The sequence below is a fragment of the Impatiens glandulifera genome, chromosome 5 (genome assembly GCF_907164915.1).
Source record: "Impatiens glandulifera chromosome 5, dImpGla2.1, whole genome shotgun sequence".
NCBI classification, from domain to species: domain Eukaryota; kingdom Viridiplantae; phylum Streptophyta; class Magnoliopsida; order Ericales; family Balsaminaceae; genus Impatiens; species Impatiens glandulifera.
In genome coordinates, this window is record NC_061866.1 from 29,259,468 (window position 1) to 29,331,556 (window position 72,089).

General features: G+C 30.2%; 6 protein-coding genes and 1 pseudogene across 7 annotated transcripts; 6 read left to right on the plus strand and 1 right to left on the minus strand.

The window, feature by feature from the left end:
* The first annotated feature begins 3,197 nt into the window (after positions 1-3,197).
* On the plus strand, positions 3,198-4,327 carry LOC124939182 (chromatin remodeling protein EBS-like). Its single transcript, XM_047479685.1, has 5 exons — positions 3,198-3,287; positions 3,395-3,737; positions 3,820-3,888; positions 4,097-4,181; positions 4,265-4,327. The coding sequence occupies exons 1-5, from the start codon at positions 3,215-3,217 to the stop codon at positions 4,325-4,327; spliced, it is 633 nt and encodes a 210-aa protein (XP_047335641.1). The 5' UTR covers positions 3,198-3,214.
* A 10,420-nt stretch (positions 4,328-14,747) lies between these two features.
* On the minus strand, positions 14,748-19,212 carry LOC124939183 (annotated as a pseudogene).
* An 812-nt stretch (positions 19,213-20,024) lies between these two features.
* Positions 20,025-20,721, plus strand: LOC124937458 (chromatin remodeling protein EBS-like). The gene is made up of 3 exons (XM_047477726.1): positions 20,025-20,127; positions 20,226-20,568; positions 20,649-20,721. The coding sequence occupies exons 1-3, from the start codon at positions 20,055-20,057 to the stop codon at positions 20,719-20,721; spliced, it is 489 nt and encodes a 162-aa protein (XP_047333682.1). The 5' UTR covers positions 20,025-20,054.
* A 6,431-nt stretch (positions 20,722-27,152) lies between these two features.
* Positions 27,153-31,152, plus strand: LOC124937589. 2 transcript variants are annotated; one of them, XM_047477874.1, is made up of 5 exons: positions 27,153-27,268; positions 27,428-29,728; positions 29,808-30,119; positions 30,187-30,262; positions 30,343-31,152. In XM_047477874.1, exons 2-5 carry the CDS (start codon positions 27,477-27,479, stop codon positions 31,078-31,080), a joined length of 3,378 nt encoding a protein of 1,125 aa, XP_047333830.1. In that variant the 5' UTR covers positions 27,153-27,268; positions 27,428-27,476; the 3' UTR covers positions 31,081-31,152. The 2 variants fall into 2 exon arrangements, with proteins under 2 accessions (XP_047333830.1, XP_047333831.1); XM_047477875.1 differs by having other exon boundaries at positions 30,336-30,545.
* Positions 31,153-31,965: 813 nt separating this feature from the next.
* Positions 31,966-37,411, plus strand: LOC124940379. The gene is made up of 8 exons (XM_047480893.1): positions 31,966-32,378; positions 34,387-34,507; positions 34,597-35,045; positions 35,116-35,236; positions 35,320-35,604; positions 35,682-35,783; positions 35,872-36,247; positions 37,150-37,411. Exons 2-7 carry the CDS (start codon positions 34,454-34,456, stop codon positions 36,241-36,243), a joined length of 1,383 nt encoding a protein of 460 aa, XP_047336849.1. The 5' UTR covers positions 31,966-32,378; positions 34,387-34,453; the 3' UTR covers positions 36,244-36,247; positions 37,150-37,411.
* Positions 37,412-60,008: 22,597 nt separating this feature from the next.
* Positions 60,009-68,233, plus strand: LOC124939184 (chromatin remodeling protein EBS-like). The gene is made up of 6 exons (XM_047479686.1): positions 60,009-60,123; positions 60,231-60,573; positions 60,656-60,724; positions 60,932-61,016; positions 63,185-63,231; positions 67,693-68,233. The coding sequence occupies exons 1-6, from the start codon at positions 60,051-60,053 to the stop codon at positions 68,231-68,233; spliced, it is 1,158 nt and encodes a 385-aa protein (XP_047335642.1). The 5' UTR covers positions 60,009-60,050.
* Positions 68,234-68,947: 714 nt separating this feature from the next.
* Positions 68,948-69,642, plus strand: LOC124940597 (chromatin remodeling protein EBS-like). The gene is made up of 3 exons (XM_047481123.1): positions 68,948-69,020; positions 69,119-69,461; positions 69,570-69,642. Exons 1-3 carry the CDS (start codon positions 68,948-68,950, stop codon positions 69,640-69,642), a joined length of 489 nt encoding a protein of 162 aa, XP_047337079.1.
* Positions 69,643-72,089: the final 2,447 nt, after the last annotated feature.

Here is a 72,089-nt window from a genome sequence, read left to right on the forward strand (position 1 = left end):
AAATTCTCTTAAATATCTTAAAATATAAATACCTAGTGAAGTTTATTTCACTTCTATTAGCGCTGTAAATACATGGTTTCACCCGATAATGCTTGTTTCATTTTTTTTATTTTCTTGCAGACTTACATAAAAGTAAAAATGCTTTTTACATTAACGTATAGAGGTTTTTCATAAATGTTTTAGTGGTTTTACATGAACATTTATATATATTTAATATATAATTATATAAAATATAAAATAATTAAAATAAATTTATTTAAATATCTTATAAATAAATTTTAAAATATTCTGTTTTACAAATTTATTTAAATATATTACAAAATTTTTTGAAATAATCATATAAAATATATAAAATTAAAATAAATTCATTTAAATATCTTAAAATGTAAATACCTAGTGATGTTTTTTTCACTTCTATCGGCGCTATAAATACCTAATGAAGCTTGCTTTACCCGGTAGTTCTTGTTTAATTTTTTTTCTCTTGCAGAGTTACATTAAAGAAAAATGATTTTACATGAACGTATAAATGTTTTTACATAAATGTGTTAATGGTTTTACATTAACATTTATATATATTTAATATATAATTATATAGAATATAAAATAATTAAAATAAATTTATTTACATATCTTATAAATAAATTTTAAAATATTTTGTTTTACAAATTTATTTAAATATATTATTGAAATTTTTGAACATGTTTAATATTAAATAATCATATAAAATATAAAAAAAATTAAAGTAATTCATTTAAATATCTTAAAAATGTAAATACATAGTGAAGTTTGTTTCACTTTCTATCAGCACTGTAAATACCTAGTGAAACAAGCTTCACCCACTAGCACTTGTTTCATTTTTTTTATTCTCTTGTAGACTTAAATGAAAGCAAAAATGTTTTTACATATAAATATTTTTACATAAATGTGTAAGTGGTTTTACATGAACATTTATATATATTTAATATATAATTATATAAAATATAAAATAATTTAAATAATTTATTTTAAATATCTTACAAATAAATTTTAAAATATGTTGTTTTACAATTTTATTTAAATATTTAAAATATGTTGTTTTACAGTTATATATATATATATATATATATATATATATATATATATATATATATATATATATATATAACTGTAAAACGTACATATAACTGTTTTATATATATATACAAAATAATTGTTTTTTAATATATAATTATATAAAATAATTAAAATATTTTTTAAATATCTTACCCAATTTATTTTTAAATGTGTTTATATATATAATATATATATTTAATATATAATTATATAAATTATAAAATAATTCATACAAAGTAATTTAAATATATCACAAATAACTTTATAAATATATTGTGTGTATATATTTATATAATATATAATTATATAGACGGTAAAATGAGTAATATATTTTATTTGATATTATTTTGTAGGTTTTGGTTTTACATTAATGATTAAGTGGATTTACATTTAAATTAAAATATTATATATTTACATTGATTAGTGGAGTGAATTGAATTGAAGCGAGATTCACCGAATAGCTTTCTGATATTCCTGATATGAAATACTTTTTTTCTTTCTTTGTAATGTGCTTCTCAAACTTAATTTTACATGAATCAAGTGACCCATAATTATATCCGGATTCGAGTCTCTCTTTTCATTTTAAAAAAAAATTAATTTAATAATATAATAATAATATTGCATTATAATTGGTCCAAAACAGGGGAATAGAGACTTTAGTTGGAGAAGATGTGATCTGGATGATAACCGTCCCCCAAGACCGGTCCCAAAAAAAATAAAAAAATACTCAAAATTAACATAATTTTAGAGTTTATTTCTTCTCTCTCCTTCTCCTCATATTCATGTCTTTATATTTTTATAAATTAAAAAAAAAAATAACTGAAGTATACTTTCTTTAGATTCATAATTAGTTTAATTATATATCTATCGAGATTAGGATACACAAGTTCAGATAGAGAATGAACTAGCATATCCTATGAAACGAAATTAGATATCCTATGAAACGGAATTAGATAGCATTTTCTAGTTTTTGGTTGAGGAAAGGTTGTTAAGTACCCGTGATATGGCACCTTAGATTCCTTCTCAATAAATTACAACAAATCTTACCATAAACTAATTTATTTTTAATTTTGAAAATAAATTTGAAATTTTTTAAACTTATATATTGAAAAATGAATTTCTTTAAATAATATTTGAGTTAATAGTGCTTAACAATCTCACCATAAATAATTTTAGAGCATATTTTTCCTCTCTCCTTCACTTATGCATATTCCTCTTCACATTTCTCATTCTTATTCTCATTCTCATTCTCATTCTCATTCTCATTCTCATTCTCATTCTCATTCTCATTCTCATTCTCATTCTCATTCTCATTCTCATTCTCATTCTCATTCTCATTCTCATTCTCATTCTCATTCTCATTCTCATTCTCATTCTCCTCAAACTAACTTAAGTATATTATTTTAAGATTCATAAATAGTTTAATCAGATTTTGGGTATCTATCGAGTTTAGGTAACTCAAGTTCAGATAGAAAATGAACTACAATATTCTATGAAATAGAATTAAATAGTATTTTCTAGTTTTGGATTGAGGAAAGGGTTGTTATGTACCCGTTATATGGCACATTAGATTCTTTCTCCACAAATTACAAAATTTTCACCATAAACTAATTTTTTTATTTGAAAAATAAATTTGAAAATTATTATACTTGTTTATTGAAAAATTAACATTTTTAAATAATATTTGAGTTAGCAATGTTTAACCATCTTTTAGAACTGAATTTATAGCAAAATTTTGTTATTTATCCACGTGTTTGCACGATTTTCTCATAAACGTATAGAAAGAAAGTTACTCACTTTAAAAATAAATTAATAATATTTTTTCAAAAAATCCAAATAATCCTTAACGTTATTTATATTTTCATCATAGAAAAAAAAAAAAAAAATTATGTGGCATTTATATCCAAAACCTGGGCGCAATCCCATAAACAGCTGTACGCCAATTTCTAGGGTTTTATCCCATAGCCGCCGTACCTATAAATAGCTATAGACCAATATCTAGGGTTTATCCATGGCCGCCGTCAAATTTAGTATTACATAAGAAAACAATAACTCATTTATCTATTCTCTTACCCTACCCTACCCTATCTTACCCTACCCTCACCTCACTTTCTCTCACTAGATGGCCAAAATCAAACCAGTCAAACGCAACTTAGACTCCTACACCATCAGAGGCATCAACACAGTCGTCAAACGTAATTGAATCTGTCTCTGTTTTTATATGATCGTTTATGTCGATTTTCTCCTCTTTTTGTTTTTATGATATCTTAATTTCTACATCATGGTTAATTTGTTTCTGAAGCTGGAGATTATGTGCTGTTGCGATCACCGGAGAGCGATACTATTCCTTATGTGGCTCAGATGAAGAAGATCCAGATAGACAATGAAAATAACGTGACAGTTTGGCTAAGGTGGTATTACCGGCCGGAGGATTCCATCGGAGGTCGTAAACTATTCCATGGTGCGAAAGAACTGTTCTTGTCCGACCACTACGACTTTCAGAATGCTTTAACGATTCAAGGCAAGTGTATGGTTCATTCTTTGAAGAATTACACCAACTTAGAGAAAATTGAAGCTGAGGATTACTATTGTCGATATGAATACAAAGCTGCAACCGGTGTTTTTGTACCTAGTTGCGTTAGAGTGTAAGTATATATTGTGTTTAGTTCTGTCTAACTTGGTATATATTTTGTAGTTTTTGTGATTGATTGATCTTATATTTTGAAGGTATTGTAAATGCAAATTGCCCGAAAACCCTGACCTTTTGATGGTGCAGTGTGAGGAATGCAAAAACTGGTAATAATCTGTGTAGGGTTTCAAAACCTCTGTTGATATATATATATATATATACCAAATGGATTTTTTAGGGTTAGAATTTGGAACACCATTTTTGGGTAATTAGTAATGTGCTGGATAAGTGAGTTTATGATTTACTTCTAATTTTAGTATTAAGTTTTATTTGTTCAAATAAGAGATGTTATTATCTATCTTTGTCTTTCTTTAGGTACCATCCTTTTTGTCTTGAGATGACTATTGATCAAGCAAAACAATTAGATCCGTTTATGTGTTCTGATTGTAATGGAGAGGAGGTATTCACTTTATAATTTATTGATTTTGTTATTTATCTTATTATTTACAAGATTAACTGAATATATAATTCTTTTGTCATTAGGATAAAATTGAAAAAACGAATGAAGTGAGTGAAGGAGACATGCTCAATTATGAAGTGAAGTGAAATGAAGGAGGGATGCTCAATGTGAAGTGAATGATATTAATATATATTCTAATGAATCATGGTAGTGCTTTGTTTGACATTGTGGGTCGTTAGTGTGCGTGTATGGTTTATTGACATAAGTTATGTTGTAAGGTGTTGAAAACAATTTTTCAGTTAAATTTGTTGATTATAACTATCTATTTTTATTGATGTTTTTCTGGTGTATGACTTTTAACTTAAATTTGAGGTGAATCTAAATATTGAAAAAAAGTTAGGATTCATCTCCTTCCCATATATTAGCAAAAAAATGATAAGATTTTGATAATAATTTATGAAGAGGTTATATATATAATAGATAAAATGTCTTTCAATTATATATCATAATTATTTTTCATAATATAAGTAGATGATGAATAAGATATACCTAATCTAAAAACTTATATAAAACACAATTTATCAAAATGTTGTATTAAGTACTTGTGATACTTGCCCTATGTATCAACATCAACCAATCGTTAGTGTGCATGTATGGTTTATTGACATAAATTATGTTATAAGAACATTTTTATTAATAATAAATATATTATATTAAGAAAACTTATTAAAGTACAATAGACGGCCTCTACATAAACATAAAGAGCGACGATGTCAACAACACGGGACAACAACTTTAGAGGATGCATGCCTTTTAGGGATAATCCATTTTGGCTAAAGATCATGTTGAGAAAGACATCAATAATTTGTAAATTGAATTTCCAACTTGTTTTGATTCATCAAGCATAAACATATACATTGACTTCCGCTTCTCAACAACCCTTGTATGGTTTTTATCAACAAATTACCTATCAAAACAATGACCTTTGGTTTCTAGATCATCATTTTCTCAGATTCACCTATGTAGAAACATAGGACCCACTTCATATTTCCCTTTGTGTCATTCTCGAATTTGACATTAATCTTGTTTTCATCCTCAATGAGTAGACAACAATTTGGCCTATTTCAAACCATCACAAACCATAAGGAACAAGTGACACATGCATCTATCTTCTCCATCTCATCTTCATGGTTAGTCTCCATATAACACCTTGAAGTGGACTACCAATTAAAGTAAACCCCTTTCAGAGGACATGAAAATCCTATAATCTTTGTAGGTAACTTGGTTGACCAACTTGAAACAAGTCTCTACACAAGCCTTTCTTGATTATTTTCATTTCAAACAACCCTCTTGATTTCTCCAGCTTTCTAATGTCAATCTTATTTTTTTAAGCATATACATGAGTTCCCAAATAGTTTCCAGTCTTTGAAAACAAGTGGATAATCTTCATAGAGCAATAACAAGATTTTGTGTTTACCACTTCTAAGATTTTATGAAGGATTGATTGATACTCATCAATAAGACCAATTTATTCTAGTTAGTTAGTTCAAAAATGTTTTTTTAGTTTTTTTATTGGAGATTCTTTTGCAAATTTAAAATCATAGGTAACTTTCTTGTTTCCTTGACAATTTATAAATAAATCTCGAAAGTTTGAAGACAACTTCTAAAACATATATTATTAAAAAACTGCAAGAAAACTGTATGTTTAATCATTTAAATAAGATTAAAAGAAAATTCATCATCAAATCGTGTCTTATTTAGTTTATGTATAGGGCGTCTTAACATTATTTTTTACACACAATTTCAATTTGTCTCACTATCTTTAATTACTTCATCTTTACTAACCATTTCAAATTTAACTTGTTGACATAAAAATAATTGAAAAGTTAAAAGGAGGAGAAAACATAATAAAGAATATAATAGCAACATGCAGATTCATATTAACTTAAGATTTTTTTTTTTTGTGTACAAGCATATCTTCTCATTAACTTTCAATTTAAGTTGACTCAAAGTACTTAAAAAAACTTTCTCTTCAATAACTCATATTTTCACTGTAATATGAGATGAAACTCATATATAAACAATACATATATAAACAAATAAATTTTAAACAACATTGTAATAATAGAAGTGAGATGAAACTATACATAATTTATATTATTATAACCTAAAGTCTTAAATGTTAAACTTCTGAAGATATAATACGACAAAATAGACATTTATTAATCCGTACACTTACACTTTTTAACTCGTGATAAATCTTCAACTAGACTAGAGTTTCAGTAACAATCAATAATTCCATATTTTGGAATAATTTAACAATGATTTTTTTTTTATCTTCTACTCTTAACCCCCAAGTTATATGTTGTATATAGAAACTTCCCAAAATAAAACAACAATCTATACAGAAAATCAAACATTAATTCAGCCAGTGCATACATGTGTATGCATAATGATGTTTATAATTTGGGGTCAGTAATTACCTCTTTCTAAATCCCCATAAACAAGTCTTGTTCTGTAGAACTTAAGTTCTCCCTACAACAAATCAACATACTTCATACATGTTCATATTTATTACAAATGATCAATGTAGAGAAGTTAAGGTTATTAATTTTTTTAAATATAATTTCCTTAATTAATAATAGTTCATGTGTTTCTTTTATTTCTTTTTTTCATCAATTCTGAAACATAAAAAATAATTAATATATAGTCTCGCGCTGAAGATTTTATTACTGTAAGTAATTTTCCTTAGCAATGTAATATTCTTTTTTTTTTATCTTATTGTTGGTACAGATGAGTGAATAATTCTATTATCGAGATCCTAAACCACTAATTAGTGAAAGAGACATGCTGACATAGAATGCATGTATTAATGCGTATTCTAGAGAATCTTGTTTGTGCCTTATTTGGTATTCACTTTCACCTTCTCTAGTGTCATGTATAATTTCTAGACATAAGTTATATCGTAAAAATGAGAGTCAAAGAGTTTATAATATTTAGTTTGTCAAATCTGTTGATTATAATTATAAATATTATTAGTTTTTTCGGATTCAAACATAGTTATGTTGTAAATATAAATCTAGATAGAAAAAAGAAAAGAAAAAAAAGACAATAATTGTCTGACATATTAGCCAATCATGAAATAAAAATATTATGATAGTAATTTGTCATGATTTTCCTAAAATAATTCTGATAATGTTTCTTTACATTATATATCATAATAATAACAAGTGCAATATAGTCTCTAGGCATATAAGTAAAACACTATTCATCCCTAAAGTGTTGTATTAATTAGTGTACTTACTGTTTCTACCAACATCAACCCAACCATTGATTGTACCATTTCAAACACACCATAATGAAATTATGGTTCATGTTGTAGTTGGATATTAAAAAATATCTTAATTAATAATAAAAATATTCTTTTAAGATAACTTTGTTCAAGTAAAGTAAATATGTCACTTCTATGAAAGATTATGCAATTTAACGAAGGATCTATCATTTTGTTTACATAATAATGTTGAGGAAGTTACCAAAATATTAATTACAAACGACGGATGCAAACCAACCAACAATGTGAAAATAAGAATAATATGCAACACCATAATATATTCGGTATAAAAAAATAAGAGTAGTCAAACAACAAATGAAAAGAATAAAATTTATAATAGTTTGGTCCAAAGTGACCTACTTTCACACTAAAAAAACAGCCAATTCCACTATTATCAATCTAGTGGTGGAAAAGAACATCAATAAAAGAATGAAGAACACACTTAAGGGAACACTATCATCAGTCCGAAAAATGTTACTATAGAAACTATTTCTCATGCTCACAATTTCAATCGAGTTAGATTTTCTGGAGAATGTTCAACACGTACTAAAACTGGAATTAAGCTCCCTTCCATAACATCATCGACCAGGCATAGCTAGTTTTGTAAGTGGTGTACCAAATAACTAATTTATTAAGGATAATACTGGACAGTTGGTGGAAATAGACTTTGAATTTAGAAAATGATTTTTGTCCAGTCAAAACTCTTAAGCCAAGTGTCAAGTCTCCAAAACATTCAGAAACCTGACTAAAGTGTTTCACAATTTCTTTGCTCAATTTCTCAATTTAACGTGCCTATATGGTGCTTCAAATTTGTAGAATTTTCATCAGTTTAGTGTAAAATTCCAATTTCAACTTTAATTGATTCCAATGTAATATAGTATTTTCTCATGATTCTGTTAACCTCAAAAGTTGTGTAAGACATGACTCTAAGTTTCTAACATAAATTTGACATTAATCTAAATCTAGATAGAAAAAAAAACTGGAATTCATCTCCTTTTAACATGTTAGTCAATTAAAAATGACAAGATTTTGATACTTGTCGTGAGTTAATTAATATAATAGATCAATTTCTTTTAATTATATATCATAATACAACAAAACATGCACAATCGAAATCTTATTATTTTTCATAATATATGTATAATGATGGGTAAGATGTATTCTAAAGACTTATAATTAAAACATGACTTCATCAAAATGTTGTATTATTAGTGTTACAGTTACTTACCCTATTCATCTTCTTCTAGTTCATATTGCTTTGTTGAATATTAAAAGATCATTTTTTTATTAATAAGAAATATATCCTACTAAGACAACTTGTTAAGGTAAAATCTATATGAACATAAAGAGCGGTCAACAACAGAATACAACAACTTTGTAAAATACATGTCCTTTAGGGACAGAATACAACAACTTTGTAAAATACATGTCCTTTAGGGAAAGATCCATCATTTTGGCTAAGTAATCAAGTGGAAAAAGTAATCAAAAAATTAAATACAAACAACCTATTCAAAATAACTAATAATGAGAAATACAAGAGTAATAAACATTAATACAGGATCTTTGATATAAAAGAAAAGTTTATAAGCAACCAAATAACAAATAATAAGACTCCAAACAAGCAAAAATAATTAGTACTATGAATAATTAGGTGATTTATAAGAAAACAAAATACACAAAAAGAACAAACTAACGAAAAACCGTACAATGGTACTTAAAAACCATTTTCTCATCCGCATTAGAAACGCTTTAAATGAAAATGGAATGTCATGATTGTGAGTGTCATACTAATTCTCTTTAATTAAAAACATATGGAATGTCATAATTGTGAGTGTCATACTAATTCTCTTTAATTAAAAACATATATTAAGTAATTATTTTCTCAATCCTCGCGATTTTAAATTGAGACTAGGTTTCTAGATAATGCTATAATTTTCACCCCATATCAAAATTGAAGGGAATGCACAAATAACATACAAATTCTTGAATTGTAATAAACCACTAACATTGAAAAAAATTGATATTAAAAATAGATTTTGTTTAGACAAAACTCCTAGGGCCACATGTCAACGTCTTCAAATCATCCAAAAGCATGCCCAAATTGTTTTATAAAATTTATTCTAAATATTTCAATTTAACTAATTAACTAATTGATAAAATTTATTTTTCTACACTGGTGTTTCAGATTTTAAAAAAAAAATGGCTGCTTATTTTAATCCCCAAATTTCAACTTTAATTGCTTCAAAAATAATTTAATCAGGTTCCATGATTCCTCTAACTTCTAAGGTTGTCTAGAACATGATTCTAACTTTATAGATCATCAAACCTAACAAATATCCACCTTGATCATAAGTGAAAGAGCTTATCTATCATTTATCCTGTCCATACTTTCATATGCTGTATGCGCTTTAACTTATGGAATTCTTCACCAATTATAAGCTCACCAGATAATCTTTTCAACCATTCCCATCCTGTACAACTCTCCAAGAGAAAGACACACAACAAGAAAGAGTTTGAATAATTTGTAAATTAAATTTCCTAACTTGTTTTGATTCCTTAAGCATAAACACATACCTTGATCTCCTCTTGTCAACAACCTTGCATGATTTGTCAACAAACCCAACCAAACAAAGTCCTTCGGTTCCTGGATCCTCAATTTCTCCACTCCACCTGTGTAGAACCATAGGACCCACTTCATATATAGTCTCCCTTTGTGTCATTATCGGATTTGACATGAATCTTGTTTTCATCCTCAATGAGTATTGGCCTATTCGAAACCATCACAAACAATAAGGAACAAGTTACAGTTGCATCTATCTTCATCCTTTGGGTAGTCTCCATTTAACACCTTGAAGTGGACTGCCAATGAAATAGACACTAGCTAGCTTGCAATGGGACATGGAGAATCTATAAACATCTCTTAACTTGTAGATCATTTGGTTTCCCAACTTGAAAGAAGACTATACATATATCTTTCTTTATTTTCATTCCAAACAACACTTCTTGATTTCTCCAACTTCTTTATGTCAATCTTCTTTTAAGCATATACATGAGTTCCCAAATAGTTTTCATGTCCTTGCAAGCAACAGCAAGATTTTGTGTTCACCACTTCCAACTTTTAAAAGGGTCTCACCTTCAATCTATTTGGAAAACATTCAACAATCAATACATCACTTGAATGAATTTCCTACCATAAATCTATCATAACTTTTGTATACCGCCTAAATGATCATCTTTCTAATGCAAATACTATTCAAAATAAAAAACTGTGAAATGATGAAAACAAAAAGAATATTACATTCCAATCATATTGTATCTAATCATATTACAATCCAATCATATTTATTTTTCAAATTACTATCATATAAATTTTATGAAGGATTGATTGATACTCATCAATAAGAGCAATTTATTCGAGTAAGTGCATGCATATGACAAAACATACTTTACAAAGTTTTAAAATGTTCCTTTTTTTGTTTTTATTGGAGATTAATATCATTATTAACTTTCTTGTTTATTTGACACACCTCTTGACTCGTGATATATCTTCAACCAAAGGTTCTGTAACAATATCAACTTCATTTTCTGAAATAATTTCATAAGGAACATTTTTTCTCTTCCACTCTTCATCCCCAAGTTATATCATAATATAAACATCATTTTGTCTAAACATATAAGTTTTTTTGCATAACTTATATGATGTATATACAGAAACGTCCCAAAATAAAACATCAATCTATCCAGAAAATCAAACATTCAGCCAGTGTATGCAAAATGATGTTTATATATTATGGACCAGTCATTACCTCTTTTTGAATCCCCATGAACAAGTCTTGTTCTGTAGTGCTTAAATTCTCCCTACTACAAATCAACATACTGCATATATACCTAATATTCATTACAATATAATATTTATACTAGCTTAAACAAGGTGTGGATTAAAAAAATGAACAATGGAGAGAAGGTAAGGTTATTAATTAATTATTTCTTGTGGATGATAGAATAATTGAATATATTGTCCTTAATTAACTCATAGTTCAAGTGTTTTTTTTTTTTTTTTTTTTATCAATTTGGATACATCAAAAAAAATTAAAGATATAATCTTGTCAACTGAAGATTTTATTATTGTGACTAATTTTCCTTTACAATGTAATATTTTTATTATTTATCTTATTATTGGGACGAAATGACTGAATAGTTATATTCTAATACAAGTAAAACCTAACTAAGAATGTAGTGAAAGAGGCCATGCTGAAATTTGAAGGCAAATATTAATGTATATTCTTGAGAATCATGTTAGTGCCTTGTTTGACTTTGACATTCATTTATTATGGTTAGTGTCATGTATGGTTTCTAGATGTAAGTTATGTAGTAAAAAGGAGTCAAAGTTGAAAACAATTCTCATGTTAGTGTATTTTCCCTTTGTATCAACACCAACTGAATCATTAACTAAACCAGTTCAAACATCAGGAGGACGAAATTATGGTCACGTTGGATGGTTGGATATTAAAAGTATCTTAATTTATAATAAAGATATTAACATGTTCATTGATTTGTTTGTGTCTTGATCTCACCTCCTCCTTTTCACTTATCCTATTACATTTACTCTCACTATTATTTCCAGACTTTCCTAAATGCGTCGTTCCATATACATCCACTGGAGTGAATTGACTATCCTCAAAATCACCCGAACTTTCAGCATTTGTGTCCACTCCAACATTGAACTCGGTCGCACCGGTAGCTGTGATGTCGCCAAATAATTCTTCATAAATATTTTCAATTCCACCAAATTAAACTTAAACTTATTAAGTTTGACATAATCATGTTCAATAGAAAATAATATGCAAATTTAATACTAGTCCAACAAATATTAAACTATATTGTAAAATAGTCTAATTAGTTTATATATATATATATATATATATATATATATATATATATATATATATGGACTAATAATAATAATTATGATTGTATTATTATGAAAATGAACCAAGAATAGTATGTACAGTATTTGTTGATTATCCCAACTCATGCATTTAAGTTTAGAACTGTGTTTTAGAAATATCCAATCTTTCAATACCTTCTTTTCTCTCAATGCCACTTGTTTTTAAAGATTTTGTGCTAATAATAGACACTCAAATGAGTCCACAAACCCTCACTCCCATTATTGTAACTAAAAAGACTCTTATTACTGAAATTTCCTTTTAGCTTCTCCTGATCATCACATAGTTGTAGAAACATTTCAGTTCTTTCTTTATTGGATTGAGTGATGCGAACTCCGAAATTAGAATTGTTGTTCCTTGGCATTCTAATATAATTTAATAGATATTAACAGAAATAAAAAATTGAAGAAATAAAATTGATAAAAATGATGCTCAAGACAGAACAACACCAACCACCTAGACCAATGAACAACTTAAAAACCCCAAACATAAAATGTATAATATGTTTCAAATTTGTGGTACTGGATAAATTTGAATTCAAAGTGGAGATAAAGGAAAAAGATATATGATAAACTTACCTTAATTAACACTGCCTATGAAGATGTCGCTTAAGAATATATATATATATATGATGGATCCAAATGCAGAGTTCATTTAATCCTAACAAATAAAAGAAGAGAATCAAAACTTTTATAATCTCAAATAAAAACGTTCTATATAACTAAATTTTATCTCATCCTTCTTTACAGAAAAAAATGAAAGAGAGTCATCTCAAACTCAAATTCAAATCTGAAATCCCTGTTCATCTTTTATGAAGCTAGTGATTTTATGCAAAGTTTGTTATCTCATTTTGGATATATTGCTCTGTGTTCACGTAGAACTCATATTCTTTAACTTATCTTAACAAGTTGTCTTAGAACAATAATCAATGTGAAAAACAAGAATAATGGGCATCAATCAATATAATATGTCCGAGTATAAAAAAATAAAAGTTAATCAGTCAAACAACAAATGAGAGAGACAACAAGATTAATTAATACAATTTGGCTTCCTCTTGTAAATAGTTTCCTCTTTGTAATTTTGACAATATTTCAAATAGATTGCCACCAAATAAATATCTACCACAGTATTGCCTTCTAATTAATTATTAGTCTCCCCCACTCCTTTTTCAATTTGATCAAAGATATTTCACTACACAAAAAATGATAAATAATATCAATATTTTAATGTTAAAAAAATAGGTCATTTTGAAAAAAATATCCAAAAAGATATAATTGATATTCTAAAAAAGCAATCTATTCCAATTAGTGTATATATAATTATAATACATACTTCAAAGATTTAAAATTTTATATATTACTTTCTTGAATCACTAACACAACCCATCTCATGTGCACTTGAAAAGTTAGAAGACAGATAATAACACTATCAGAGCTAGAATTTTCTTATGTTGTATTGTTTCTCTTTTAAGGGAGTCTTTAAGATAAACAAAGTGTTTGAGGATGAAAGATTGATATATTTTTATATTTAATATAAATTTGTGATTGAATTATAAAATTTCATTTTTTACTTTTTCATCAACTTTTTATATTTTGTATGGGACAATTTTACTCTTTTTTTGAATTACTTTTCTGTTTTCCTTTGAAGATATTTGTTCATAATTTATTTTTTCCTTTGAAGATGCTTGTACATAATCAACTACTTAGGCTATGAAAATCCATATATGGAATGCTTGTTTTTGCAACATTTTGCAATTACACATGGGTTTTAAACTTTTAATACCAAAAAAATTAATACGACATAATACAGGTACCAAAATTATCGGTAAGAAATCGGTACGAGTTTTTCAAAATTTCGGTATACCACGATACACAGAAATAATATCTATAATATATATATATATATATATATATAATTATAATTATAAATAAATAAAACTAGTGAAATTAAAATTAACTAAACCATAATTTCTATTATCACAAAGTCTAAAAGATCTTCAACTCAATGTATTTGTTCTCTATATAATATTATACTAGGAGATTCATTTTTTATTCTCCAAATAAATTTGAGGCTCAATATTTATTATCTCTATGTTACTAGTATCGTATCGCAATAGTCTCTGTATAACCTATAACCTTTACGATGTATGTACGATATGCCATATATTAGGATTGATATGTACGATATGCCATACCAACCCACATCTATAATTGACTAGTTTAACATAAAATTAAACATACTCACATCACACAAAATCAAAATGAACTTCAATTTTTTAGGACAAACGAATTTAGTCAATGTCTTCTTACTAATTTATTGTGAATTGTAGATGGTATGTAATTATGTATACCTCCAATGGTCCTCATAAACAAAAGCCCTTCGATGAACAATTTTTAACAGGCATACTAACATATATCTGGAGAAGGGCAATTAAGGGTATCAAAAAAGTTCACCATAAAATTACACAAAGGTGAAATGAATATTCAATGAAACTCTATACGAGCCCCACAAAGAGACAAGACGCAAACCAACCCATTATTGACACAAACCTCCTCAAAGTCATATTAGTTAAGCTGATTTCTTGCAGTGTTCCTCAAGCCAGTCCATTGTAACACTCTTTGGTCTCTAGAGCCAACCCTAGAGCCCGGTCCCATATTAGCTAAAAGAACGACATTAAACGAATTAGTAATTATGGTCCAGTTCAAAAAACAAAGTGAAGAAGCAAATAACCAAAAATAGAAATATGTACCTGTGAACAGATACCAATGGACCTCGAAACACCGAAAAGAACAGTGTAATATGTGCAAAAGATATTTGATCAGGTTATTCCACTTTAATGCTTTTACAAATATATGTGGATGCTAGATAAATAGTGTTTGGAATAGAAATATATCTCGCTTCAGTTAAACCGTAACAGTTCAACAATACACCACTGTGGGCATCAACATTTGGCCAAGGGTTTTTTACCTACAAGATCACCCCTAAATAACATGCATAAGATGAGCCTATTAGGAAACTAATATTGTGACACGATCTATGTCTCAATCACAATTTCATTGGATCATTGAAGTAAAAGCTGAAACTCGTTTTTGGATGGTGATCCAATAATTTTCTAGGTGTGATATTTTTGCTTCTATTGGTATAAAAGTCATGATCCAAATAAATTTCATTTCTAGATCACTGTGATTAACAAACATAACTGTGAAAAGATTGCCAATTTCAATTGGGTGTTTAGAGTGTTTCCCTACTTGGGGAGTTTTCAAAAAAATAACTATAAATTGCATTCTCCTTGTAATAGTTTATCATCTTCAAGAAAGGTTTTTTTTTTTTAATTAAGTAGAACTAGCATGACACCCCACAGCCATGATCCCTGCTTCCGGTAAGGTTTATTAATATATATATAGCAAGGGAGGGAGATATGAATATTTTCTGTTTTTAAGTGCTTAGGGGTAATTTACCGGAGTGTAGAAACTATAGTTGTCTGCTTATGTGAGATTTTAATGCAGAATCAAATCTATAACCAAAAGCACAAAAGGTGAAGTCATTAGACATATAGGAGTTACCTTGCCAAGCTCTGTGAGAATAGGGGGCACTACATCAAAAAGCTTGGAAACCTTTAGTTGAAAAAAAATCTCAGTGAGTTCATGAGAAACTTCAAATATTATAAGCATTCAGGTTAATATTAATATAGGTCAAAAAGTAATAACCAGTTGGAAAAGTGGATCATTGGGTAAGTGTTTTTGCGCAAACTCCCTCTGGCATAAATATCTTGGGTCTGTATTACGCAGAACTCCGTGTCCAAATCCAGGAACAACCTAAATATTTGGCAAGCACTAACTAACCATTAGAACTCACATCCATCAGTTTAAACCTGTTAAAACATTTATTTACGGAAACTGTTGCAAGAAAATCCCAAGTCAGTTTAGACAAAGAAAGTTAAAAATGATTGTTGGATTGTCAAGAAGAAAGCCCACAAAAATGAATGGAAAACTCATCAAATGTAGGATCATCATCAACTTAAAATTCCTTTGAAGGGTGAAAGAAATTAGGATAGGCATGAGAATGTGGACCACAATGCATTAGCTTGGTTTTCTGATAAAGATGTTAATGAGCCTATTTGTAACTGATGATTGGTGATCTCATTAGAAGATCATCCCAAGTTAGAATTGAAAGTGATTCTTTTTTTGGTATAAGGATTTATTTGGATGATTAATTTTTCATGATCCATAAAAATTATTTTTTTGATAATGATCCAAATAATAGTGTTAATTCTTTTATTCATTTGGTATAGAGATTTTTTTCTCATCACGATGAGATTATTCTTTATCATGATGAGATTTGTCTTTTTTATCATGATCCGATTATCTTTAAGATAATTGTAATTTTCATAAAAAAAGATTTTTCATATCATGATCAAGATGAAAAAGGATTGGTAACAAAACATCCCTCATTATCCACAACATCTATTTTCATACCTTTCCACTATTCAGTGTCTTCCAGACATAATCTTTCAATTGATCCAGAGCAAGACTTCATGAAAATAAAATATTAGATGAAGGAGAAAAAAAAATCCACATCTCCTTTCCCTATGCACAGACAGGACAAAAGATGGGAAACTGTCCAGACTTTTACAAGCCTGGATAATAACTACATATTGAAACCAAGCAGCATTTCATCCAGAATGCAAATAGTCCAACTCTCCCCATGTAATATTTATGAAACAAAAGCATGACATTGTAGGACAGTGGGGTTATTGCTTTCATTTTATGTTGAGGTTCTGTATGCATTTAAGAAAGATGAAAAGCATTTAGCATCAATTAATGTAACACATCGTGTTTATGTTGGTGGGATTATGATATCCCACAACGATAAATCACATCAAATATTGACTCCATATAAGTGCGAGGCTAATGGGTATAGTTATATTTATTGGTATGTTTTAAGGCTTGGGTTGTGGTGCTCCAGTTGTTTAACGCCTCTATAGCCTATATCCTCACAAGCGCCGCGGACCCTGGGTCTGGGTATTACAAGCTCAAACTGAATATTATGACAAGGTGACCTTTACATATGCAAGATATCACATGAAAATTAGTATGCACCATAAAGGGCCATTGAAATTTCTAAAATATTTATGTCTAACTTTTACTTATTATGGTATTCCTACCATGGTTGGCAGTGCCACTTATCTAGAATGGTATACAGAGTAAATCAATCTTTAATAAGATTGGCAACAAGAGAGAAGGCATGTCACTACAAGAGCTAGATAGATTACTTCAGAGATCAGTCTAATAGTGACTTCAATTTTCATAGTATCAATATGCTAAATCAAATAAACAAATGCTAGGTAAAGATCCAAGATCTGCTTAAGTAACTATAAGACATCGTTAATCACATATAAAAATCGATTTCACCTTTTGTAATGACCAAATTTGCATAAAGAAAAAAGATCATGATCAAGTTTTAATAACTGGTTTTCTTATAAATGCCCATCTTCCTGATTGGATCAAGCAAAAGGGAACCCCCCCCCCCCCCAAAAAAAAAAACATAAAGTTCCAGTTCTGTCATGATCAACTTACGTAAAACAGAATTTGGAAGTTAAACCAACAACATGATGGTAGACAGTACTCCTGATGATTATTTTTTTAATTTAAAAGGACGAAGTTATTTTCATTAATCCACAATTAATATGAATATCAAAAGAATCATGGTGAAACATTCAAATAAAATAAATTCAAGTACAAGTCATGACATGAGTTGTCATGAGTCTATCTGAAAAAATACAACAGTTTTACTGGAACTATCCATCCTTTAACTGATAAAATGAAGGTTTAGTTGAACTGAATTGTTCCTCGGATACTGTTAAAATGAAAGCCAAGTCATCTTATATTGATTAAAAAATGCTTCTCTAAAGCTCACGTTAATCCAGTGCAATGCACATTGAAACGATAGCTAAAAATATTCAGATTAAAAGCCACAAGGAAACAGCTAAAAGAATGACATACCTGATTCGCCAAACCATGAAGAGGTCCAGCCAAACCATTCAGTGCAGCAGCAAATGAAAGGTAATGATCTGAAAGGGCACTAGCAACCTGAATAAAAAGGAGCAAACAAAGGGATAATAATCATGAGCACCCACTGAATCAATGCTATCATAAATATAACTGACAGGAACAAATAAAAAGACAAATATATATATATTGGGTTTTTGAGCATTTGATTATTTATGTCTTGATTAATTTTTGCCAACAGATGGCACAACTTGTAAGGTATTGGTTTAGTTTTCCCATGGTCAATGCGACTTTCGCGCTGACTTGGATCAATGAATAAAATTTTGCTTATAAAAAAATATTATATATATGTATACATAAATCAGGGTAGATTACAAAATAAAAACGTGTTTGCAACTTTTTGTTTCAACTAATGCAAATATTATATATATGTATACATAAGTAGGTCACAAGGATTTACAATTCACTCAAAGAATCCTATTAATTGAGCTATGTCAATAAGAGCTTCTGCTGCAAATGAGAACTCAAGTATGTTCAGAAGTTCACATAGCAGAGTAGCCAATCAACTACAAAAGCTAAATATCTGACATAGTGCTGAAATAAGCCCATCATGTGCATCATGGTTTTTTATCAACCAGTAAAAATTCAGATAAACCAATTCTCCAATCACTCGACTTTCTGAGATATACTTCAAGTGTGTGACGAAACCCTTCAATGACACTTAAGTTAAATGCTAGAAAGTTCATGTTAATAGCTCAACTCTTCTTGACTATTTATATAGCAAAACCATTCGCTTAAGGTAACATTAAAACATCAGCGATAACCCTTTCACAATAGAGTTTCTCTAAGCAATTTTTGATGTTTTTCGCTCCCAAAGCAAATCCATCCTTTTTCTCTATTGGGAGACAAGGTAAGTTTGCAGAAATTTATATTTTTCCTATTCATTAGCAAGCTAACTACAGAAAAGTCTTGTATGGTTTGCTAGGAGACTTTCTTTTCTTCCTATAATTCACTCACTTTCTAATGTGTTCTCATTTACTTCTTTTATGTTTTATTGTCCTATAAATACCCATATAATGTTCTCTTATAAAGCATCACAAAATAAGGAATAAACTAAGAACTATTTGTTCTCTCTTCTATCATTTAGAAACCTTCATATCTCAATCCCAATGAGCAACCAAATTTCTAGATTTTTAAAGTAGAGATAAAATTCTTGTGAGATAGAATTATTAAAGGGAAAATAGTGGAACAAAAAATCACCCGGAACAGCAGCCCGGCTACTTAATTCACTGGATAATGCATCCACTTGTGCTTACTGACATGCATAAAATGACTCAATATGCCATTCAGATATAGTTAACAGGAAGTTATACAAAATGCTAAAAGAACACACCTTTCCAGTTAAGAGTTTCTAGGGTTTTTCCCATGGCCGCGGCCCGCGGTAACCATACACAGCTATTGACGAATTTCTAGGGTTTAGCCCATGGCCGCCGTAAATTTTAGTACTACATAAGAGAACAATAGCCCATTTATTCATTATTTCTCCTACCCTACCCTACCCTAGATTACCCTCACTTTCTCTCACTAGATGACCAAAACCAGTGCAGTCAAACGCAACCTAGACTCCTACACTATCAGAGGCACCAACACAGTCGTCAAAGGTAATTGAATCTGTCTCTTTCTTTATATGATTGTCTATGTCGATTTTCTTTCTTTTTGTTTTTATGATATCGTTCTACATTATGGTTTGTTTCTGAAGTTGGAGACAATGTGCTGTTGCGATCACCGGAGAGCAATACTACTCCTTATGTGGCTCAGATTAACAAGATCCAGATAGACAATAGAAATAACGTGACAGTTCAGATAAGATGGTATTACAGGCCGGAGGATTCCAACGGAGGTCGTAAACTATTCCATGGTGAGAAAGAACTGTTCTTGTCTGACCACTATGAGTTTCAGAGTGCTTACACGGTTCAAGGTAAGTGTATGGTTCATTCTTTCAAGAATTACACCAAGCTAGAGAGGGTTGGAGCTAAGGATTACTATTGCCGATTTGAATACAAAGCTGCAATCGGACTTTTTTTACCTATTCGCGTTAGAGTGTAAGTATATTGTGTTTGGTTCTGTCTAATTTGTTATAAATTTTGTAGTTTTTGTGATTGATTGGTCTTATATTTTGAAGGTATTGTAAATGCCAAATACCTGAGAACCCAGACCATTTTATGGTGCAGTGTGAGGAAAGCAAAAACTGGTAATAATCTTTCTAGGATTATCAATTGAATTTTTTAAGGTTGGAATTAGGAACACCACATTTCTGGGTAATTAGTAATAGTCGAAAATAATTATTTATTTAAGTTTGTTGATTATAACTATATAACATTATAATTATGCTTTTCTGGCCATTTCTAACATAAATTTAACATTAATCTAAATCTAGATTGAAAAAAAAAACTGAAATTCAACTCCTTTGACATGTTAGTCAATTAAAAATGACAAGATTTTGATACTTGTCATGAGTTAATTAATATAATAGATCAATTTCTTTTAATTATATATCATAATACGACAAAACATGCACAATTGAAAACCTTATTATTTTTCATAATATATGTATAACGATGGGTAAGATGTACTCTAAAAGCTTATAATTAAAACATGACTTTATTAAAATGTTGTATTAGTGTTACTTACCCCATTCATCTTCTTCTAGTTCATATTGCATAGTTGAATATTAAAAGAACATTTTTTATTAATAAGAAATATATCCTACTAAGACAACTATATGAACACAAAGAGCGATGATATCAACAAGACAAGACAACAACTTTGTAAGATACATGTCCTTTAGGGAAAGATCCATCATTTTGGCTAAGTAATCAAGTTGAAAAAGTAATAAAAAAATTAAATACAAACAACCTATCCAAAATAACTAATAATGAGAAATACAAGAGTAATGAATATTAACACAGTATCTTTGATATGAAAGAAAAGTTTATAAGCAACCAAATAACAAATAATAAGACTCCAAACAAGCAAAAATAATTAGTACTATGAATAATTAGGTGATTTATAAGAAAACAAAATACACAAAAAGAACAAACTAACGACAAACCGTACAATGGTACTTATAAACCATTTTCTCATCCGCATTAGAAACGCTTTAAATGAAAATGGAATGTCATGATTGTGAGTGTCAATAATTCTCTTTAATTAAAAACATATATTAAGTAATTATTTTTTCAATCCTCGCGATTTTAAATTGAGGCTAGGTTTCTAGATAATGCTATACTTTTCACCCCATATCAAAATGAGAGGGAATGTACAAAATAACATACAAATTCTTGAATTGTAATAAACCAACATTGAAAAAAAAGATATTAAAAATAGATTTTGTTTACCCAAAACACCTAGGGCCACATGTCAACGTCTTCAAATCATTCAAAAGCATGCCCAAATTGTTTTATAAAATTTATTCTCAATATTTGAATTTAACTAATTAACTAATTGATAAAATTTATTTTTTTACCGTGGTGTTTCAGATTTTCAAAAAATTTGCTGCTTATTTTAATCCTCAAATTTCAACTTAATTTAATTGCTTCAAAAATAATTTAATCAGGTTCCATGATTCCTCCAACTTCTAAGGTTGTCTAGAACATGATTCTAACTTTATAGATCATCAATCCTAACAAATATCCACCTTGATCATAAGTTAAAGAGCTTATCTATCATCTATCTTGGTGTTCATCACGAGAGAAATTTAATTCTCTTTGAAAACCAAACATCCCATCCTGTCCATACTTTCATATGCTGTATGGGCTTTAACTTATGGAATTCTTCACCAATAAGCTCACCAGATACTCTTTTCAGCCATTCCCCTACTATACAACTCTCCAAAAGAAAAACACACACAACCAGAAAGAGGTTGAATAATTTGTAAATTAAATTTCCTAACTTGTTTTGATTCCTTAAGCATAAATACATACCTTGATCTCCTCTTGTCAACAACCTTGCATGATTTGTCCACAAACCCAACCAAACAAAGTCCTTCGGTTCATGGATCCTCAATTTCTCAACTCCACCTTTGTAGAACTATAGGACCCACTTCATATATAGTCTCCCTTTGTGTCATTATCGGATTTGACATGAATCATGTTTTCATCCTCAATGAGTATTGGCCTATTCCAAGCCATCACAAACAATAAGGAACAAGTTACAGTTGCATCTATCTTCATCCTTTGGGTAGTCTCCATTTAACACCTTGAAGTGGACTGCCAATGAAATAGACACTCCCTTGCAATGGGACATGGAGAATCTATAAACGTCTCTTAACTTGTAAATCATTTGGTTACCCAACTTGAAAGAAGACTCTACATATATCTTTCTTTATTTTCATTCCAAACAACACTTCTTGATTTCTCCAACTTCTTTATGTCAATCTTCTTTTTAAGCATATACATGAGTTCCCAAATAGTTTTCATGTCCTTGCAAGCAAGTGGATAATTTTCATAGAACAACAGCAAGATTTTGTGTTCACCACTTCCAACTTTTAAAAGGGTCTCACCTTCAATCTATTTGGAAAACATTCAACAATCAATACATCACTTGAATGAATTTTCTACCATAAATCTATCATAACTTTTATATACCGCCGAAATGATCATCTTTCTAATTAATGCAAATACTATTCAAAATAGAAAATTGTGAAACGATGAAAACAAAAAGAATAATACATTCCAATCATATTGTATCTAATCATATTACAATCCAATCATATTTATTTTTCAAATTACTACCATATAAATTTTATGAAGGAATAATTGATACTCATAAATAAGAGCAATTTATTCGAGTTACTGCATGACATACCTTACAAAGTTCTAAAATGTTCCTTTTTTTGTTTTTATTGGAGATTAATATCATTATTAACTTTCTTGTTAATTTGAGAATTTGTAAATCCATCTAGAAAGTTTGAAGACAATTACTAACACGGATATTATTACAAAAATAGTTGCACGAACACCATATATATATTTGACAATTTAAACAAGATTAAAAGAAAATGTATCATCACAATTATGTTGTTCGTGTCTTATTTGTTTTAGGTATAGGGTTTCTTAACATTATTTTTTAGAAACACATCATTTCAGTTTGTCTCACTCTCTTTAATTAATTACTTCACATTTACCAACCATTTTAAATTTAACTTAAAATTAAAAGGACGAGATAACAATAACGAAGAACATGATAGTACTAACTAGTAGATTCATATTTACCTAATGAATTTTTTTATGTGTAGAAACAAATCTTCTCATTAACTCTCAGTTTCAGTATACTTAAAAAACATTCTCCTCAATTATCAAACTTATATTTTCATTGGCTCAATATATAAAAACAACACATAAAAACAAATAAATGTTAAACCAGTGTAAAAATAGCAGTGAGATGAAACTATATATACATAACTTTTATTATTAGAACCTAAATTCTAAAATGTTAAACTTATCTAATATACACATAAGTGACATTGACACACCTCTTGACTCGTGATATATCTTCAACCAGAGGTTCAGCAACAATCTCAACTTCATTTTCTGAAATAATTTCAAAAGGAACATTTTTTATCTTCCACTCTTTACCCCCAAGTTATACCATAATATAAACATCATTTTGCCTAAACATTTAAGTTTTTTTGCATAACTTATATGTTGTATATAGAAACGTCTCAAAATAAAACATCAATCTATCCAGAAAATCAAACATTCAGCCAGTGTATGCAAAATGATGTTTATATTATGGACCAGTCATTACCTCTTTTTGAATCCCATGAACAAGTCATGTTCTGTAGTGCTTAAATTCTCCCTACTACAAATCAACATACTGCATATATACCTATTTATTACAATATAATATATACTAGCTTAAACAAGTGTGGATTAAAAAAAATGAACAATGGAGAGAAGGTAAGGTTATTAATCAAGTGTTTCTTATGGATGATAGAGTAATTGAATTTATTGTCCTTAATTAACTCATAGTTCAAGTGTTTCTTTTTTTTTATCAATTTGGATACATCAAAAAAAATTAAATATATAATCTTTTCAACTGAAGATTTTATTAACGAAATGACTGAATAGTTATATTCTAATACAAGTAAAACCTAACTGGCTAAGAATGTAGTGAAAGAGGCCATGGTGAAATATGAAGGCAAATATTAATGTATATTCTAGATAATCATGTTAGTGCCTTGTTTGACTTTTACATTCACTACAAAAAAACTGTCGATTTGCAATATTTTCGTGCAACAAATAATTTATTAATGCTAATTTTTAAGAACTGCATTTGAAATTGCATTGAAATAACTTACCATTGCAAAAATTGCATCAATTATTACAATAAAGATATATTTTCACGTAAAATAAAATCAAAAAAATATATATTGCAAAATATATCACTATAAATGATAAAATATAATATTTTTTCAAAAGTTTTATGAATATAAGTCTGCAATAAATATAGTAATAAGAAAAATTACGAAAGATGCAAATATTTTTGCAAAATAAATTAAATATTAATGTTTGCAAAATATTTAGCAATAAGTTATATTTCCATTAACTATTGTATCAAATAATATACACATAAGGCTTTTTTAATTGCAAATATAAATATGAAATAACTGTATTGGTTTTGTTAATTAAATGTGTACTATATATTGCAATAACACAAATAAATAATTTATTCGCAACTAGATCTGCAGTACAATGATAGAATATCATTGCAAAATATATTACACTAGTATTTTATATTTTTTTAAGAATCTTTTTAAATATTCAAAATCCTTTCGCAATAGGATTTGCATTAATTTATATAAATTTTTACTTAGCAATTATTTTCATACCATTAGTGCAAATATAAATGCTATTCATATTGAAAATAATCATTTATAATTATTTCGCAATATAATTTACAGTAATTTATTAAATTTAATACTAATCAGTGCAAACGTAATTGCTAGTGCTATTAAATATAATTGTTCATAAACTGTTCGCAATAGGATTTGCATTAATATATATAAATTTATACTTATGATATATTTTCAAATGTTTTCATATTGCTATTCGTATTAAACATAATCGTTTATAAATTGTCCGCAATTACATTTGCAGTAAGTTATATAAATTTATACTTAGGATATATGTTCAAACGTTTTCATACCCATTAGTGCAAACTTAATTGCTATACCTATTAAATAAAATCGTTCATGATCTTTCCGCAACAACATTTACAATAAGGTATATAAATTTATATTTTTGAACTCTTAGGTGCACTAATTTAAGCACTAACCCATTTAGAAAATTATATTTCATTAATGTTTGCACTAATAATTTGGATGTGTATTGCGAGAATTAATGGAACTCGAATGACATAAATTGTTATTATTTTTGAACTCTTGGGTAGAATTCCTCTATATTAGTGTGCACTAATATTTGCACTAACTTATTTAGAAAATTATACTGCATTAGCGTTTGCACTAATAATTTGGATGTGTATTGCGAAAAATAGTGCAGATCGAATGTCATAAATTATAATTATTTTTGAACTCTCGGGTAGAAATCTCTTGTATTAGTGTGCACTAGTATTTGTACTAACCCATTTAGAAAATTATACCGCATTAGCATTTGCACTAACAATTTGGGTAGAATTTCTCTATATTAGTGTGCACTAATATTTTCACTAACTCATTTAGAAAATTATATTTCATTAATGTTTGCACTAATAATTTGGATGTGTATTGCGAGAATTAATGGAACTCGAATGTCATAAAGTATAATTATTTTTTAACTCTCGGGTAGAAATCTCCTATATTAGTGTGCACTAATATTTGCACTAACTTATTAAAAAAATTATACCGCATTAACGTTTGCACTAACAATTTTGATATATATTGCGAGAAATAGTGCACATCGAATTTCATAAATTGTAATTATTTTTAAACTCTCGGGTAAAAATCTCCTATATTAGTGTGCTCTAGTATTTGCACTAACCCATTTAGAAAATTATACTGCATTAGCGTTTGCACTAACAATATGGATGTGTATTGCGAGAAATAGTGCAGATCGAATAGCATAAATTGTAATTATTTTTGAACTCTCTGGTAGAAATCTCCTATATTAGTGTGCACTAATATTTGCACTAACTCATTTAGAAAATTATACTGCATTAGCGTTTGCACTAACGATTTGGATGTGTATTGCGAAAAATAGTGCATATCGAATGTCATAAATTGTAATTATTTTTGAACTCTCGGGTAGAAATCTACTATATTAGTGTGCACTAACTCATTTAGAAAATTATACTGCATTAACGTTTACACTAACAATTTGGATGTGTATTGCGAGAAATAGTGCATATCGAATGGCATAAATTGTAATTATTTTTGAACTCTCGGGTAGAATTCTCCTATATTCGTGTGCACTAGTATTTCCAATAACTCATTTAGAAAATTATACTGCATTAGCGTTTGCACTAACAATTTAGATGTGTATTGCAAGAAATAGTGCAGATTCTATTAATTATTTCTCACCAACCACATCTACCCATGTACTTCTTTACCAACTTTATTTAATTCTTCTTCTTCATTTTCCTTTATTCTATCTCCATCTTTTCTCTACATTTCTTTATCATTTTACATCGTTCATCTATCATTTTCTTTTCCTAAACTCTATCTTTCATCACCAACTTATAGAAGATCTTCAAACATTGATCACCAAAATCAAGAACATCAATACATTGGTTTTGTATTTCAAGGTAATTATGTCTACAAACTCCAATATCACTTACTTTATTTATTCATTGACTAATTATGTTTATATATATATTCATTGACTTACATGTAAACATATTGTTTAGTGAATGAAGATCTTTTAATCTATAATAATAGATAACCATTATTTTTTTTGCTTTTAGTAGGTATTGTTTCAATAGAATTGCATCTAAATTATATACATAACTACAAATGAGGTCTGACCGTGATTGGATGTATACGAGAAACCCTGAAAGCATGGAAGATTTTTTAAAAGGAGTGCAAGAGTTCATTTCATTTGCCACAACTCAACTCGGTTATATGGATGGTGAAAAAATAAAGTGCACTTGCTTAAAATGTCGTATTCAAAAGTATATTAAGTCAGATTTGTGCCTTAGTCATTTGATTAAGCATGGATTCATGGCAAACTATCATACGTGGTCAGCTAATGGGGAATCTAGTCAAACCTCGAATGTATACACCTTTCGACGTAAAAGACCTTCGCTCGGTTACAATGAAAGAACAACAAATCGGTATGAGTCAATGATACATGACATGGATTCTAGTTTCCAACCAAATGTGGAAAATGAAGCATCAACCTCTTCCAATTTTAACACATATATTTTATCAGAAAGGTTTTGGAAAGCATTGAACGCGGCACATCAACCAATCTGGCCTGGTAATGATAGCGAGAGTAAACTATCTGCAACTGTGAAACATCTTAACATGAAATCCGAGAACAATTGGTCCGAACGTGCTGTCAATCAAAATCTTGACTACATTAGATCAATGTTACCCAAAGACAATTGCATGCCGGATAGTTATTATAGCATGAAGAAATTGGTTGAAGATTTGGGTTTGCCCGTGATTAGAATAGATGTATGTAGAGATGGTTGCATGCTTTTTTGGGGGGAAGATATTGATAAACAATCATGTAGCTTTTGTCATCAATCTCGATACAAAGAAAATGTTCGTAAACTAAAGCCCCACAAACAACTATTTTATTTACCACTAGCTCCCAGATTGCAAAGGTTGTACACCTCAAATGTGACAGCACCTCACATGACATGGCATGGTCGTCATGTCAATAAACCCGAGATCATGTGTCATCCGTCAGATGGAGAGGCTTGGAAGAGGTTTGATCACCATCATCCAATATTTGCACTTGAACATAGAAATGTTCGATTAGGACTATGTTCAGATGGATTTGCTCCTTTCGGACAATATGGAAAAGCATATTCATGCTGGCCAGTTATTCTAACACCGTACAATCTACCACCGGGGATGTGCATGAAATCACCGTATATGTTTATTTCATTGATTATTCCCGGGCCAAAAAGTCCTCAAAGAAAAATCGATATTTTCCTTCAACCGTTGATAGATGAGCTAAAAATGTTATGGAATGTAGGTGTTCCTACTTATGACGTTTCTCGAGGTGACACGTTTATCATGAAGGCAATGTTGTTGTGGACGGTTAGTGATTTTCCGGCTTATGGAATGTTATCAGGCTGGAGTACACATGGAATCGATAGTTGTCCGATATGCATGAAAAAATCTAAATCCTTCCGATTGAAATACGGTCGAAAAGCTTGCTACTTTGATTGTCATAGACAATTCTTGCCATTGGAGCATCCTTACAGACATGACACGCAACATTTTACAAAAAACCGGGTGGAAAGAACTATTCATCCTCATATTAAGGATGGAGATGAAATATGGACAGAAATTTCCCATTTGAAGCTTGTTAGTGAAGCTCCCAATGAATATCCTCATGGATTCGGTGATTATCACAAGTGGACTAAGAGAAGTATCTTCTGGGAACTTCCATATTGGGGTAAACTTCTAATTCGACACAACTTGGATTTTATGCATATCGAAAAGAACGTGTTTGAAAACATCATAAATACGGTTATGAATGTGAAGGGAAAGACAAAAGACAACCTTAACGCTAGGAAGGATATGTTTCTTGTTTGCAATCGTCCGGAGCTACATGTTGATCCTAATACAACTTCTCGAAAGCCTAACAAGGCTTCATATAGTTTGACGAAAACAGAAAACATGATAATTTGTAAATGGGTGAAGACCTTGAAATTTCCGGATGGTTATGCGTCAAATTTGTCACGGTGCGTTGACACAACCGAATCAAGGTTGATTGGATTCAAAAGTCACGATTGTCATGTTTTTTTAGAAAGATTATTGCCTATTGCATTTAGGAGATTACTACCTAAATTTGTATGGGGAACACTTGCGGATTTAAGTAATTTCATGAATGACCTAAGTGGTAGAACTTTGAGCTCAGATCAAGTGGATAACTTGCACTCTCAAATTCCGGTAATTTTATGCAACTTGGAGAAGATTTTTCCACCCTCCTTCTTTGATTCAATGGAGCATCTTTTGATACATTTACCATATGAAGCAAAAATAGGTGGTCCTGTACAATACAGATGGATGTATCCATTCGAAAGGTATGTTGCCTATATTCAAATTATATTTTCCCATAATTTTATTTATAGTTGTAATACATTTTTCCAAATTTCTATTTAGGTTTCTAAAGAGTGTGAAGCAAAAGGTGAAAAACAAAGCCAGAATAGAAGCGTCCATATGCAATGCCTATATTCTAGAAGAAATATCCACGTTTGCTTCATATTATTTTGAATCGAAGGTGAGTTGCAAACAAAGACAACCACAAAGGAACACTGAAGGGCCTGTAAACATAACAGAACCACCGATTTCGATTTTCAATTACCTTGGACGTGGAACTGGTGGTTCATCAAAGAGATTTATGTCAAGCCAAGAAACTTTATCGGCTCACAATTATGTCCTATTGAATTGTCCGGAGGTGGATCCATATTATAGGTAGCGAATTATTAATTTGAATTTCAATTATAAATTTGTTTGCTTAAAATTTATATTATGATTGTAGGGCCTTTTGTGACATGAATGTCGGGTTAGATCCGGATGAAATAGTTTGTCAATTCTCATCATGGTTCCGATCAAAGGTGATGAACTAATTATTTCACTTTGATTGAAAATTGATCTTATTTGGTTCAACACATGGTGTTCATTAATTAGTTTTCAGGTTGTACAAGACAATCGACGGAATACGGAAAAAGATCTACCTTATTTCATCTCATTTGGTCCTAAAACGCCTGCAACCACATATTCAACTTACTTCATCAACGGTTATGTGTGGAGGGCAGGTGATTACGGTTCTAATAGATCAACGATGAATAGTGGTATTTCCGTTCATGCAAACGATGTCGATTACTATGGACTTTTGGAAGAGATTATTGAATTACAATACCCAGGTCCATGTTTACGTGTTGTTCTATTCCGATGCATATGGTTTGATCCAACAAGAGGTACTAGAGTTAATCCTACCTACAGATTGATTGACGTTAACATGAAACATAGATTGAGGAAATACGATCCATTTGTTCTTGCACAACAAGCCATACAAGTTTATTATTCGAACTATCCAACCCCAATGAATGATCCTAATTGTGAATGGTTGGCCGTTTGTAAAACAAAAGCAAGGGGAAAGATTGAGGAAATATGGAAAAATGAAGTGGAGGTGGAGTATCAACAGGAGTATCCAACCATTGAATTGTATATTCCCCTTGATATACCGTTGTACAATGTTAATGATTTGAGTGACCCAAATATTCTGAATGTTGAGTTAGACGGATCAGATGAAATTGAATCGCATGAGAGTGGTTCGGAGGAAACTGAAAACGTAAGTGATTCATATTATAGTACAAATGAAGATGTTGAACCTATATTAGGGGAAGAACAATCCGGAGATGACATGTTTTAGATTCCTAACGAGTCAAATGATTTATATTATGATATATTATGGTGAATTTTATGGTATATTTTAATCAATGTTATGGTAAATTTTATGGTATATTTTAATGAATATTATGGTAACTTTATGGTATATTTTAAGGATTTTTATGGTATATTATGGTCACTTTTATGGTATATTATGGTGAATTTTATGGTATATTTTAAGGATTTTTATGGTATACTATGATATATTATGGTGAATATTATGGTACATTATGGTGACTTTTAAGGTATATTATGATGAATTTTATGGTATATTTTAAAGATTTTTATGTTATATTATGATAAATTTTATAGTATATTATGGATACTTTTATGGTATATTATGGTGAATTTTATGGTATATTTTAAAGATTTTTATGGGATATTATGGTGAATTTTATGGTATATAATGGTGAATTATATAGTATATTATGGTTAATTTTAGTGCAAAAGAGATCTTGCACTATCTTCGGCACTGACATTGTAAAAAGAGTATTGCAAGCCTTAACGCATATAGGAATTTACTTATGATTAAATGAAAGTATTGCAAGAGTTAGTGTAGAGGGTTAAGGGAAAGTACTGCAAGGGTTAGCGCAGAGGGTTAAAGGAAACTTTGCTTAGAGCTATGTTTAATGCAAGGCCAAATAGCAAAAATCTACCCGAGAGCTGAAAAATATTTACTTAAAATGCCATTGGAATTGTATTAAAATCCGCACTAATGGTTAAAGGAAAGTAGTGCAAAACTTAGCCCAGATTGGCACTAAATTCCGTTTAGAGCTAAGTTTAATGCAAGACCAATTACCCTAAAAAAATTTACCCGCCCGTTTATTTTATTTTTCCGCCTAAGTCCCCCCAAAATATTTCATTTCCAAAAAATATTTCTCTCTCCTTCCATTACGACCTATCTTCGTCTCCAAACATCCTTTAGCCTCCATCTTCATCTCCAGCCGCCTCCGTCTATCTTCATCTTCAGCCGCCTCTAGTCTCCTTCTATCTTCATCTCCAGCCGCCTTCAGCCGCCTCCAGCCTCCATCTATCTTCATCACCGTCTCCAGCACCGTGACCCTCTTTCTCCATCCTCCTCCAGCTGCCGTCTATTTTCATCTCCAGCCGCCTCCAGCCTCCGTTTATCTCCATCTCTGTCTCTAGCACCACGACTCTCTTTCTCCAGCCGTCTCCAGTCGCGATACCCTGAAACCCTCCAGTCGCGAAACCCTAAAACCGTCTAATCGCGAATCCCTAAAATCCTCTAGTCGCGAAACCCTCTACAGGATAACGTTCCAGGTATCTCTAACTCTATCTTAATCTTTCATTGTTATTGTTTATTTACAGTTTCTCAAGAATTAAAATATGTTTTAGGTCAATGGAAAACTTGACTGTATGCGAATGATCTATCACATATATATATAATCAATACTTTTTCATTCTTTAGTATTAGGCATTGGAAAATTTGACTGTATGCGAATGATTAATCACATATATATGTAGTCAATACTTTTTTCGTTCTTTAGCATAAGGCATATAGAGTGACAGACTTTGGTAATACCTTTTTTATTTATACAAGTCTAAAAGAAACATTTAAACCCTTGATGACTGCTTTTTATGCATATTTGCAGAAAAAAAAACACATGGTAAAGATGATTTTTGTCCCATCTTCCATTAACTAGCTAAAACTTATAGATATATATCCCTTTCAAATCTTATAGGAATAACATAATCATATTATTTGTTGAATTCTGAAAGCTACCATATTTCAATTTGATTAGTACATTGAGATATTATGTTTGATTTTCCGTCTAACATTAAAGTTAATTTCTTGCATTCATTTCATCTGCTTATTTGATCTGCATAGTATTATTCATTCCAATTGTCAATTGAGCTTCCTTAGCTTATCTCTTGATGTGTATTTGTTTGTTATGATTTATTGTTTTTCTGTGAAATGGTAGAACTTTTCATCTAGGTTGAGTTCCTGGCTCATTTCTTGATGGGTATTTATTTGATAAGGTCAATTAGTACTTTTAATTTTGTTTCAATGCTTTTGTTTCTTTTATTTCTTAATTTTCAACTATTTAATCAATTTTCATTGTTATTGTTTATTTACAGTTTCTCAAGAATTAAAATATGATGAAATAATGTTTTAGGTCAATGGAAAACTTGACTGTATGCGAATGATCAATCACATATGTATATATAATCAATACTTTTTTCGTTCTTTAGCATTAGGCATTGGAAAATTTGACTGTATGCGAATGATTAATTACATATATATGTAGTGAATACTTTTTTCGTTCTTTAGCATAAGGCATATAGAGTGACAGACCTTGCTTAAGTCGACATGTGTATTTTGTTTCTTCACTTGCTTTTTGGTAACATCTAAGTTTCATTATATTAAATATTTTGTCTATTCTTCATTCTACTCCTTTTTCCTATCTGAACTTACCTTGTAGCCCTTCTTTCATTTGACAAAGTAATGACTAGCTAGGTTTGGCAAATTGGGAACTCAAGACTTTATTGTTCCATTGATACTAGAAAAAGTTCTTATTTCATCAAAGGTTTATTTCTTTTTCAGGATTATTATCTTTCTAGAAAATTGTACTTTCTTCGCTATTAGAATTCCTTTTATACCTTTGTTTACAAAAGACTTTGGTAATACCTTGTTTATTTATACAAGTCTAAAAGAAACATTTAAACCTTTGATGACTGTTTTTTATGCATATTTGCAGAAGGAGAACACATGGTAAAAGATGATTTTTGTCCCACCTTCTATTAGCTAGCTAAAACTATAGATATATATCCCTTTCAGATCTTATAGGAATAGCATGATCATATTATTTGTTGAATTCTGAAAGCTACCATATTTCAATTTGATTAGTACCTTGAGATATTATGTTTGATTTTCCGTCTAACATTAAAGTTAATTTCTTGCATTCATTTCATCTGCTTATTTGATCTGCATAGTATTATTCATTCCAATTGTCAATTGAGCTTCCTTAGCTTATCTCTTGATGTGTATTTGTTTGTTATGATTTATTGTTTTTCTTTGAAATGGTAGAACTTTTCATCTAGGTTGAGTTCCTGGCTCATTTCTTGATGGGTATTTATTTGATAAGGTCGATTAGTACTTTTACTTTTGTTTCAATGCTTTTGTTTCTTTTACTTCTTAATTTTCAACTATTTAATCAAGTAAAATATTAAATAAATTTAGTGATGTATATCATTTTCAGTTACAAGTTAAGAAACACAGCTTATTAAGGAACTAGTAATTGAATATTTACTTCTCAATTTCCTCCAGGATTTGGCTGTCCTAGTGCTATTGATATTTATATAGTTTATTTCTCCCAATTCATCAAAAGGAGAGGATGCCTAGACGAAAGAGGATAGACGATGAAGACACTGATACAGAATTTGAAGTCGTAAGATTTCTAAAATCCTAGATTTCAAAGATGTTGTTACTAATATGCTAATATTATTTTCAATAATGTTTTTTGATTATCGATTTCAGGAAACAATTCGACCCAAAATTAATGCACCTGCCAAGAAGATTGGTGCAAACTCTAAACGCCCTAGAATTGAAATATCCCCAGTACCTAAAAAAACGTCTAAAGTTGTTTCAAGAAGACAATCCCCACAGAAAAAAAAAATGGATCCTAAACGACTAGTTGTCTCTACTCCTAAATCACCAAACCCGACTCAACTCCAAAAACAAAATAAAACATCCAAACAACCAACTCCCAGCCATGATGTATCAACTCTCCAACCAGTATCATCTGCTGGTTTGGAGACTCAATCAGACCGGCCAGAAACATTCAACAATCATGCACTCGTCCTTGAAGATCCAATCCCAACTCATCCAACCTCAAATGTTGCTGATCATGATGATATAAGGGCGGAGGACGGGATAGCTAGTGTTTGTAAATCTTCTAAGACGTACATCGAGGTTAATGGAGAAAAGTAAGTTTCAATAGGTAAATGTTATCTCTAACAATTGACAAATGTAACTAATATATTTTTGTTTCTACAGCTTCATTCCAGATATCTTGAAAGATATACATCGGATAGTAACGGGATATTGGAGGGGGGCGTATTTAAATTGGAATCAAGTGCCGGAAGACATTAAAAACACATGGTGGGAACATTTTACGGTAAGTGATAATCAAAAACTTACATACTTTTAAATATTAAAAATTGTTTCAAATCCAAAACTAATTTCAATTACTTATTGAAGGAGATGTTTGAGTGGGATCTAGTCTCAGAGGGGGATGTAAACAAACTTTTTAAGAAGAAGGCGGGTACGAAGATAAGGAATTTCATAACTAGGGCAAAAGCAGCAATGAAGAAGCCACCACATGTCACACTGGAAGACTGGGCGCAAATGAAAATTAACTTTGAAGAACCTAAATATTCAGAGAAGTGCACTAAAGCTAAAGGACATAGACACGATTACACGTCAAATGGTGGGGCGACGTACTGCGGTGGTTCCATAACGGCGGAAGAACATCAGAGAAGATTAGTAAGTAATTTAGTTACTTTTTTAGTATTCAATTCATATTTATTTTCTAAATGAAATTATTATATATTTCTTGAAAGGCACGGGAACTAGGAAGACTCCCAACCATTCTTGAAACATTTGAAAAAACGTTTAAAAAAAAAGATGGTACTTGGAGTGGGAGCAGGGCAGCAGAAGTTGTGGTAAGTTTTATTCAATGATACATATGATTATTTATTATAAATGATGTTGAGATTATTATTTGTACTAATAATTTTTTTTTATGTGTAGGAAACTTTTAGTCAGCTCCATGAAACACAAAATTCTGTTCAACTAGAAGAAAGAAAAACCGACACTGAATTGTGGATGGAGGCGGCTGGATCGAGCACTAGCGGGCGGGTGTTTGGAATCGGATATATGGGTCGAAAACAAGTGTATCAAGATAATCGTTCCAGCACCAAGCTAAGTTTGGAGGTGAACACTCTGAAGGAAACAGTGACTGAATTGAAGTTGGAGAATTCAGAAAAACAGAAAGAAGTTGAGAATTGTAAGCTGGAAATCAATACACTCAAAGACCAATTCGCCGAGATGATTCAATTAATGAAGAAAAGTGGACAACCTACTCCCCTAACAAATACAACTCCGGAAGGCGGAGACGTATGAAAAGGTTAGTTTCCTTAACCTATTCATTCATTGAATTTGGTTTTATACATTGATTTTAATTTATACCAAATATACAGGAATGAGTGATTTTAATTTGGTGTTGTTTGGTTCTAAATTGATTAAGAAACTTTGTGTGAACTTTAGATGATTTTGTAATGTTGAATAACTTGTAAAATGTTAAAAAAAATAAAAATAAATTGTTCTCAATAGTATGTGATTTTTGTCAGAATTTCAGTTTTTGTAGACATCATCCTAATTAGATTCAATTCTACATCCATTTGGTCAACATTAAGTTGAATATATTATTTATAACTACTAAGATAATCATGATCTTTCTCCATAGACTTTTCTTATAAAACTGAAGTAGAAACATACATGTTGTGGATGCTATTCAAATTTTAAACATATATGTGGTTGTTATTCAAATTTTAAACATATATGTGGTTGTTATTCAAATTTTAAACATATATGTGGTTTCTTAGTTGTTATATTGTATTGTATTAGACAAGCATGTTCACACTAGGAAGGCAAGGGAATTAGATTTCTTAGTTGTTGTATTGTATTGAATTTAATTGAGGGAAAACTATAGTTGAAAATGTTATGTTATATATTGACATTATTGAGTGTTATTTCTTAATAATATGAAATTTTATGTGCAAGTAATTAGTGGAAAATGATGTTACATATTGACATTATTGAGGCATCAAAGGAAAACAAATCATATATTTTATTTATGTATTAGCTTTATAAAACTATAGTTTCAATGTTGTGAATGCTATTCTTTGTATAAAATTCAATGATTTCTTTTACATTATATAATATAAATATTTTCTTTATACATAAAATGTTTATACATTTCATTTTTTTGATTCAAAGCTTTGTTTGTATTTTTCTATATGTACACAGGTATGGCTGAAATGTGGATCTTCCATGACATTGATGATCTTTTTGGACTATATCAATGGATGATTTCATTATTTTATGGACAAGGTTTGAGAAATTATATTTTGGAAAGTTTGAATTGAATTGAATCTGATATGTATGCTGTTTGACTTGGTTATGTTTGAGGTTAATTATGATGTTTGAATTAGTTATGTTTAAGGTTTGAGAAATTATTTTTTGGAAAGTTTGAATTGAATTGAAATTGTGGTTAATTATGATGTTTGAATTGGTTATGATTTCTTTTGCCTATTATATTTCAAAATTAGTTTTTTCAATACCAGGTTCAAATAAAATAAAAAAGTTACAAATGTCTTAGAAAATTTAATGCTAAAATAAAAATTGTGCACAATATTAATGCTAAAATAAATAAAATTAAAATAATGTATAAAAGATTTGCAATATTTCGAATCAAATAGTGCAAAATAGTTAATGCAAAAATATATTACAAATATTAAAAACACTATTATTGCAAAACCAAATGTATATACATTTGCAAATGTTAATGTAAACTAATCTTATATATATAAATTATATAAGATATTGAAGAAATGATTGCATAAATTACCGCAAATTGTATTGGATCATTTTCAAATATTCCGTATTTGAATATAAATTAAATTGAGTATTGCAAAACCAAATGCGGATACATTTGCAAATATCAATGCTAATTAATCGTATGTTTACAAATTATCGAAGATATTGAATAAATAATTGCATAAACTACCGCAAATTTTATTGGATCGTTTTCAAATATTCAGTATTTGAATATAAATTAAATTGAGTATTGCAAAACCGAGTGTAGATACATTTGCAAATATCAATGCTAATTAATCATATGTATATTATATTATCAAATATATTGAAGAAAATATTGCATAAATTACCGTAAATTGTATGGCAACATTTTCAAATATTCAGTATTTGAATAAAATTCGGAATGTATTGCATATACAAATGCGGAAATATTTGGAAATGTTAATGCAAACTAATCGTAATAATATATTTATTAACGAAGTTATTGAAGAAAGTAGTGCAAAAACATGAGGCTTTTAATAAAAATATTAATGTAAATATTATTGGAAAATTATATTAACCATGGTTAGTATATGTTTTACAAAATAAGGGATTTTCTGCAGCATATTTGGTTTTAGTGATAATGTTATGGGAACTAGTATTGCGCGCGTTAATGCAAATTTGCATTGGGGTGATTTGCATTATTTTTGGTATCCTTGCAAATTTAGTTGCGAACCTCTCAGATAATGCTAATATAATTGCTGAAGTTCTTTTTCATTGCAAAGAATGTTGTTTTACCCTTGTTGCAAATTGACCGTTTTTTTGTAGTGATTCATTTATTATGGTTAGTGTCATGTATGGTTTCTAGGTGTAAGTTATGTAGTAAAAATGAGAGTCAAAGTTGAACACAATTCTCCCATCAAATCTATTTATTATAATTGTATATTGATTTTTATTTTATTTTATTTTTTGTGACAGGTTTTAACATAAATATTAATGTTATGTTAGTGTGTTTGCCTTTGTATCAACACCAACTGAATCATTAACTAAACCATTTCAAACATCAGGAGGACAAAATTATGGTCATGTTGGATAGTTGGATATTAAAAGTATCTTAATTTATAGTAAAGATATTAACATGTTCATTGACTTGTTTGCGTCTTGATCTCACCTCCTTCTTTTCACTTATCTTATTACATTTACTCTCACTATTATTTTCAGACTTTCCTAAACGCGTTGTTCCATCTACATCACTGGAGTGAATGGACTATCATCAGAATCACCCGAACTTTCATTTGTATCCACTCCAACATTGAACATGGGCTCACCGGTAGCTATGATGTCGCCGAATAATCTTTCATAAATATTTTCAATACTACCAAACTTAAACTTATTAAGTTTGACATGATCATGTTCAACACAAAATAATAAGCAAATTTAATATTAGTTTAACAAATATTAAACTATGTTATAATTAATAAGAATGTGGTACGGTGATTGTTAACCAAAAAAAGATAGTTTATTTTTTGGGGGGAAAAACGACTTAGCATCATTTCATTAAAAATTCCAAAAAATGGGAAAAAACCACGAGTTTATGAGATCATTCTAGACAGGCCTAGAATGATTTTGAAGTCGTGACATTCTGAATAAAAGCTAAAAAGCTAAAAACGTAAATGAATTATCTGATTACAATACTTTCAATTCTAGTGAGTTTAAAAAATGGTAATTCCAGTTCCTACAGATATTCCAGTTCCTACATATGCTCCATGCTTGGAATTCTTGTTTACATATAGTCTATTTATTTATATAAGCATATAGCTAGATTGTCTTTTATATATATATATATATATATATATATATATATATATATATATATATATATATATTTTTTTTTTATTATGATATTAAGATATCATTTATATTCGTTTGTTGATAGAGTTGAGTAAATGAAGAATAATATATTTTTCTTAATTAGGAAAATAGAGTTATCAATGGTAGAAAGAATAAAATTGGAGAACAAAAAATGAAAGGGCACGTTGGCGTAGTGGTTTGAAGTTCGAATGCAATAATGTGAGACGAAAGTCATATCTCATGTTCGAATCACAATTCGGCCAATTATTTATTTTCACGAATTATATCGGTAAAAATATTTCACCCAAAAAAATTTCAAACATTGTCGCTTCACGTGGATTATCGTTCAAAACACGGTAATGTAAGCGCTTCGATTAAGACGTGAAGTACATTTGTAGTTATATATTATTTGATTTTGTTGATAAGTTATTGTTTATATATATAAATAAAAGCACTAAAAATCTACATACTAATTTATAAAATTAAAATTATCATTTTAATTTATTTTTGAATAAATAAAATCAAAATAATTAAACCCTTGCCAAAAACCTATTTAAAATAATTAATTAGACAAATAATTGTGATAAATAAGACCTAATTAATTAAGAAAAATGGTCAAAATAATAAAAATAAAATATTTGGGACAAATGATTTACTCATTTCTTTTAAAATAATTTTAGAAAAATTTGGGATTAAAATAAATAATTTAGGACAAATGAGGTACCTATTTCATCCCCTAAAATTATTTATTTAACACAAAAATAAAATAAATTGGTAAAATATTTGCCATATTTATTTTAATATTTTGTGGATTTTAAAAAATCAAAATTAAAGCCCAAAGGGTGAAAGAAACTTCAATTTCAAACAAACCCTTAAGGTTTTAAAATAAAAATAAAATTCATAATCGGGTGTAGCCATCATAAGATAAAGTTACAGCCACAACCGAAGTCATCGAATGAGCATTGGATTTCCATTCAACGCTTCAGGCACGCTCGCGTAGACCGTTGTAGTGGAACGAGCGCGTGCTCACGAGACACCAAATCAGTTAAATCCCATTAGCGAGATCGTTAACGGAACGCCCATACGCAACGTCACCTTGACGGACTACTGACATAATGCCAAACGCGCGCAAAACGACATTGTTTTGTCCTCCGATCGTCTTCCTCATCGCGACGCCGCAAAGATAAGGATGAAGATCCGTCTTCAATTTTTCCAACTTGGAACTCAGTCGATAGTCCACCTTTTCAGCTGATTCAAAAGATAAAATGATCACCATACTTTGGTGATCATTTCTACTACTCCCCCATAGGGGTGATTTATCCTTATATCTTCAAGTGGGATCAAGAACAACCAAAATGTCATTAATGGTTTTTTTGCTGATTTAGTGTACTTGAAGCTTCCACCGACTTAGGGAAGTTTTAAATACACCCCTTGAGTCATTCGAAACTAAGGAATCCACCCACCACCTTCAAATCGAAGAAAATCAAATACCCAACATTCAAGCTTTAAGATTTCAGATATTTCGAATTTTCTGTTTAAGACCTTAAAGCTTGGATTTGAGCATCCCTAAAGCTTCTCTAAGGATGAAGGAGTGTTTTCCAATCCTTGGTAAGGTTCCAATCACCCTCTAATTCATATTTACAGTTTGAATTTTGATTTTTTTTATATTTCAAATTGCATACGCTTGTATGTTTTCTATTTATGGTGTTTATGCTTGGAAATCAATATTGAATCATTTATGAACTTTCTAGATAAGTTAGAAACAATTTGTCAACATAATACAGAAAAATTAAATTTGAATTTTAAAAATTAAAAAAACGTCTTTGTTGTTCTTGGGCTAATTCTCTTAAATCACAGTCTAGAGAGTTTCCCAACATGATTGTAATCAGGTTGGGCACACTAGTGAAAAAGGGGTCATTACCGAGAGTATAATATCTCAGTAATGACCATATCTCTCGGTATAGACATAATACCGAGAGTTTTAGTGACTCTCGACATTCGTCAGTATTACCACTCTCGGTAAATCTAATTGGCTGTTTACCGAGAAATTTCGTAAATTTCTCGGTTTAGATATCAGAGAGAAAAATCGAGAGTTATATGGAAAACTCTCGGTTTTTTCTTTTTAATAAAAACTGAGAGTTATTTGAAAAACCTTTTGTTTTTACCTTTCAAGAAAAACTGAGAGTTATTATAAAAACTCTCGGTTTTTCACTTTAAAGAAATACCGAGAGTTCCCAAATAACTCTCAGTTTTTCTTACAAGGGAAAACCGAGAGTTTACCAAATAACTCTTAGGTTTTCTTGAAAGGGAAAAACCGAGAGTTTTCCAAATAACTCTTGTTTTTTCTTACAAGGAAAAATCCGAGAGTTTTCCAAATAACTCTTTGTTTTTATTGAAAGGTAAACGCCGAGAGTTTTTCAAATAACTCTCGGTTTTACTAGAAAGGGAAAAATTGGGGGTTTTTCAAATAACTCTCATTTTTCTTGAAAGGAAAAAACCGAGAGTTTTCTATATAATTTTCAGTATTGACCCTATTAAATGTACAAAATAAGCCAATCATTTTGTGTGCAACCAAAATCTGTTCATTCAAACTAATACATATATATACAATAACATTCATAAACCAAATGATCGTTATAATTCCAAAATTCTTAACCAAACCAATCATCCAAACAACCTATTATTAGTCGAATCAAAACGTACTTAATCATCCATAAACCTGTTATCAGTCGAAACAAAATGTACTACTAATAAAAACGTACCCAATCAAAATGTACTATTAACTAGAAGTAGCTGGGGGGAAGGGGGGTTGATACTGCCTCATTAAGAATTCAATTTGTTCCTCATATTTCTCCATTCTTTTCCTCATTTGCATCTTTTCCGCTGCGATTTAACTCTCCCTTTGACTCTCCCTTTCCTCTCTTTCTCGATCCCTCCTTTACATTTCATTAATTGTTTCAACTTTTTCCATATCCCTCCTTTGAATTTTCTCCATTGTCATTGCCATGTTTCTCACATCTTTCTTTAGTTTTTCATTTTCCTCCAACAACCGATTAGTGAATCGTTGAGAATTGTTGTCACTCCGACGATCCTCTCGAAAGTGTGTGGGTCGGACACCGAATCCAATACCGACCAATGTTCCATGCATTTGGCGTCCAAACACTCTCCGTCAAGTCGAAGTCGGAGATATCTGGTTCGCTGATTATTACTTCTCCATCTCTGCCTGCACATTTAAAATAAATTTTTATTTATATAATAAATAAGTATATATAATTTTATTAACTTATAATTTTCTCTTGCGCTCGTTCGTTCAGGATCAGGTTGGGATTTTCTTTTCTAGATTTCAGGGTACGGGTCCTCTTAAAACTTCAACGACAAAGGGGGTCTGTCCTATTTCACCCGCCTTTTGAAATAAATAATTTATAAAATTAATAACATTCTTTATATTAAGTTATTAGAAATAATGTACATACCAACTCTTCATCCACTTTTGAAAACTGTCTACTTCTAGTATGATGCGGAAATTTCAGTTTATTCCTGTTAACAACATTAATTCTACTGTTTCTCTACATTTAAATTAAAAAATGAAGTTATAATAATTGATATCATATTTTATTTGAATTATGAAACCATACTTTAATCTTTTCTGTGAAGTAATGGTTCTGACACACGAACTCCCAAATAGTTGGATCGTAGTCTCGTGGGAGATTGACAAGTACCAATGTCTCGTCTCCTTGATGAACCCGGATATAATCTATGTTCAAATCAGTGCGCCACCTATCTCATATATATCTAGCGTGTGCCAATCCGGTCGCTCGATGTTGATCAATAGAACCATTAGTACTCTCGAACAGATCCTGGAATATAAAATATTCAAATGTTATAAAAAAGTATTGAATGATTAATGTATAATTAAGTAATTATCACCGTCAAAGTGAATACAATTGGTCAGCACTTAATGCCTTATACTTTAGCAGACGGTGTGAGATGGCTGAGAGGTCCCGCACCACCGACCCTAAATTTCTAGACCACACGCGTCTGCAATTGTCGCCGCTGGGCCTCCCATCTAGCTCTTTGAAATTCAGAGCAATCTTTGTCCCTAGTAGCCTCCTAGATAGAGCGATATTTTTGTTCTTCCCCCCATCTCTTCCGGGCGGAAGATTCTCCAAAAATATTAAATCCAATATTAAGTGTAAATCAATACAAACAATAAATAAGTATAAACATGATACTTGTCGATGATGGGTCGGGAGTGGAATGGTGTTCATGATCCTCCAACTAATCATCGGCCTCATCCTCCATTTGATCCTCCACCTCAGAAAATGTACTCTCAATAAACTCTTTATCCTCAACAGCCTCATCTTCCTCACGTGTATCACGTGCTGGGTCAGCAGTAGCTAACGGGTCCACTACATACATTGTGTCTACAGAAGACTCTCTTCGGATCCTTAGGTGATCTACTTGTGCAAGTAGGTTTAGGAATGTCATATCTAGTTTGTTCGGTGTTTTCCTCATACTCTTCCAAACAGTTTGCTTGCGACCTTTAGACATCCTTATGCATATATCATTAATAAATTGGAGAGTAATTGAAGTAGTAATAAGAATATATTAAAGTAAAAACATAAATCTACCTAATTAATCTTAACTATATATTTGTAAACCGTGGATTTATTTTTGTCACAATCTTTCAACCAGGTCATGATGACATATCATGGGGGTAGAATACTTGTTTTGCATGACTCGCCAATATATACGGGTTCTAATTTTGGGTTTTCAAAACCCGGTTTACATTTATACTTACGAAGCCATATCTATCCACTTTCACTCCTAATTCCCCCGAATAAGTATCAAACCAATTACACTTGAATAAGACAACTCATTTGTGAGAAACGTATTGTATTTGGATTATATCCGTTAAAACTCCGAAGTATGACATAGTATCTGACCTCTTGTACCCTTCAACAACCACTCCGTTATTTTGAATGGTCAAACCTTCGTCGTATTTTTCTGTACAGAATTTGTATTCGTTTACTTGACACCAAACATACATACATGAGTACATAGTTGGACATTCACCTAAGATCTTGAGGTCTTTTGATATGTCGTTAATTAATAGCTAATTGTGCGACCTATATATACATTCCCAAAATTTAGTCGTTAATTGTAAAAATAATAATAAAGTTATTAGATATGATTTTGAATCTACTCACTCTATGCTTAAAATATGTGGCATATATTTCTCCTCATGACTCATTGTTATTGCAATAATGCATATACTCACTGTAAATAGATCGAATATTAAATAGCATACTCTTTAATGCTAATTATTAAGACGTACTATAACAACAAAATATTGAATCCTACATGTAAAAAGGTTTTGCTTCGGGATATATTTTCAAAATGTATGAATGAGCTGTCACTCGATTGCTATAATCCAAGTTGAATATTTTTCCGTTGGATAGGTCTTCCAAAGATGAAAATATTGAAGGGCCCGAGATTTCAGTTTGTGCATGTTCTTGGTCTTCCTCTTCCATATACATGGCACATAAACCAATACTCTCATTTACAAGATTTCTCTCGCTTATTGAGGCTTCAGGGTGGTTTTTGTTCTGCAAATATCTTTTCATTGTACCCATGTAATGTTCTATCAGATACATCCATCGATACTAGACAGGTCCCCCAAGCAAAGCCTTAAATTATAATGAACCGGGAGATGCAGCATAATGTCGAAGATTTATGGTGGAAAAATAATTTCAAATTTGCAAAGTGTCATTATAATATCCATGTACAATTGTTCGAGGTCCGCTGCAATCAACTCTTTAGAGCACAACAACCGAAAGAACCGAGACAAATTTACTATAGCATCATACACATGATCTAAAAGTAATCCACGTTTCGTTAAAGGAATAAGATATTCCAATAAAATGTGACAATCATGACTCTTTAATCCCGTAATATTTTTATCTTCCAAATTTAAACAACCTGCAATATTTGAGCAAAAACAATCAAGCAACTTAAGATCTTTCAAGAAATTACAAACACATTTTTTATGATCAGAGGTCAAAGTGAAAGACGCTTCTGGATAATGAATCACTCCTTCATCATTTATAGGATATAACCATTATTTTATGCCTAAGAGTTGTAAGTCTTTACGGGGGCTTTAGGACCATCCTTAGTCTTCTCTTTCACATTCATTATTGTTCTCAACACGCTATCACAAATATTTTTCTCAATATGCATCACATCCAAATTATGTCTCAATAATAGTAATTTCCAATAAGATAAACAGAAGAAAATACTAAGTTTGTTCCAATTGTCTCCCTGTGTTTCATGATATATCTTGGTTTTCTTGCTCTGATCTGTAATAAGAACTGTTCCTTCTAGGTCTCGTGTTTGATCGTAAATTTCTTTCCCCGTTAATAATTTAGAGGGCTCTCTATAATCTATTCGACCAACAAACGACTCTTTATCCCTTCTGTATTTGTGCTTTGGTGGAAGGAAGCGTTTGTGACCCATGTAACATTGTTTGGAACCATTAACTAATCGAAGAGATATAGTGTCGTTGTTACAACAAGGACAAGCAAATTTCCCTTTCGTGTTCATCCTGACAAATTCAAGTACGCTAGAAAGTCTTTAATGGTCCATAGCAACGCCGCTCGCATGTTAAAATATTGCGAGGTGTGTGCATCAAATGTTCTCACACCGGTTTGCCACAGTTCAGTCAACTCGTCGATCAATAGCTAGAGAAATATGTCAATTGCATCTTCCAGACTCTTTAGTCCTAGAATTAACATAGATATAATGAAATTGCTATAATCCATGCAATTTGTGGGTGACACATTATAAGGAACGAGAATAATCGGGCATACACTATATGACTTTTTCTCATTTATAAAGGGTTGAAACTCATAAAGAGAGTCTGAAGCGAAATCTTTATAATTTTCATCAAATGTTTTTCAAGTTAATGAATCAGCCGAATGTCTCAACGTATAACTATCAACTTTTCCTTCCTTATGTCATATCATCATTGGAGTAGTTTTTGAGTACATGTATAGTCTTTGTAGTTTTGGTATTAGAGGGAAATATCTTCACACCTTAGTGGGCATTTATTTCTCATTTTTCTTCTTTCGAACTGCCCCACTTGTTTTGTTGACTTTCCATCTAGAAAGGCCATAAACACTACAAGACTCTACATTTTTGTCATCTTTCTAAAATAGCATATAATTGTTCTTACATGCGTCAATTCTCATACTTAAGTCTGATATCTGTAATAAATTCTTTTACATTCGTAGTAGGAGTTTGGTAATTGAGCGTCCATCGGTAATATGTCATCTTTAAGTAGACTCAACAACATATCGAACGAAGCATTTGTCCAATGACCGATATTCTTTAAGTGAAGGAGTTTCAGTAGTGCTGATGATTTCTTTATTCAAGCACCTTCATACAATGGCCGTTTAGAATCATCAAGTAATTTATAAAATCTTTGTGCATCTTCGACTAGTTCATGGTTGTTCGGGCTATCATTAACATTGGAGAACATATCGTTTATAAAATTGTGCATATAACGTTCTTCATTGACCTCTTCATTGATTGTATTATTCATCTCTATTCTAGTATCGTTTAATTCCAGTATGACATCCTCCGATTGACCATCATCATCCAAGTCATTTGTATCATCATCATCATTAACCACGTTAGTATTAAGTCTCTTTTTTTCATGAAAATACCAGAATTCATAATGAAGATTATTCCATAAATGATGAGGTGAATCTTCACATCATCTATTTCCATAGACATCGTGTTTAAGCATTTCTCGCGAGGAATTTGTTAATCCCTTCCTCGTAATTTGGATGATCTCGACGTAAGGTCATCCAAGTTTTATCGGGTACTTCCATCTTTCTAATAAGATGGAAAACAATTTGCATTATTATTTACTTAACATGATCTAAATAAGGCTTAGGCTTACATTTATCTTACATAATTCTAACCTAAATCAAACATAATTCAAACTTAATCTAACATAAATCAAACATAATTCAAACATAATACAACATAAATCAAACCAAATATCTAACATATTAACATAAATCAAACATAATTCAAACATAATCTAACATAAATCAAACCAAATATCTTACATATCAAATATATCTAACATATTAATTACATCTTTATAACCTAAATCAAAACTCATTCCAACCTAATCTAACATTAATCAAACCAAATCTAATATATATCAAACCAATTCTAACATTAATCAAACCAAATATCCATAAGTCTAACCAAATATCAATAAATCTAACCAAAATATAACCTAAATCAAACTCAATATATATAACATATTAACCATAAATCTAACCTAATATATAACCTAAATCAACCTCAATATATAACATATAACATAAATAAAAACTAATTCCAACATAATCTATCATTAATCAAACCTAAATATATAACATATAACATAATCTAACATTAATCAACATAATCTAACATTAATGAACCTAATCTAACATTAATCAACCTAAATATATAACATATAACATAATCTAAAATTAATAATATAATCTAACATTAATCAACCTAATCTAACATTAATGAACCTAAATATATAACATATAACATAATCTAACATTAACCTAATCTAACATTAATCAATATAATCTAACATTAATCAACCTAATCTAACATTAATGAACCTAATCTAACATTAATCAACCTAAATATATAACATATAACGTAATCTAACATTAACATAATCTAACATTAATCAACATAATCTAACATTAATCAACTTAATGTAATATTAATCAACATAATTAACATAACCTAAAATCAAAGCAAATAACCAAATATAATATAACCTAAAATCAAACAAAAATCTAACCTTGAAATACAAGCGGCGGCGGCAGGAGCTTTAATCGGATGGCGGTGGCAGCGGGAGGCGGCTTCAGTCTTCAATTGGTGTCCTCAATTCGATGGCGGGCAGGCGACTGGAGTATTCAATCGGTGGTGGGGTCGTCAATCCAAGCGGCGATGTCGTATATCCAATCAGCAACGTCGTCTTCAATAGCTGGCTGGTGAGAGAGAGAGATGGGGAAGAGAGAGGGGAAAGAATTGCAGAAGAAAGAATGTTTTTTAAAATTAAACAAGTTAATTCCGAGAGTTTTTATATAACTCTCGATTTTGATATTATTTAATTCCGAGTGTTTTCATATAACTCTCGGTTTTGATCAATTACTTAAATCCGAGAAATTTAGACATATCTCTAGGTTTTGATCATTTTAGATTTTGAGAGATATGTCTAAATATCTCAGTTTGACAGATACACAATTAATTTTAAATAGAGAAAACCAAGAGATTTGTGTATATCTCTCGGTTTTGAATATTATTGTCGAAAGATATACTTACATTTTTCGGTATTACAACTTCATAAATTGTTAAATTAATTAGTGTTTCACTTTCTAATAACCTTGAACAACAATAGTTTAACACATTTGATATCCTTAAAAGTATACAGAATCCCAACACATCCTTATAATCAAACATTACACACATTTATATGATCATCAAACACAAACATACATATACAATTCTCTATACAATCAAACACAATCATATACATTATAACTTTAAACACAATCCTTAATCTTAAAAAATAACAAAAACTTGATTAGATTAGTTAGCATTTTAGATTAGAAAGTAAAACACCAATTAAACTAACAAATTATGAATTGGTAATACCGAGAGCTTTATAAATATCTTTCGGTTTTGAAGATTATTACCGAAAGTTAATGGTTATGATTTCGGTATTATCACTTCATAAATTGTTAAATTAACTAGTGTTTCACTTTCTAATAACTTTGAATAGTACATTTAATATCCTTAAAATATTATACAATCCCAACATCCTTACAATCAAAATTTACTCATATCCTTATTATCATCAAACACAAACATACATATGCACTTATTTATATAATCAAACACAATCATATACATTATAACATTAAACACAATCTTTAATTAATGGTGGGTCAGTACGGCATACCTTAATGTTTTATTCATATCTTATATTTTATCGAAAATTTTGGTATGCAAAATATGCATACTTTTACCTTACCTTGATGTGCTTAGAAGTTTAAACAAACAAAATAGCAAAAAATCAAATAAAAGAGGGAATGAATATTGAAAGCAAATTAATTATCTTTCGGTACCTACATTCAAAACCGAGAGATTTTCAAATATCTCTCGGTCCTAACCTTAAGCATAATGTTTTTTTGGGAATAGTCAAAAACGAAGGTTTTTCAATAAAACTTCGCAATTACCCCTTCCCAACACTTAGAATTTTTTCTAATTTTTTTGGGAACAGTCAAAACCAAAGGTTTTTCAATAAACGTTCGCAATTAACACTTTCCAACACTTAGAATTTTTTCCATTTTTTTTTGAAATAGTTTAAAGCGAAGATTTTTCAATAAACCTTAGCAATTACCCTTCCAACACTTAGAATTTTTTTCATTTTTTTTGAAGAGTCAAAAGCGAAGGTTTTTCAATAAACATTCACAATTACCCTCTTCCCAACACTTAGAATTTTTTCAATTTTTTTTGGGAAGTGTAAAAAGTGAAGGTTTTTCAATAAACCTTCGTAATTACCCTTTCCCAACACTTAGAATTTTTTCGATTTTGTTTAGAAGAGTCAAAACCAAAGATTTTCTAATAAACCTTTGCAATTACCACGTCCAACACTTATAATTTTTTCCATTTTTTTTAATAGTCTAAAACGAATGTTTTCCAATAAACCTTCGCAATTACCCCCCTCCCCAACACTTATAATTTTTTCCAGTTTTTTTGATAAGAGTTAAAAGCAAAGGTTTTCAATAAACCTTCGTAATTACTCATTCTCAACACTTAGAATGTTTTCCATTTTTGTTGGAGAAGAGTCAAAAGCGAAGTTTTTCAATAAACATTCGAAATTACCCAATCCCAACAATTAGAATTTTTTTATTTTTGTTGGGGAAGAGTCAAAAGCAATTGTTTTTCAATAAACATTCGCAATTACCCCATCCCAACAGTTAGAATTTTTTCCAATTTTTTTTTGGAGGAGTCCAAAGTGAAGATTTTTCAATAAACCTTCGCAATTATCACATTCCCAACAATTAGAATTTTTTCAATTTTTTTGGGAAGAGTCAAAAGTAAAGATTTTTCAATAAACTTTTGCAATTACCCCTTCCCAACACTTAGGATTTTTTATAGAGTCAAAACTGAAGGTTTTTTAATAAACCTTCGCGATTATCTCTTCCTTACACTTAAAATTATTTTCTAGTTTTTTTTGGAAGAGTTAAAACCGAAGGTTTTTCAATAAACTTTTGCGATTACCCCTTCTCAACACTTAAAATTATATTCTTGTTTTTTTAGAAGAGTCAATACCGAAAATTTTAAATAAATTTCTCAAATGAGGCAAACCAATACATATACAATAACATTCATAAACCAAAACACGATAGTAATTCAAAATTCTAAACCAAAGTCAATCATTCAAACAACCTGTTATCAGTCGAAACAAAATGTACCCAATTATTCAAAAACATATTATCAATCGAACTAAAATGTTTATAATTTTTCAATACATTAAAAATGTACTATGTAGATTGGGGGAGGAGGGGGTTGATTCTGCCTCATGAAGAATTCAATTTTTGTTCATATTTCTCAAATTTTTGCGTCATTTTCACCCTCTCCGCTTTGATTTCACTAAGCATTTACGCTCTTTCCATATCCCTCAATTGAATTTGCTCCAATTCCAACGCCATGTGTCTCGCATCCGCCTTTAACTTTTCATTCTCATCCTCCTCATGTGTAACGTCATCCATCGGGTCCATGACAAACACTGTATCTCTGAAAGTCTCTCCTCGGATTATAAGGTCATCTAATTGTGCTAGTAGGTTGTGGAATGACTTGTGTGGTCTCTTTGGTGTTTTCCGTATACGCGACCATTTAGTCATCCTGAATGCATATCATTAAAAAATTGGGCTTTCATTTCCCTATCCTTCATATATATAACATATATGAATTTAACCAAAATAAAAATGAAATCCTAATTAATACAACGACCTAAGACATATTTGAATCTAACCAAAATTCGAACAAAAATCAACCATAAACACATATGAATCTAACCAAAATTCAAACAAAAATCAATCCTAAACATATATGAATCTAACCAAAACTCAAACAATATCAACTATAAATCTAACATATACTAACCAAAATCAACCCTAAATCTAACATATACTAACCAAAATTAAAACAAAATCACCCTAAATCTAACATATACTAACCAAAATTAAAACAAAATAATCTAAATCTAACATATATATATATATATCTAACATATACTAACCTTAAGTTGAAGAATCTGCAGCGGAGAGCGGAGAAAGAGAGGCGTCTGAAATAATCGGGAAAAAAAAGGGAATCTAATTTTAATTAGTAAAGTTTTTACCGAGAGTTCTTCTAAAACTCTTGGTAATTACTTTTGGGAAGAGTCAAAAGCGAAAGTTTTCTAATAAACTTTCGCAATTATCCATCCCCAACAAATTTTTTTGGGGAAGAGTCAAAACTGAAGGTTTTCCAATAAACCTTCGCAATTGCCCCTTAGAATTATTTTTAGTTTTTTTAGGAAGAGTCAAAATCGAAGGTTTTTTAATAAAACTTCACAATAACCCCTTTCCAACACTTAGAATTATTTTCAGTTTTTTTGGGAAGAGTCAAAATTGAAGGTTTTCCAATAAACCTTCGTAATTACCTCTTCCCAACACTTATGATTATTTTGGGGGTTTTTTGGGAAGAGTCAAACCAAAGGTTTTCCAATAAACCCTCTCAATTAACACTTCCCAACACTTAGAATTATTTTCGTTTTTTTTAAGAGTCAAAACCGAAGGTTTATAGAAAAATCTCCGCAATTACCCTTCCCAACACTTCGAATTATTTTTGGTTTATTGGAAGAGTCAAAACAGAAGGTTTATTGAAAAACCTTCACACTTACCCAATTGGGAAGAGTCAAAATTGAGGATTCTTTGAATAACCTTCGCAATTACTTCTAACACAAACACTTAGATTTTTTCTTTTTTTTTTGGAAGAGTCAAACCCGAAAGTTGCATGCAAAACTTTCGGTAAAGATTAATATCACCAAAGGTTTTACACACCTCTCAGAATCTATTTTTAATCAGAGAAGTGTTTCTCTCTCGGGATCAATATCGAGAGTTTTACAAAACTCTCGGTAACATTTGTCGGTAAAGACATCTTTTTTACTAGTGGCAACTATTTAGATCATTTAGATCCATCACAATCATTTTTTTATCAAAATCAAAATTTTCAAAAACAATTCATATTTTGAGTTCTTGATTTGGTCAAAACGAACATCCAGTGTTCTTGTTTTGGAACAAGTCAAGTATATGAGATATAATAGAAGCTATTGGATAGCTTCCTTTCTCCTCAAAACAACCTTCAAATCAAAAAACTATTTTTTTTCATAAAATGTTTTGAACGATTTGATCATCCAAATTGATTAATACCTTGAGATGATGATCAACATGTTCCTAAGAGCTTTGTGAAGCTACCTAAACTCTTTGATCAATGAATCCAAGCTAAAAAAATGAATTTAAAAAATTAACTTTTTTATTCTTGAACCGAGGCTTGTTAGCCTAGGACAAAGAGATCTGACCGAGGATCCTCGGTCCGGACCGAAACCTAGGACCAAGAAATTCGAACCTACAACCGAGATACATGACCGAGAATTTCAATAGGACCGAGAGGTCCAACCGATGTTCTTAAGCTACAACCGATCATGAATTCTTATATCTTGGACTGAGAGGTTCAACCTAGGACCGAGAGGTCCAATCTAGGATCCGGAGGTCCAACCTAGGACTAAGAATTCCAAGACATACGACCGAGAAGTCCAAACTCAAGACCGAGAATTCTTAAACCTAGGAACGAAGGACTTAGCCTAAAGCTAACCCACAACTGATGGGTTTGTACACCTAGACCGAGGATCTTAGCCAAGGACCGAGTCCTTAGAACCTAGACCGAGGGATTTCGACACTTCGACTAAAGATCCCAAGCTTCGACCTAGATTGAGATTTTTAAGACCCCGATCCACAAACACAAACCCAAGGCCTGTGACTCTATTCCTAAGGCCTATTTGGTTCCCCTTTGCAAAATCTAAAATTATTTTTGTAATTTTGGAACTTCAAATCATTTTCCAAAAATCCCGAAAAATTAAAAAATTCTTTTAAAATATTTTTAGAATATTTCCAAAAAATATTTCGATAAAGGCTTGTATGAGATTTAGGTTTAACCTAATGCCTTTAAAAATGAGTGATATTCTTCAGATATTTCCTTAAGTCAACGACATCAAAAATAAGTATCAACATTTAATATTTTTATTGCAATATTTAAATAACGCACAAATCTTATGCATGATTAGAACTGTAAAAATAATCTGTAAAAATAAAATATGATATAACCGATTTTCAAATGCCAAATTTATAAGTATATACGTTTTTAAAATGGGTACGGAGTATGAAACGCGAAAGCCCTTTCCCGAGTATCACCAAACTACGAACTAAAATAAACGTTGGCCAATACGTTTATACACGAATGCCAACTTGTATTGATTTAAAAAAAATTAATTGACGACTCAATTTCAAAATAAATAATCTTCTAAATATTTATGTTTAATTAATTTAAACCAATGGATTTTTAAAAATAAATTGTGATTTGATTATACCAAAGTAGTTTTATTTAAAAGAAAATTCCTAACACGCAAATTGAGTTTAAAATTTTTCGAACCTTAAGTTTTTTCGCAAAACCTAATAAATTTTTTTTTCAAGGGTTACACTAACATACATATTAGTTAATAATATGATTATTCTTATAAATTCATAAATAGTTTGATAAACTAGTTATTTGTATAATACATGGATAACGACATATTGTATATAAATTTGTTTAATAGACGATAATTCTGAAATTTTGTCATAAAATTATGTGTTTTTTTGGTCTAATTTTTTTTTATATAGAAAATTAGTTAATTAAGAAATTGAAGAAGATGACATGAATAATTATCTATAAAATTTAGTTAGTTTTATATTTGATTAAAGATAAATGGTCATTATTCTAATTATTTGTAATAATTAATATTCTTACAAATTATTATATATTTTATAAAAGCATGTTTAATGATATATTAAGTTGTTTGGTTAATGATATATGACATATTATTTGTTACAATATGTTTGATTATATATATATTTGTTATTGGTGTGTATATATTTGTTGTTGGCAAAATTAAGAAACAAAATAAAATTTTGTTCAGTCCATCTTTAATGAATAAGTCAATATTTAATGAAAGGAATAAATCATTGACATATTTTTAAGGTGGAAATGACTCGACGTCATTTCATTAAAACTTTCCAAAAACGAAAAAAAACCAAGAGTTTAAGAGATCATTCTAGACAGGCCTAGAATGATTTTGAAGTCGTAACACTCTGAGTAAAACCTAAAAAGCTAAAAACGTAAATGAATTATCTGATTACAATGCTTTTAATTCTAGTGAGTTTAACGATAAATTCCAGTTTCTACAGATATTCTAGTTCTTCTCCGTGCTAGGAATTTTTCTCCATGTTCCCGCGAAGGTACTTCAATCTGATACAATATCTTTCCATAACTCTTCAATGCTCCTGCAGGTTCTTTCATATACCCTTGCATTTCGTTCTTGCCAAATATTATACACCACTAATCCAAAGCCACACTTGAACATGTTTGTTGCAAATCTATTTCCCTTGGCTTTGAGTAGTGTCGCTTCTATGATTAAATTTCATTCGCCCCAGAAACTAATCAGCTCTAGGCTTTTATAGAATCTGTCCCAAAGCATCGAAGCAATACAGTAGCTCCCGAATAGGTGATCTATGATTTCTTGATTTCTTCTGCATATAAGACAGCTCGCATCCGGGATGCTCATATATTTGCTGATACGATCACGATTGTTGAGTCTTTCCTAAAAGGCGAGCCATAGGATGAACTGGTGTTGAGTGATAATCTTCGTTGACCATACAAGAGGAGCCCATTCTACTTTCTGCGCTTTTTCCCGAGTTACCACCCATATTTTCTTCGATATCAGCTTCTCATTGTCCTCAGCTTTCCATTCATGAATATTCGGTATGTCGTGTAGTTGTATGTTACTTATATGATCAAGTATCCTCTGTCCTTCTGGATTTCTTCTCAAGAGTGAGTCTCAATTCCCGTCTTTAATGTCTCTGATTTTCGCTTCTGCACAGTCCCTTCTAATACGGGTATTTTGAAACTCCTCCTTGTGGATGATAGGTTGGTTTTCGAACCAGGGGTCGTTCCAGAATAGAGTGCATTTACCGTCCCTAGCTGGATGTCATAAAAATCTGCAATATCGCTTCTTAGTTTAAGAATATTTTTCAGAGAGCAGTTCATACCTTCATGAATTTGGCAGGTCCAGATGCTGGTTTCGTATTTGTTAAACCTCGTATGCACCCGTTTGATCCATAGTGACTCCTGATTGCGCTCCAAAGCCCACAGATGCTTGAAGGTGAGAGCTTTGTTCCACTCGATACAGTTATTCAAGTCGATGCCTCCCTCGTCCTTCGGTTTGCAGAGAGCGGTCCATTTGACTTTCTTTTCTCCTCTTTCGCTACTGCCCCATATAATGTTCCTCGTCAACGTGTCGAACTCCTTCATAACCTTCTTCGGAATGACCATCTACTGCACCTAGTAGCCAACTATTCCCATGACTACGGTTTTGATAAGTTCGATCCTCCCTGCATAAGAAAGTTTTTTTTGCTACCCAGCCAGATATCGTGTTTTTTACCTTTTCAATCAGCGACTTGCAGTGTGAAATCTCGATCTGCTTCGCGGTTAACGGAATTCCTAAGTACCTTATGGGAAAGTTGTCTTCCTTGATGCCCATGATATTGAAGATTTCCTTCTTTGTTTCGTCTTTCATGCCTCCATAAAATGCCACACTTTTACTTTCATTAATAGTTAAACTTGTAACTTCAGAAAAGAACGTTAGTGCAGCCCTAATAGTTTTAATGGAATCAATGTATGTGTTCCATAGAATGAACAAATCGTCAGCAAAGCATAAATGGGTTACCTCCTCTACCTCACACAATGGGTGAAAGATGTATGGACGATTCTTTCGGAACATCGCGAAGATGCTCTCAAAGATCGCCATGATAGCTATGAAAAGGTAAGAAGAGAGGGGGTCCCCTTGCCTTATCCCATTTCCCCCTTCGTGGACTCCATTGACGCTAACAACAAAGCAGGATAATGAAATGCACTCATTAATACAATCAATAAAAATCATAGGAAAAGAATAAACAACGAAAAAGTCACGAATGGCTTCCCATGTAATAGAGTCGAAAGCTTTCTTGATATCTATTTTAAAAACCACTCTCGGGGATATTGTTTTTTCCCGTAGCCTTTTAAAAAGTTTTGCAAGAGAAGAATATTATGAGAGATTGTCCTACCGGGGATGAATGCAGATTGGTTAAGATTTATAATTTTTCCTATGACATTTTTAAATCGTTTAGAAATGATTTTTGAAATTATTTTATAAATCACATTGCAGCAGGAAATTGGTTTGAAATCTTGTATTTTCTCGGGTACGGTAGTTTTGGGGATCAAGGTTAGGACCGTTGTATTCTATTGCTTTAACATCTTCCTGTTCTTGAAAAATTCCAGAACCCCATCAGTAACGTTTTTACCCACAACCGACCAATTGTCTTTGAAGAACTGTGCATTAAACCCATTAGGACCCGAGTTTTTATTCCCATCAATACTAAATAGAGCTTCTTTAACCTCAACCCTCGTGACCACCCTTATCTGCTCGCGACTATCTTCTTGGCTAAAATTAAGGAAGTATATATATATATATATATATTATATATTGTTCAATTAGTCATAAATATTTGTTTAATTTGATATTTGTGAAATTAAATACTACAATAAAAGTCTGATTTGATTTAAAAATTAATAAGTATTTGTTTAATTTGATATTTGTGAAATTAAATACTACAATAAAAGTCTATTTGATTTGATAATTAATTTGATAAATGTGTCGTTGTTATCGTATTCAATCGTACAATTGAAAATAGATGATTGAGTGGTTTCGGCTAAAGAAGTTAGAAATATTATGATACAAAAATATATTTTTATTTTTATTTTTATTTTTTATAATTTATTTTATAAATTTATTCAACCATTGTATTTTATTCATTTATTTTGAGCCTTATTTGTTTATTTATTTGGTGAGACACTTAATTAATACGAGATCAGATGTGACAATCTTTTAAATTAATTTTTTTATTTAAATCTCGTATAGTATAATAAGTTCGTTTATAAATTTTAGAAAATATTTTTAAATAGATTCGGAATTTTTAGAAGATATAAAAGTGGAGAGTAAGAAATGAGTAAAATTTCACTTATAATAAAATTTTATAAATCACCAACCATCTCCACAATACCCAAATAGAAAAATTAAATAAAGAAAGATAAAATTATTTAATTTAATTATTATTAAACAATAAAATAGATTTTAAAGCATATAATTATTATATATGTTTTATAGAAAGAAATTATTTATCAAATTTCAACTATATAAAATTCATATAATTATTTTTTCTTATACACTATTAAGAATATCAAAATAATTAGTAGGCTTATAATTTCACATCAACTTGTTCAAATTTGTTAACACTCTATCCTTGTTTATGTTTTTTAAATGGTTGTGTTTTTTATTTATATTCAGATGGTGAAGATCATGATCACGTGTGTGAAAGGTAATAATATTTGTAGTAATATTTTCATTACAATAAATCAACAAGACTTGCGAGTGAGTAATATATTGTAAATAATCTGCAATATTTTAAAATACTGTCATATTCATTGAAAGAAGACAATCTTGATCCTTTCGGGAATGATAATTGATACTCAAAAACTCAAAACTCGTGAGCATATATGTCTTGTCTAAAATAGCTATGAATAGTTATAATTAGAAATGTGATCAAAGATAGTGAATAACTATACAATCTCATCATCTTCTGGTTCAAATGATGAGTGATGATGATAACCGTCCCCAAAAAATAAACAAATAATCAAAATTAACATAATTTTAGAGCATATTTCTTCTCTTTCCTTTTCCTCATATTCATGTCTTTATATTTTTATAAATAAAATAAAAAACTAACTGAAGTATACTTTCTTGAGATTCATAATTAGTTTAATCAGATTTATATATCTATCGAGTTTAGGATACACAAGTTCAGATAGAGAATGAACTAGCATATCCTATGAAACGGAATTAGATAGCATTTTCTAGTTTTTGGTTGAGGAAAGGTTGTTAAGTACCCGTGATATGGCACCTTAGATTCCTTTTCAATAAATTACAACAAATCTTATCATAAACTAATTTAATTTTTATTTTTGAAAATAAATTTGAAATTTTTTAAACTTATTTATTGAAAAATGTATTTCTTTAAATAATATTTGAGTTAATAGTGCTTAACAATCTCACCATGAATAATTTTAGAGCATATTTTTCCTCTCTCCTTCACCTATTCATATTCCTCTTCATCCTTCTCCTTCTCCTTCTCCTTCTCCTTCTCCTCCTCCTCCTCCTCCTCCTCAGACTAACTTAACTTAAGTATACTTTCTTAAGATTCATAAATAGTTTAATCAGATTTCGGGTATCTTTCGAGTTTAGGTAACTCAAGTTCAGATAGAAAATGAACTACAATATTCTATGAAATAGAATTAAATAGTATTTTCTAGTTTTGGATTGAGGAAAGGGTTGTTATTTAGCACCTTAGATTCTTTCTCAATAAATTACAAAATTTTCACCATAAACTAATTTTTTTTATTTGAAAAATAAATTTGAAAATTTTTATACTTTTTATTGAAAAATGAAAACTTTTAAATAATATTTGAGTTAGCAATGTTTAACCATTTTTTAGAACTGAATTTATAGCAAAATTTTGTTATTTATTCACGTGTTTGTACAATCTTCACATAAACGTATAGAAAGAAAGTTACTCACTTTAAAAATAAATAATAACTAATTTATAATTTTTTATTAAAAAATTGACTAATTTAAATTTTGAGTAATTAATGATAAATTTAAGAAATATTTTTTCAAAAAATCCAAATAATACTATACGTTATTTATATTTTCATCATAGAAAAAAAAACAAAAAAAAAAAACAATTATGTGGCATTTATATCCAAAACCTGGGCGCAATCCCATAAACAGCTGTACGCCAATTTCTAGGGTTTTATCCCATAGCCGCCGTACCTATAAATAGCTATAGACCAATATCTTTATCCATGGCCGCCGTCAAATTTAGTATTACATAAGAAAACAATAGCCCATTTATTCTTCTATTCTCCTACCCTATCCTCACCTCACTTTCTCTCACTAGATGGCCAAAATCAAACCAGTCAAACGCAACTTAGACTCCTACACCATCAGAGGCACCAACACAGTCGTCAAACGTAATTGAATCTGTCTCTTTTTTTATATGATCGTTTATGTCGATTTTCTCCTCTTTTTGTTTTTATGATATCTTAATTTCTACATCATGGTTAATTTGAATCTGAAGCTGGAGATTATGTGTTGTTGCGATCACCGGAGAGCGATACTACTCCTTATGTGGCTCAGATGAAGAAGATCCAGATAGACAATGAAAATAACGTGACAGTTTGCCTAAGGTGGTATTACCGGCCGGAGGATTCCATCGGAGGTCGTAAACTGTTCCATGGTGCGAAAGAACTGTTCTTGTCCGACCACTACGACTTTCAGAATGCTTTAACGATTCAAGGCAAGTGTATGGTTCATTCTTTGAAGAATTACACCAACTTAGAGAAAATTGAAGCTGAGGATTACTATTGTCGATATGAATACAAAGCTGCAACCGGTGTTTTTGTACCTAGTCGCGTTAGAGTGTAAGTATATATTGTGTTTAGTTCTGTCTAACTTGGTATATATTTTGTAGTTTTTGTGATTGATTAATCTTATATTTTGAAGGTATTGTAAATGCAAATTGCCCGAAAACCCTGACCTTTTGATGGTGGAGTGTGAGGAATGCAAAAACTGGTAATAATCTGTGTAGGGTTTCAAAACCTTTGTTGATATATATATATATATACCAAATGGATTTTGTAGGGTTAGAATTTGGAACACCATTTTTGAGTAATTAGTAATGTGCTGGATAAGTGAGTTTATGATTTACTTCTAATTTTAGTATTAAAGTTTTATTTGTTCAAATAAGAGATGTTATTATCTACCTTTGTCTTTCTTTAGGTACCATCCTTTTTGTCTTGAGATGACTATTGATCAAGCAAAACAATTAGATCCGTTTATGTGTTCTGATTGTAATGGAGAGGAGGTATTCACTTTCTAATTTATTGATTATGTTATTTATCTTATTGTTTACAAGATTAACTGAATATATAATTCTTTTGTCATTAGGATAAAATTGAAAACATGAATGAAGTGAAGTGAAGGAGACGTGCTCAGTTGTGAAGTGAAGTGAAATGAAGGAGGCATGGTAGTGTTTTGTTTGACATTGTGGGTCGTTAGTGTGCGTGTATGGTTTATTGACATATAAGTTATGTTGTAAGGTGTTGAAAACATTTTTTCAGTTAAATTTGTTGATTATAACTATCTATTTTTATTGATGTTTTTTTGATGTATGACTTTTAACTTAAATTTAAGGTGAATCTAAATCTTGAAAAAAAAGTTAGGATTCATCTCCTTCCCATATATTAGCAAAAAATGATAAGATTTTGATAATAATTTATTATGAGGTTATATATATAATAGATAAAATGTCTTTCAATTATATATCATAATAATTTTTCATAATATAAGTAGATGATGAATAAGATATACGTAATCTAAAAGCTTATATTTAAAACACAATTTATCAAAATGTTGTATTAAGTACTTGTGATACTTGCCTTATGTATCAACATCAACCAATCGTTAGTGTGCATGTATGGTTTATTGACATAAGTTATGTTAAAAGAACATTTTTATTAATAATAAATATATTATATTAAGAAAATTTATTAAAATAAGTAGATAACCTCTACATAAACCTAAAGAGCGACGATGTCAACAACACGGGACAACAACTTTAGAGGATGCATGCCTTTTAGGGATATTCCATTTTGGCTAAAGATCATGCTGAGAAAGACACCTAACAATTGATGTGGGAAGAGTTTCAATAATTTGTAAATTGAATTTCCAACTTGTTTTGATTCATCAAGCATAAACACATACATTGACTTCCGCTTCTCAACAACCCTTGTATGGTTTTTATCAACAAATTACCTATCAAAACGATGGCCTTTAGTTTCTATATCGTCATTTTCTCAGATTCACCTATGGAAAAACATAGGACCCACTTCATATTTCCCTTTGTGTCATTCTCGAATTTGACGTTAATCTTGTTTTCATCCTCAATGAGTAGCCAACAATTTGGCCTATTTCAAACCATCACAGACTATAAGGAACAAGTGACACATGCACCTATCTTCTCCATCTCACCTTCATCCTTTGATTAGTCTCCATATAACACCTTGAAGTGGAGTACCAATTAAAGTAAACCCCTTTCAGAGGACATGAAAATCCTATAAACATCTCTTTATAGGTAACTTGGTTGACCAACTTGAAACAAGTCTCTACACAAGCCTTTCTTGATTATTTTCATTTCAAACAACCCTCTTGATTTCTCCAGCTTTCTTATGTCAATCTTATTTTTTAAGCATATACATGAGTTCCCAAATAGTTTCCAGTCTTTGAAAGCAAGTGGATAATCTACATAGAGCAATAACAAGATTTTGTGTTAACCACTTCAAAGATTTTATGAAGGATTGATTGATACTCATCAATAAGACCAATTTATTCTAGTTAGTTAGTTCTAAAATATTTTTTTAATGGAGATTCTTTTGCAAATTTAAAATCATAGGTAGCTTTCTTGTTTCCTTGACAATTTATAAATCCATCTCGAAAGTTTGAAGACAACTACTAAAACTTATATTATTCAAAAACTGCAAGAAAACTGTATATTTAATCATTTAAATAAGATAAAAAAAATTCATAATCGTGTCTTATTTGGTTTATGTATAGGCGTCTTATCATTGTATTTTACACATAATTTCAATTTGTCTCACTCTCTTTAATTACTTCATCTTTACCAACAATTTCAAATTTAACTTGTTCTTTTTTGTTTTTTTATTGGAGATTCTTTTGCAAATTTAAAATCATAAGTAACTTCTTGTTACCTTGACAATTTATAAATCCATCTCGAAAGTTTGAAGACAACTACTAACAAATATATTATTAAAAAACTGCAAGAAAACTGTATATTTGATCATTTAAATAAGATTAAAAAAAAGTCATCATCAAATCGTGTCTTATTTGGTTTATGTATAGGGCGTCTTAACATTGTTTTTTACATATAATTTCAATTTGTCTCACTCTCTTTAATTACCTCATCTTTACTAACAATTTCAAATTTAACTTGTTGACATAAAAATAATTGAAAAGTTAAAAAGATCGAGGAGAAAACATAATAAAGAATATAATAGCAACATGCAGATTCATATTAACTTAAGAATTTTTTTTTTAAATACAAGCATATCTTCTCATTAACTTTCAATTTAAGTTGACTCAAAGTACTTAAAAAACTTTCTCTTCAATGATTAAACTCATATTTCCACTGACCAAGTATAAACAATACATATATAAACAAATAAATTTTAAACGACATTGTAATAATAGAAGTGAGATGAAACTATACATAATTATGTTGTTATAACCTAAAGTCTTAAATGTTAAACTTCTGAAGATATAATACGACAAAATAGACATTTATTAATTCGTACAATTCTTAACTCGTGATAGATCTTCGACTAGACTAGAGTTTCAGTAACAATCAATAATTCCATATATTTTGGAATAATTTAACAATGATTTTTTTTTTATCTTCTACTCTTGACCCCCATATTTTGCAAGCTATATGTTGTATATAGAAACTTCCCAAAATAAAACAACAATCTATACAGAAAATCAAACATTAATTCAGCCAGTGCATACATATGTATGCATAATGATGTTTATAATTTGGGGCCAGTAATTACCTCTTTCAAATCCCCATAAACAAGTCTTGTTCGGTAGAACTTAAATTCCCTCTACAACAAATCAACATACTTCATACATGTTCATATTTATTACAAATGATCAATGTAGAGAAGGCAAGGCTATTAATTTCTTTAAATATACTTTCCTTAATTAATAATAGTTCATGTGTTTCTTTTATTTCTTTCTTTTTCATCAGTTTTGAAACATAAAAAATAATTAATATATAGTCTCGCGCTGAAGATTTTATTACTGTAAGTAATTTTCCTTTGCAATGTAATATTCTTTTTTTTTTTTATATTATTGTTGGCACGAATTGCTGAATAATTCTATTATCGAGATCCTAAACGACTAATTAGTGAAAGAGACATGGTAACATAGAATGAATGTATTAATGTGTATTCTAGAGAATCTTGTTAGTGCCTTACTTTCACCTTCGCTAGTGTCATGTATAGTTTTTAGACATAAGTTATATTAGGGGTGTTCAATATTAGGTCTGAACCGAATATCCGACCGAAACAGAATTCTAATAAACCGAATTCGAATTTCATTTTCGGTTTTCGAATCGAATTTCAAACCAATTCGAATTCAAATACGGTTTTTGAATTGGTTTTCGAGTTTGGGTTTCAACTCGAAAAACAAACCGAAAACCGAATTCATTTTTTATTATTTATTCTTCCAAACTTAACTTAAGAATAAATTCAAAATAATCAAACTAGAATATTTTTAATTAAAATATATAATAAAAGAGAAAAAAAAAACAAAAACACTAGCGGTCTAATGGTAGAATAGTACCCTATCATGCTACAGACTTCTGGTTCAATTCTTGGTTGATACATTTTATTTTGAGTTTAAAAGAAAATTAAATTCGAATTCGGTTCGGAATTATTCGAAGTTCGAACTGAATATAAAATTCGAATTCGGTTCGGTTTAATTAGAATTTATATGAATTCGGTTCGGTTTAATTAGAATTTATTTGAATTCGGTTCAGTTTTCGAATTGACGGAAAAAAATAAAAAATTCGTAGAAACCGAATTGAGGAACTCGAATAACCCGAAACCGAACCGATGAACACCCCTAAGTTATATGGTAAAAAGGAGAGTCAAAGAGTTAATAATATTTCGTTTGTCAAATCTGTTGATTATAATTATATATATTATTAGTTTTTTGGGATTCTAACATAGTTATGTTGTAAATATAAATCTAAATAGAAAAAAGAAAAGAAAAAAAACAATAATTGTCTGACATATTAGCCAATCATGAAATAAAAAGATTATGATAGTAATTTGTCATGAGTTTCTTAAAATAATTCTGATAATGTTTCTTTACATTCTATATCATAATAATAACAAGTGCAATATAGTCTCTAGTCTTATAAGTAAAACACTATTCATCCCTAAAGTGTTGTATTAATTAGTGTACTTGCTGTTTCTACCAACATCAACCCAACCATTGATTGTACCATTTCAAACACACCATAATGAAATTATGGTTCATGTTGTAGTTGGATATTAAAAAATATCTTAATTAATAATGAAAATATTCTTTTAAGATAACTTTGTTCAAGTAAAGTAAATATGTGACTTCTATGAAAGATTATGCAATTTAGTGAAGAATCTATCATTTTGTTTACATAATAATGTTGAGGAAGTTATCAAAATATTAATTACAAACGAGATGCAAACCAACCAACAATGTTAAAAATATTAATAATATGCAACACCATAATATATTCGGTATAAAAAAACAAGAGTAGTCAAACAACAAATGAAAAGACAATAAAATTTATAATAGTTTTTCCAAAGTGACCTACTTCCACACTAAAAAAACAACCAATTCCACTATTATCAATTAGTGGTGGAAAAGAAAATCAATAAAAGAATGAAGAACACACTTAAGGGAACATTATCGTAAGTCCGATAAATGTTACTATAGAAACTATTTCTCATGCTCACAATTTCAATCGAGTTAGATTTTCTGAAGAATGTTCAACACGTACTAAAACTGGAATTAAGCTCCCTTCCATAACATCATCCAGGCATAGCTAGTTTTGTAAGTGGTGTACCAAATAACTAATTTATTAAGGATAATACTGGACAGTTGGTGGAAATAGACTTTGAATTTAGAAAATGATTTTTGTCCAGTCAAAACTCTTAAGCCAAGTGTCAAGTCTCCAAAACATTCAGAAACGTGACTAAAGTGTTTCACAATTTCTTTGCTCAATTTTTCAATTTAACCTGCCTATATGGTGCTTCAAATTTGTAGATTTTTCATCAGTTTAGTGTAAAATTCCAATTTCAACTTTAATTGATTCCAATGTAATATAGTATTTTCCCATGATTCTTTTAACCTCCAAAGTTGTGTAAGACATGACTCTAAGTTTATAGCAAGATAAACTTAATGAACTTCAAAATCCCAAAATCCAATTGGTCCATTCTCTTTACCTTCAACTCATGGAATTCTTCATCAATAATTTGTAAATTAATATCATCCAGACTCCGGGAGAAACACATTCAACCATTAATATGGAAAGAGTTTCAATAATTTGTAAATTGAATTTTCATCTTGTTTTGATTTCATTAAGCATAAACACATAATTTAATCTCCTCTAGTACTCAACAATTCTTGTATAGTTTCTGTCTTAAAAACCCAACCAAACACAATGGCCCTGGATTCCTAAGTCCAGGGGTCCACCATTGTAGAACCATAAGACCCACTTCATAACCTCCTTTTGTTTAATTCTCAGATTTGACATGAATATTTATTTCATCTTAAATGAGTAGCCAATAACAGGCCTAATCATATTTTCTTCTTCCATTACTAATTATCAGAGTTAGAATGTTCATATATGTTTGGAAGTTTAGAAGATAAATAATGACACATCTATTATAAAAAGTTGCACAAAAACTATACATATCTCACAATTATTTCAATAGAAAATTCACCACTAAATAAATTAGTTATCTTATTATCTTGAGATTTAAGGCTTTTTAATTTTTTTTCCCTTAACACAGGTCATTTTGATGTGTCACATTACTTCATCTTTATCAACCATTTCATATTCAATATGTGGACATAAAAATATTTGGAAGGATAGATTACCATATAAACAAAATGGAAAACATGATAGCAATATGTGTATATATACATATATGGCTAATGAGTTCTTGAGTGTATCAAATCAACAATTCGGAGAGAATTGTATAATTTATGTTAGCATTGAGTAATTTTAACCGCTAAGCTTTATTGAAAAATGCAAAACATCATTATTTGCTCATTTGAAGAACACAACTTCATATATCATGTAGAATAGTTACCTTAGTTGAGATGAGATAATATTTCCCCCAACCTTTGTATACGAAACTTAGATCTGTTGTGTAATAAGTGAGGCAATTGCCTCAGGCCCAAATATTTTTGGGTACCAAAATCTTAAAAAAAAAATTATAATGATATGTTCATGGGCTTATTTTTAAAAAGCCCATAAATAATAATCTATAACCTATCAATGATAAGCCCTAACTTAATTTGTATCCAAAAAAATAAAAATAAAAAACGTTATCTTACTTGGAGAAAAGAATCGCAAAATTCTCATTTATCAACAAAATCAAGGAAAAAGAAAAAAAAAATAAGAACAAACATTCTAGAAAAAAAAAAACACTTTCCCCAAACTCCAAGCCCGTCGTCGATTCTCCAGCTTGCCGGAATCAGAGCAGAAAACTCGATCGTCTCCTTCCCCGAGCTCTTGAGCCTTTTTCGCTCGTTCCAGTCTTGTTTCTCGGCACTGTGCCACTACCCACTAGAGTTCTTCCTCCGATTTCGGTGAGATTTTGGTTCGATTTACTTGATTATTTTTTATTGTTGTGGACTTGTCTGGTGAAATGGTGGATTCACAATCTGTATCTTGCATTATTGCATAGAGGAAGTATAACATTGTGGTTAATCATAAATTCATTATTCTCTTCTTCTACCAAGCGGTGGAAAATCTTCAAAGATCATGTACAAGGTCTTACGGTCAAGCCATTATCACAAACACGATGGGAAAGTCATGTTGAAAGTGTGAAGCCCATAAAAGACCAGACTTTAAAAATACGAGATGCTTTAATTGATTTGGCAAACACTTCTTGTGACTCAAAAATAAAGAGTGAAGCTGAGGGTTTGGCATCATTTGAACTTGAGAATTTTGAATTCCTAACCGGAATGATAATTTGGTACAAGTTATTATATGAGATTAACATTGTCAGTAAGTTTCTCCAATCAGAAAAAATGGATATTGATGTTGCTATTAGACAGTTAAAGGGGCTTATTTCTTTTCTCCAAGAGTTTAGAGAATCTGGATTTGATCAAGTCTTGGTTGAAGCCGAACATATTATAAGTGAAATGGGAATTGAACCTATTTTCCGAAAAAACGCATCATTCGGAGAAAGAGACAATTTGATGATATTAACAGTGAAGAGGTAACTCAATCTCCTAAAGAATGTTTTCGAGTTAATTTAAAATTTATTATATTTGTTTATTGAAAATTGAATCATTTAAAATAATATTTAAGTTGATTGTGTTTAGCAATCTTTTGAACTAAACTTAAGACAACCTCTTATTATTTTTATTGTTATTTCTCAGTGTTAATGTCATCTTTACAAAAACGTGAAAGAATGATAGTTACTCACTTTCAAAATAAACAATAACTAAATAATAAATTTTACTAAAAATTTGAGTGTACTTTTAACTTTGAGTAACTAATGATAAGTTTAAGCAAAAAAATTCAACAAATCCAAATAATACCATGGACATTCTTTATGTTTTCATCATAGCAAAACAATTATCCCATGGCCGCGGTAACCATACACAGCTATTGACAAATATCTAGGGTTTTTCCCATGGCCGCCGTAACCATACACAGCTATTGACAAATTTCTAGGGTTTTTCCCATGGCCGCGGCACGCGGTAACCATACACAGCTTTTGACAAATATGTAGGGTTTTCCCATGGCTGCGGTAACCATACACAGCTATTGAAAAATTTCTAGGGTTTTTCCCATGGCCGCGGCCCGTGGTAACCATACACAGCTATTGACGAATTTCTAGGGTTTAGCCCATGGCCGCCGTCAATTTTAGTACTACATAAGAGAACAAAAGCCCTACCCTACTCTAGATTACCCTCACTTTCTCTCACTAGATGGCCAAAACCAGTGCAGTCAAACGCAACCTAGACTCCTACACTATCAGAGGCACCAACAAAGTCGTCAAAGGTAATTGAATCTGTCTCTTTTTTTATATGATTGTCTATGTCGGTTTTCTTTCTTTTTGTTTTTATAATATCTTTCTACATTATGGTTTGTTTCTGAAGTTGGAGACAATGTGCTGTTGCGATCACCGGAGAACAATACTACTCCTTATGTGGCTCAGATTAACAAGAACCAGATAGACAATAGAAATAACGTGACAGTTCAGCTAAGATGGTATTACAGGCCGGAGGATTCCAACGGAGGTCGTAAACTATTCCATGGTGAGAAAGAACTGTTCTTGTCTGACCACTATGAGTTTCAGAGTGCTTACACGGTTCAAGGTAAGTGTATGGTTCATTCTTTCAAGAATTACACCAAGCTAGAGAGGGTTGGAGCTAAGGATTACTATTGCCGATTTGAATACAAATCTGCAATCGGTCTTTTTTTACCTATTCGCGTTAGAGTGTAAGTATATATTTTATCTATTTATCTATTGTGTTTGGTTCTGTCTAACTTGGTATAGATTTTGTAGTTTTTGTAGTTTTTGTGATTGATTGGACTTATATTTTGAAGGTATTGTAAATGCCAAATACCTGAGAACCCAGACCATTTTATGGTGCAGTGTGAGGAATGCAAAAACTGGTAATAATCTTTCTAGGATTATCAATTGAATTTTTTAAGGTTGGAAATAGGAACACACCACATTTCTGGGTAATTAGTAATGTGTCCTATAAGTGGAGTTTAGAATTTATTTAATATTAAGTTTTACTTGTTCAAATTTGAGATGTTGTCATATACCTTTATCTTTATGTAGGTACCATCCTTCTTGTCTTGGTATGACTATAAATCAAGTAAAACAATTAGATGAGTTTATATGCTCCAGTTGTAATGGAGAGGAGGTATTCATTTTACAATGCAATGATTTATTATATATCTTATTATTGACTCGGATAACTTAATTTATAATTCTATTGTTATGCAGGATGAAACTTCAATGACGAATTAAGTAAAGGAGACAATGTGAAGTCTGAGTGTATTAATATATATTCTAATGAATCATGGTAGTGTTGTTTGGCATTGAGAGTTGTTATGCATGTATGCTTTCTAAAGTTATGTTGTAAGAAAAACAATTATCTATTTAAGTTTGTTGATTATAATTATATAACTAGCCATTTCTAATATAAATTTAACATTAATCTAAATCTAGATTGAAAAAAAAAAACTGAAATTCATCTCCTTTGACATGTTAGTCAATTAAAAGTGACAAGATTTTGATACTTGTCATGAGTTAATTAATATAACAAATCAATTTTTTTAAATTATATATCATAATACGACAAAACATGCACAATCGAAAACCTTATTATTTTTCATAATACAGTATAAGGATGGGTAAGATGTACTCTAAAAGCTTATAATTAAAACATGACTTCATCAAAATGTTGTATTAGTGTTACTTACCCTATTCATCTTCTTCTAGTTCATATTGCATGGTTGAATATTAAAAGAACATTTTTTATTAATAAGAAATATATCCTACTAAGACAACTTGTTAAGGTAAAATATATATGAACACAAAGAGCGATGATGTCAATAAGACAAGACAACAACTTTGTAAGATACATGTCCTCTATGGAAAGATCCATCATTTTGGCTAAGTAATCAAGTTGAAAAAGTAATCAAAAAATTAAATACAAACAACCTATTCAAAATAACTAATAATGAGAAAAATTTATAAGCAACCAAATAACAAATAATAAGACTCCAAACAAGCAAAAATAATTAGTACTATGAATAATTAGGTGATTTATAAGAAAACAAAATACACAAAAAAAACAAACTAACGACAAACCGTACAATGGTACTTAGAAACCATTTTCTCATCCTCATTAGAAACGCTTTAAATGAAAATGGAATGTCATAATTGTTAGTGTCATATTAATTCTCTTTAATTAAAAACATATTTAAGTAATTATTTTCTCAATCCTCGCCATTTTAAATTGAGGCTAGGTTTCTAGATAATGCTATATTTTTCACCCCATATCAAAATTGAACGGAATGTACAAAATAACATACAAATTCTTGAGTTGTAATAAACCACTAACATTGAAAAAATTGATATTAAAAATAGATTTTGTTTAGCCAAAACTCCTAGGGCCACATGTCAACGTCTTCAAATCATCCAAAAGCATGCCCAAATTGTTTTATAAAATTTATTCTCAATATTTCAATTTAACTAATTGATACCATTTATTTTTCTACTGTGGTGTTTCAGATTTTCAAAAAAAAATTGGCTGCTTATTTTAATCCTCAAATTTCAACTTAATTTAATTGCTTCAAAAATAATTTAATCAGGTTCCATGATTTCTCTAACTTCTAAGGTTGTCTAGGACATGATTCTAACTTTATACATCATCATTTCTAACAAATATTCACCTTGATCATAAGTGAAAGAGCTTATCTATCATCTATCTTGGTGTTCATCACAAGAGAAATTTAATTCTCTTTGAAATCCAAACATCCCATCATGTCCATACTTTCATATGTTGTATGGGCTTTAACTTATGGAATTCTTCACCAATTATAAGTTCATCAGATACTCTTTTCAACCATTTCCCTCCTATACAACTCTCCAAGAGTAAGACACACAACCAGAAAGAGTTTGAATAATTTGTAAATTAAATTTTCTAACTTGTTTTGATTCCTTAAGCATAAACACATACCTTGATCTCCTCTTTGTCAACAACCTTGCATGATTTGTCCACAAACCCAACCAAACAAAGTCGCGGTTCCTGGATCCTCAATTTCTCAACTCCACCTTTGTAATCATATATAGTCTCTCTTTGTGTCATTATCGGATTTGACATGAATCTTGTTTTCATCCTCAATGAGTATTGGCCTATTCCAAGCCATCACAAACAATAAGGAACAAGTTACAGTTGCATCTTTCTTCATTCTTTGGGTAGTCTCCATTTAACACCTTGAAGTGGACTACCAGTGAAATAGACACTCCCTTGCAATGGGACATGGAGAATCTATAAACATCTCTTAATTAACTTGTAGATCATTTGGTTTCCCAACTTGAATGAAGAC

What these genes read in the sequence shown, in the direction of transcription:
- LOC124937589 (XM_047477874.1), top strand. Translation starts at nt 27,477, where the DNA reads ATGAGGTCTGACCGTGATTGGATGTATACGAGAAACCCTGAAAGCATG. An exon ending in GAGGTGGATCCATATTATAG is followed by an intron (nt 30,120 to 30,186) that starts GTAGCGAATTAT and finishes TTATGATTGTAG; the next exon opens with GGCCTTTTGTGACATGAATG. An exon ending in CATCATGGTTCCGATCAAAG is followed by an intron (nt 30,263 to 30,342) that starts GTGATGAACTAA and finishes ATTAGTTTTCAG; the next exon opens with GTTGTACAAGACAATCGACG.
- LOC124940597 (XM_047481123.1), top strand. Translation starts at nt 68,948, where the DNA reads ATGGCCAAAACCAGTGCAGTCAAACGCAACCTAGACTCCTACACTATC. An exon ending in CACCAACAAAGTCGTCAAAG is followed by an intron (nt 69,021 to 69,118) that starts GTAATTGAATCT and finishes TTGTTTCTGAAG; the next exon opens with TTGGAGACAATGTGCTGTTG. An exon ending in TTACCTATTCGCGTTAGAGT is followed by an intron (nt 69,462 to 69,569) that starts GTAAGTATATAT and finishes TATATTTTGAAG; the next exon opens with GTATTGTAAATGCCAAATAC.
- LOC124939182 (XM_047479685.1), top strand. Translation starts at nt 3,215, where the DNA reads ATGGCCAAAATCAAACCAGTCAAACGCAACTTAGACTCCTACACCATC. An exon ending in CATCAACACAGTCGTCAAAC is followed by an intron (nt 3,288 to 3,394) that starts GTAATTGAATCT and finishes TTGTTTCTGAAG; the next exon opens with CTGGAGATTATGTGCTGTTG. An exon ending in CTGATTGTAATGGAGAGGAG is followed by an intron (nt 4,182 to 4,264) that starts GTATTCACTTTA and finishes TTTTGTCATTAG; the next exon opens with GATAAAATTGAAAAAACGAA.
- LOC124940379 (XM_047480893.1), top strand. Translation starts at nt 34,454, where the DNA reads ATGCCTAGACGAAAGAGGATAGACGATGAAGACACTGATACAGAATTT. An exon ending in ATCGAGGTTAATGGAGAAAA is followed by an intron (nt 35,046 to 35,115) that starts GTAAGTTTCAAT and finishes TTGTTTCTACAG; the next exon opens with CTTCATTCCAGATATCTTGA. An exon ending in AAGAACATCAGAGAAGATTA is followed by an intron (nt 35,605 to 35,681) that starts GTAAGTAATTTA and finishes ATTTCTTGAAAG; the next exon opens with GCACGGGAACTAGGAAGACT.
- LOC124939184 (XM_047479686.1), top strand. Translation starts at nt 60,051, where the DNA reads ATGGCCAAAATCAAACCAGTCAAACGCAACTTAGACTCCTACACCATC. An exon ending in CACCAACACAGTCGTCAAAC is followed by an intron (nt 60,124 to 60,230) that starts GTAATTGAATCT and finishes TTGAATCTGAAG; the next exon opens with CTGGAGATTATGTGTTGTTG. An exon ending in GTACCTAGTCGCGTTAGAGT is followed by an intron (nt 60,574 to 60,655) that starts GTAAGTATATAT and finishes TATATTTTGAAG; the next exon opens with GTATTGTAAATGCAAATTGC.
- LOC124937458 (XM_047477726.1), top strand. Translation starts at nt 20,055, where the DNA reads ATGACCAAAACCAGTGCAGTCAAACGCAACCTAGACTCCTACACTATC. An exon ending in CACCAACACAGTCGTCAAAG is followed by an intron (nt 20,128 to 20,225) that starts GTAATTGAATCT and finishes TTGTTTCTGAAG; the next exon opens with TTGGAGACAATGTGCTGTTG. An exon ending in TTACCTATTCGCGTTAGAGT is followed by an intron (nt 20,569 to 20,648) that starts GTAAGTATATTG and finishes TATATTTTGAAG; the next exon opens with GTATTGTAAATGCCAAATAC.